Source organism: Lactuca virosa, chromosome 6, assembly GCF_052849685.1.
Source record: "Lactuca virosa cultivar CGN04683 chromosome 6, Lactuca_virosa_CGN04683_v6, whole genome shotgun sequence".
Taxonomy (NCBI): domain Eukaryota; kingdom Viridiplantae; phylum Streptophyta; class Magnoliopsida; order Asterales; family Asteraceae; genus Lactuca; species Lactuca virosa.
In genome coordinates, this window is record NC_136431.1 from 80,333,331 (window position 1) to 80,405,419 (window position 72,089).

Consider the following 72,089-nt stretch of genomic DNA (forward strand, 5'->3'; position numbering starts at 1 on the left):
GCGAGCTTCACTCTTGCAGAGATTTCAGCGGTGACCTGGGAGAGGTTCACCACCATGTTCAGAGATGAGTATGTTCCCCCGGTGGAGAGGGAACGGTTGGTTAAGGAGTTCTTGACCCTCAAGCAGGGTACTGATTCGGTTACTGTGGTTACCAGGAAGTTTCATGAGAGGGTGATGTTCTGCCCTGAGCAGGTGTCTACTGAGCAGGCACGCATGAGCCGGTATTTGGGCGTTTTGAGGAGGGATATACGGGAGTTCGTGTCGAACTCGACTTACCGGACATTTGCTGAGCTTCAGGAAAATGCCCGGAAGAGGGAGATTGAGTTGGAGACTCAGGCCAGGAAGGAGGCCGAGTCTCAGAAGATGGATCGGCGGCCGGCACAGTCTCAGCCGGTAGCCAAGCGGGCCAAGTCCGCTGATACGAGATCTGGAGGCGAGAAGGGCCGCACTTGCGGAAAGTGTGGCAAGGGACATGATGGGGTCTGTCGATCGGGTGCTTGCTACAAATGTGGCAAGGAGGGGCATATCGCCAAGGATTGCCCCAAGGGATTTATGTTTTGCTTTCATTGCAACCAGACTGGCCATCGGAAGGCCGAGTGCCTGCAGCTACATCAGGGATCAGTACAGGGATCTGCACCTGCTGCTAGGGCTACCGAGGTTCGCCAGCGAAGGCCGAAGCACCGAAGGCTCGTGGGAGAGCTTTCCAGTTGACAGCGGAGGAGGTCCGCGCAGCGCCCGATGTTGTGTCCGGTATGTATTCTTTATTTGTTTATGTTGAGTTGAGATATTATGCTTATATGATGATATGCGTAGGTACTTTTCTTGTGAGTTCTGTACCTGCCTTAGTGTTATTTGACTCAGGTGCGAGTAGATCATTTGTGTCGATAGCGTTTAGTCGGCACATCAGTAGCAGATGAGAGGCGTTGAGTCGACCTCTACGAGTTTCCATAGCCGACGAGCGAGCGGTGTATGCTACGAATGTGATACGAGGATGTGTACTCGAGATCTTCGGTGTTGAGTTCCCGATAGATCTGGTCCCGATAGCGATGGGGGACGTGTGTGTCATAGTGGGCATGGATTGGTTGAGCCGATTTGGGGCTGTTATAGACTGCGAGCGACAGTTGGTGACGATACGAGACCCTAGTGGGGGAGTACTTACGGTGTACGGCGAGGGTACTCGTTCTGGGTCAGCATTTTGTTCGGCTGCCAGAACGAGACAGAGTTTACAGCAAGGCTGCAGCGGGTTTGTAGCCTATGTGATGGACACACGAGGGGCCGCTGAGGGGCCAAGTTCGATGGATGACGTTCCGATAGTGCGTGAGTTCCCGGATGTTTTTCCCGAGGAGTTGTCGGGTGTGCCTCCCGAGAGGAAGGTAGAGTTCCGCATTGATTTGGTTCCGGGGGCAGCGCCTATCGCCAAGGCACCTTATCGCCTTACACCGCCAGAGATGCAGGAGTTATCCTCGCAGCTTCAGGAGCTGCTGGGGAAGGGGTTTATTCGACCGAGTAGCTCGTCATGGGGAGCGTCGATCCTTTTTGTCAAGAAAAAGGATGGTTCACACCGGATGTGTATTGATTACCGGGAGTTGAACAAGTTGACGGTCAAGAACCGTTACCCATTACCGAGGATCGACGATTTGTTCGATCAGTTACAGGGAGCGTCTTGGTTCTCCAAGATTGATCTGAGGTCTGGATATCATCAGATGAGAGTGCTGATGGGATTTGAGCATTCTAACACTCCTATGGTGTACATGCAACCCTAGAAACCTTGGATCTATGTTTGACTATGATACATGCAAATAATTATTTTTCCAAGGTTCTTATCCTATCTAGCATGGCATGGGGAACTTGAATCAAATAAAGCTAGTAGAATTACTTACCTTGTAGTTGTAGTTGATTGCTTGGAGTTTTAGAGCCTAACACCAATAGTGTGGATGCCTCAAATGATAATCACAAATCACCACAAACTTGGAACTTTGAGAGAATAGTAATCACCTTCTTGAAATCGGCCCTCTTACTTTACTCACCACAACTCATGTGTTTTCAAGAACCAAATCCTCCTTTATATAGTGTGGTGGATTAGGGTTACATTCATGTAAACCCTAATACCCATGTCTTTTCATTTCCATGAGATCCATGGGTTAAAGCTCCATGGAGTATCCATGGACTTTCCATGCAAGCCTAGCCCATTCCAAATAAGCATTAGCCCACACTATATTGTCCAGCATTTGTTTCCCGATTTCTGATTTGTTTGACATAGAACTTAACTGAACACATCAATTTAGTTCTGACCGGGCCCGGTACATAGGTCAAAACAAAATCATCGAGGGGCCCAGATATCGCTTCTAATCCTAGAAGGAACAGATAAACTTCGACTCATATGTTTGCTCTACTACTTGTTGAACTACACACAAAGGCACGGTTTATAACATCGAGTTACCAATGCGTTTTCGTGCAATCAATGCATAACCAACTCATAGGCAACAAATCATATCTCTAGGTTTGAAGACTTATATGATATTACCGTCTCACGATCACTCGAGATAAATTCCATGAAGTGATACAAGTGAGCGTGGGTTGAATCCAATACTCAGAACTTATGAGCACTCATGAGTGCTGTAGCCCCGCTTTGTCTAACATCTTAGACCTCTACAAGCCAACCCATGACAGTCTTGATTCATATCTACTTCCAACATATGACCGACTGTGGAGAGTTTGAATAATATGATATAAACCATAACATAATTATTCTGGAAGTCAAAACATGCAAAAAGAAATAATAGTAAATGATTGACAAGAGATAGCAACACTTTACTCATAAATAACAGCTTTTATTTATCATCAAATGTCAATTACATTTTACAAATTTCAAGATTATCTAACTACTAAAACTAATATCATCCTTCAGCCCTATGCTCCGAGCATGCTGGAGATGCTTAGCCCGAGTCAGTCCCTTCGTGAGGGGATCTGCTGGGTTCTCATCCGATGATACCCTCTTTGCCACGAGGATTCCTTCTTCTATTCGATGTCTGATGAAGTGATATTTTCTGTCAATGTGTCTGGATCTCCCATGATCTCTTGGTTCCTTGGCTAAGGCAACCGCACTATTGTTGTCACAGAAAATCTCCATTGGCTCCTTTATAGCTGGTACAACTCCAAGGTCTCCGATGAAGTTCTTTAGCCATATAGCCTCCTTTGCTGCCTCGCTTGCTGCTATATACTCTGATTCACAAGTGGAATCAGCCACTGTCTCCTGCTTGGAACTTTTCCAAGTAATTTCCCCTCCGTTTAGAGTAAAGACCCAGCCCGACTGAGAGCGGAAATTATCCTTGTCAGTCTGAAAGCTAGCATCACTGTACCCTACAACTCTCAAGTCCTCACTGCCACCGAGGGTAAGGACCCAGTCCTTAGTCCTCCGTAGGTACTTGAGGATATTCTTTACCGCAGTCCAGTGTGCCTTGCCAGGGTTCCCCTGATACCTGCTAACCATGCTCAAAGCAAAGTCTATATCAGGTCGAGTACACGTCATAGCATACATGATCGATCCTACAGCTGAAGCATAAGGTATTCGACTCATTTCTGCTATCTCAGCCTCAGTACTAGGGCTTTGTGTCTTACTCAATCTGGCGTTACTCTGGATGGGTAACTCTCCTTTCTTGGAGTTATGCATGTTGAACCTTTTCAACACTTTGTCCACATAGGTGCTTTGACTAAGTCCAATTAGTCTTTTACTCCTGTTTCTCAAAATCCTTATCCCTAGGATATAGGCAGCTTCTCCAAGGTCCTTCATAGCGAAACACTTCCCAAGCCAGGACTTTACTTCCTGCAGGGTTGGGATGTCATTTCCTATGAGTAGTATGTCATCCACATACAGTACCAAAAAGCTGACTATACTCCCACTAGCCTTGATATAGACACAAGATTCATCTTCACTCCTTGAAAAGCCAAATTCTTTGATTTAACAAAACCCTAATAGACTTAATCTTGGCCCTTTGCAACCAGTCGTGCCTTATAAGTGTGTACATTACCATCCATGTCGGTCTTCTTCTTGAAGATCCATTTGCACCCAACTATCTTACGATCAGGTACATTGTCAACCAAGTTCCAAACTTGATTGTCATACATGGACTGTATCTCGCTATCCATAGCCTCTTTCCATTTAGCAGCCTTAGGGCCTGCCATGGCTTCCGTGTAGCTGTTAGGCTCATCCAGATTTACCAGTGTGTTATCACTGATAAGTGTCTCACCTTCTGCAGTAATATGAAAACCATAATAATGCTCAGGTGCATTCCTAACTCTGGTGGAACGCCTCAGAGGTATAGATTCTTCAGTCGGCTCAACAGGAGTTTCCTCCTCAGGTTGAGGGCTAGGGTTTGAGGTTCCTTCACCACTTGACTCTTGAATTTCCTCAAGGTCAATTTGCCTCCCACTGTCTCCTTGGCTCATGAATTCTCTCTCTCAAAAGAATCCTCTTCTTGCTACAAAGACCACATTATGACTGGGTCTGTAGAAGATGTAACCAAAGGATTTATGTGGGTAGCCGATGAAAATACACCTTTCGCTTCGGGGTTCGAGCTTATCGTGAGTCTCGCGTCTCACGAAAGCCTCGCAACCCCAAATCTTGATGTGGTCTAGATTGGGAACTTTTCCAGTCCACAACTCGTGAGGTGTTTTGGCAAACTTCTTTGTAGGGACTAGATTAAGGATATGGGCGGCAGTCTCTAAGGCATACCCCCAAAATGAGATTGGTAGCGAAGCTCGAATCATCATGGAACGAACCATGTCCAACAAGGTCCGATTGCGCCTCTCAGCTACACCATTCAACTGTGGTGTCCTAGGAGGTGTCAATTGTGAGACAATCCCACATTCCTTAAGATAGTCAAGGAACTCAGTACTAAGATACTCACCACCATGATCGGATCGAAGCATCTTAATGTTCCTGCCCAACTGATTCTCCACTTCTTGCTTAAACTCTTTGAATTTCTCAAAGGTTTCTGACTTATGCTTGATTAAGTAGACATATCCATATCTACTAAAATCATCAGTAAAAGTCACATAGAAACGATTAGCATATCTTGTGGCAGTTCTGAAGGGTCCACACGCATCCGTGTGTATGAGGTCCAACAAACCTTCACCCCTAGCACAAGTGCCAGTAAAAGGTGACTTTGTCATTTTACCAAGCAAACAAGATTCACAACTATCATCTGACTTTAGGTCAAATGACTCCAAGACTCCATCCTTTTGGAGTTGGCCTATGCGTTTCTTGCTTACATGTCCAAGACGACAATGCCATAAAGATGTTTTATCTAAGCTAGTGGAAGAGTCAATACAGAATACATTATTTCCTAGATTATCTACAACAGATACAGTTTCATACACACCATCACAAGGTAATGGTTTAAAATAAAGAACATTATTAAAGAAAGCATCAATACTACCATTATTATTATCAAAATAAAAGGTAAAACCTTGTTTATACAATGCATGAAAGGAAATAACATTTCTTGCCATTTCTGGTGAATAATAACATTTATTCAAATCTAATGTAAACCCACTATTTAGCACTAAGGAATAAACTCCTATCTTGGTGACAGGTGAAGCTTTCCTATTTCCCATGATCAAGTTTATCTTTCCTTGCTCCACATTCTCACTTCTTCTTAGTCCCTGCAAATCACAACATATGTGAATACCACAACCTGTATCAAGGACCCAAGACTTAGAATGAGGTGAGTTATTAGACAATATAGTGTATATACCTGCATGGTTGGGTTTTACTTTCCCATCCTTCAAATCTTGCTGGTACTTTGGGCAGTTTCGCTTCCAGTGCGATTTTTCATGACAATAGAAGCATTCAGCCTCATTAGGGTTAGCAGAAGGAGTGACAAAATCTTTCTTGGTTTTTCTTGAAGAGGAGCCTTCAAGGGTCTTACCCTTGGTACCCTTAGAAGGGTTCTTTCTCTTCTTCCCTTTGCCATGCCCGATTGCCAAGACATTGGCCGCAGTTGGAGTAGGAGTAGGAGTAGTAACGACCGACTTACCCTTTAGACCACTTTCGGCGGTCTTCAAGAGTCCTTGAAGTTTGCTGAGGGTGACCTCTTCCTTGTTCATGTGATATGTCATGCGGAACTGATCATAACACGATGGTAAGGAGTGCAAAATAATGTCTATTGCTAACTCCTTGGGGAAGTTCACATTCAGCTTCAGTAAACGGTCCACATACCTTTGCATTTTCTGCATGTGGCCCGTGATGGGTTCACCATCCTTCATTCGGGTTGTTATCATGGAGGAGATTATTTCATATCGCTCTTGACGAGCACTTTGATGGTAGCGGTCCATCAAGTCCTGGTGCATCTCAAAAGGATAATAGTCATCATAGGACTTTTGGAGCTCGGCTGTCATGGTGGCCATCATGATGCATGCCACTTTTGTAGCATCTCTTTCATGTACCTCATATTCAGCAAGCTCTTAAGGAGTAGCAGTTGGCTCGGGTACCTTCAGCTCCTTGTCGAGAACATATTCTTTGTTCTCATACCGAGTGACCATCCTGATGTTTCTGATCCAATCTGTAAAGTTGGACCCATCAAAGATGACTCTCCCACAAAGATTCATGAGAGAGAAGGAGCTAGTAGGGTTTGAGCCAGAAGCATTGTTATTGGAAGACATCTGAAAAGAAGAGGGAATAGATTAGATTAGATATAGAGATAGTCCTTAACAAAACACCCAAATGTAATATTAAGGTTAGGACCCAACACAATATTTTATAACTTAGAAGAGGGATGCCGTAATCTAAGCTATAAGATATTTGAAGGTAGGTGAATGACGATTCACCAATTTCCACCATGAAAAACGAAATATTTAATTAGGTTTTAATTGGTTTAGAAACTCCTAGATTCTTTGAGATTCATTGAACTTTCTTCAATGGCATGTTTCAATCTCGAGTGTGCCCTTCAAGTTTTGTGACTGGGATGCCGAGGATCACAAAACAAGGTGTGAAGTAACCATGCAAATTACTTGGTACCCTTAATGTATTACCCCTCAATCGATGTGCCGGTTAACCACACACGCTCCATCGATACTATGATAAACATTAAGTCACCCTTTACCTACCTTGTTAAGTTCAAGTTAGTGTGCCGGTTAACCACACACGCTCCACTAACGACTTAAACAAAGTGTAAAGTGTAATTTCATGGATTAGCACCTTATTCACATTTTCCTAAAATAACTAAGATTGGGAATTCAATAAAGTTTAGTTACTTTAGTATTATCATTATACTTTTAATGAGAATTTACAAGTCCTTGTCCTACCCGTTCGGCTAACGACCCTCCACCGATCAAGGAAGCGGTGGGTGAGAGTGGACACCCATTAAGTTGCCATTTTATAGGCAACAACCTTATACCCCCCTTATAGACCGGCTTCGTGAATGAGGCGTACTAGCGGTAAGACGACTTGATCTTATACATATATAAATATTATTAAACTTATAATAGTATAAGGGTTGAATTTTAACTTTTAAAATTCTAGGGGTTGGAACTAAAGTTTTTAATATGACTTTACATGTTCCAAAACTTGAGGGCAAGTTTTGTAAACTTTCAAAACTTTTCATTTCTCATAACTTATGAGTTAATGGTTATTAAAAATGAAGACTCTTCATTTTTTTTGTAACCTATGTGTTCTTTTAATGGTTATTTATAAATGTGACTTTTGGTTATCCATAACTTAAGAACTAGTTATGGACTCCATTAAAACACATAAAGATCAAGAATTAATCTAATCAATTATTAGCACATAATTTCTATGATCTTCTAAACTCATATGTTTATGAATGTTCATATCAAAAATTTCAAGAATCGTAAGTACATATACAAAACTTGAAATTTTGATACGAGCTTTTGAACAAAACTTCGATTTTCAAGTTTTTTTTTTTTTTGCATCAAGTATCAAATAAACAAACCAGACTCTGATACCACTGATGGGATTTGAGCGTTCTAACACTCCTATGGTGTACAGGCAACCCTAGAAACCTTGGATCTATGTTTGACTATGATACATGCAAATAATTATTTTTCCAAGGTTCTTATCCTATCTAGCATGGCATGGGGAACTTGAATCAAATAAAGCTAGTAGAATTACTTACCTTGTAGTTGTAGTTGATTGCTTGGAGTTTTAGAGCCTAGCACCAATAGTGTGGATGCCCCAAAATGGAAATCACAAATCACCACAAACTTGGAACTTTGAGAGAATAGTAATCACCTTCTTGAAATCGGCCCTCTTACTTTACTCACCACAACTCATGTGTTTTCAAGAACCAAAGCCTCCTTTATATAGTGTGGTGGATTAGGGTTACATTCATGTAAACCCTAATACCCATGTCTTTTCATTTCCATGAGATCCATGGGTTAAAGCTCCATGGAGTATCCATGGACTTTCCATGCAAGCCTAGCCCATTCCAAATAAGCATTAGCCCACACTATATAAATACAAGAGCCCATATTTAATTAGTCATACTTTTGATCTCTAAATTAATTCTAGATTAATTATAGATCAATACTAATTAAATAATATGATTTTATATTAATATATTAGGACTTATAATATATTAATAAATCATAACTTATACTATTCTCAAACGATTATCCATAAATTGTTCGGGTGAAGTACAACCCAAATGGACCATGCCGGGTCGGGTCAAGTACATACCAAATATAGTTATGGACTTAGACACTATCTCCAACAAGTGCGTGATGAGGATATCCAGAAGACGGCGTTCAGGACTCGTTATGGGCATTACGAGTTCGTGGTGATGCCTTTCGGGCTCACCAATGCACCAGCAGCGTTCATGGATCTCATGAACAGGGTGTGTAGACCGATGTTGGATCGTTCGATGATCGTGTTCATCGACGATATACTGGTGTATTCGAGATCTAGAGAGCAGCACGAGGAGCATCTGAGAGAGATTCTCGGGGTATTGAGGACGGAGAGGCTTTATGCCAAATTCTCCAAGTGCGAGTTCTGGTTACGGGAGGTCCAGTTCTTGGGGCATCTCGTCAACCAGGATGGGATTTTGGTCGATCCGGCCAAGATTGAGGCGGTTATCAGAGATTTCTCCAAGATTGTCGTGCCTCTCACCAGGTTGACCCGGAAGGGTGTTGCTTTTTCATGGGGTCCGGCGCAGCAGACCTCGTTTGAGACACTTCGCCAGAAGTTATGCGAAGCACCTGTGTTAGCCCTCCCGGAAGGGATGGAGGATTTTGTGGTGTATTGTGACGCATCGATATCGGGGTTGGGTGCAGTGCTTATGCAGAGGGGGCATGTGATAGCGTATGCATCGAGGCAGCTGAAGCCTCATGAGACGAGGTATCCCACCCACGATCTGGAGTTGGGGGCAGTGGTGTTCGCCCTCAAGATCTGGCGTCACTATTTGTATGGGGTTCGGTGTACCATATACACGGACCACAAGAGCTTGAAGTATTTGATGGATCAGCCCAATCTGAATATGTGTCAGAGGAGATGGTTGGACGTGGTAAAGGATTACGATTGTGAGATCCTGTACCACCCGGGCAAAGCTAATGTTGTAGCTGATGCGCTGAGCCGTAGGGCGGAGAGTGCCCCGATTCGAGGCACTTGTATGAGATTGACAGTGATGACCCCGGTGTTGGACACCATTCGGGAGGCCCAGGCAGAGGCCGTGATACCGGAGAACCGCAAGAGGGAGCGGGTGATCGGGCAGGTGTCCGAGTTCGTTACCGATAGTCGAGGGCTGATGACCTTTCAAGGTCGGATTTGGGTGTCGTATGCAGGCGGGGCACGTACCATTCTGATGGAGGAGGCGCATAGATCGAGGTTCTCGATCAATCCCGGGGCCACTAAGATGTATTTGGACCTGAAAAGAGACTATTGGTGGCCCTGTATGAAGAGGGATGTCGCGTGGTTTGTCGAGAGGTGCTTGACTTGTCGCAAGGTTAAGGCCGAGCACCAGCGTCCGCATGGCAAGTTGCAGCCGCTTGAGGTTCCCCAGTGGAAGTGGGAACAGATTTCCATGGATTTCATTACCAAATTGCCGAGGGCCGCGAGGGGTGTCGATGCAATTTGGGTGATCGTCGACCGGCTGACGAAGAGCGCGCATTTTCTTGCTATCAGTGAGAGCTCTTCTGCGGAGAGGCTGGCAGAGTTGTATGTGAGGGAGGTGGTATCACGACATGGGGTGCCGATCTCGATTGTGTCAGATCGAGATGTACGTTTCACTTCCAGGTTCTGGAAGAAGTTTCACGAGGAGTTGGGCACGAGGTTGCATTTCAGTACCGCTTACCACCCCCAGACGGACGGACAGAGTGAGCGGACGATTCAAACGCTCGAGGACATGCTTCGAGCATGTGTGTTGGACTTCGGAGGAAGTTGGGACACGTACTTGCCGTTGGCTGAGTTTTCCTACAAAAACAGCCACCATTCTAGTATTGGTATGCCTCCCTTCGAGTTGTTGTATGGGAGGAGGTGTCGGACTCCCATTTGTTGGGGAGAGGTAGGGCAGCGCGTGATAGGTAGCACTGAGATAGTGCTTCAGACGACTGAGCAGATACAGCATGTTAGGCAGAGGTTGTTGACGGCCCAGAGTCGCCAGAAGAGTTATGCGGATAGGCGACGATCTAAGCTTGAGTTTCAGGTGGGAGACTTCGTACTCCTGAAGGTGTCTCCTTGGAAAGGAGTGATCCGATTCAGGAAGAGGGGCAAGCTGGGGCCCCGGTACATTGGTTCGTTCAGGGTGACCGCGAAGGTGGGCAGGGTAGCGTATCGTTTGGAGCTACCTGCGGAGTTGAGCCACATGCATGATACCTTCCACGTGTCTCAGTTGAGGAAGTGTATTGCCGACGAGACGGCAGTGGTACCGCTAGAGGACTTTCAGGTGGATGCGAGCCTGAATTATGTTGAGTGGCCGATCGCGATTGTGGATCGAAAGATCACGGTTCCGAGGAACAAGGAGGTGCCCCTGGTTCAGGTCCAGTGGCAACATCGGAGAGGGTCCGATCTGACTTGGGAGCCAGAGTCGGAGATGCGGGAGCAGCATCCGGAATTGTTTTCGACATGAGACTTCGAGGGCGAAGTCTGGTTCTAGTGGGGGAGAATTGTAACATCCTGAAATTCAGGTAAAGCTATTTAACCCTTCTCCTTTTCCCAAGTTGTCAAGTTAAGTCCCTTAAGTAAAATGTTAGGCTTGTGAGTACGCTGGGCGTACTGAGGAGTACGCTGCGCGTACTCGCGAGCTTAATTTGGACGCGGACTCGCCTGGGTACGCTGGGCGTACCCAGGGTTACGCTGGGCGTAGCGAGCCCAGGTGTAAACCCTAATTTGGGGCTTGTGCACTATAAAAGGAATGTTATGGCCTTGACCTCAGCCTCCATTCCAGAGAGTGAAACCCTAAAAGAGAGTCCTCCTTCGTTTCTAGCTAGTGTGTTGGTGTTCTAAGCTTCTAAGTGTCATTTCAAGGTGGTGGAAGAGAAGAAGAGGCCATTTTGGAAGCTAGAAGTTTGTGGGAAAGAGTAGATCCGAGCTTTTCAGAGGTTGGAGCTTCTTCCTGAGGTAAAAAGCTCAAAACTTGCCTTGTTATTTGTGTTGTGTGCTTCTTGGACCAATTTCTAGGGTTTTTGGTCCCAAGATGGAGACTTTATGAGCAAATGATCTCCATTGGCCTATATCTATCATATTTCAGGACTATATGAATTGTATGTTCATAAAAATGCAATCTTGGACGTAAATATTGAGCCATGCATGAGATCTAGACCTTTGGAGGAGAAAGGAAAGGTGTTAGAGGGTGTAGGGACCTTTACAGCCATGCAAAGGCTTAAAGGTTCCGACTTTATGGGATAAGAGGCTTAAGGAGAGTCAGATCTGGAAGTTGAAGGAGTGTCTTAACCGTTTAAGACCAAAATCCATGGAATGGTTGAAACTGAGACTTACGCTGGGCGTAACTCTCAGTACGCGCAGCGTAAGGGTCCAAGACCCCGATTCTAGATCGCCGGAGTACGCCCAGCGTACAAGAGCTGGTACGCGCCGCATACTGCCCCTGTTGACTTTTGTTGACTTTTAGGGTCTTGGTCAACATTTGGACTTTTGGGTCAGGAAGGGGTAAAATGCTATTTTACCCTTCTGTGGGATTGTAGAAAGGGATGTAGTCTAGCCTTGAGAGCCGTTAATGATTTGAAATAATTACTTTATGTGATTAGGCGGGGCTAGGTCGTTGTTTCGAGATTCAGGGATATCGAGCACGTGAGTTACTAGACATCATACGAGGTGAGTCTTCTCATTATACTGTACCTGGAAGGGTACCTATGTGTGACCGGAAGGTCTTGTATGCTAAGAGATGTATGAGCTATATGCGGTTATGTGATATGTATGTGTTATGTATGTTATGTATGATAAGGATCGGAAGGTCATGATATATGTATGTGCTGTGTATGTTATGTATGGTATGGACCGGAAGGTCAAGATGATATGGACCGGAAGGTCAAGAGGTTACGGACCGGAAGGTCGATACGGGTAGGACAGGAAGGTCTACCGGGATTTGGGACGGAAGTCCCTGAGACACATGGATTGGAAGATCCTATAGAGTTATGGCCTGGAAAGGTGTATGTGTGGTATGTGGTATTTTGGGGAACTCACTAAGCATTTATGCTTACAGTTGTTATGATATGTGTTTCAGGTACTAGCAAGGATCGCGGGAAGGCGCCGGCATGATCCGTACACACTTATGGAGTTTATGTTATTGAGATTCTGGGACATGTTTTGTTATGACACAGTGAATATATTATGTTTTATGATTATCGTGTGATTGAAAGTATGATTTAAAAATGAAAAATTGTTTTGAAAATTCACGTTGTTACATTTTGGCTTTGGTTAGACCTAAGCAAAAGTTCAAACGTTCTAAATTAGACGATTTATAGATGACCATGATCAAACCTAAGCACAAAGCAAGGACACAACTAAACATGTCATTCTTGACACTATCTTTGTTTAAAGAGTCTCATACACATATAAAAATTATATAGGTATACAATTGGTACTTACTACCTATTGGTTCAACAAATCATGGGAATAATATGAATAAAATATTCAGTGCATATCTTAGCCTTTATAAAGTTTAGACAAAACATCAAAAATGGTCACTGTGGTTTCACGAAATCTGAAGTTTGGTCCCTAATTTTAAAAAACCTCACGGATGGTCCGTGTGGTTTCAAAACTTTTAATATTTAATCCTTTCGGCTCACTCCGTTATCATTTAGCCGTTACGTAAAGGGTATTTTCATCATTTCACTACATAGGGACCATTTTTGAAGTTTTGTCTTATTTTTTTGTTTAAAAAAAAGAAAAAAATAAAATTTAATATTCTCTCTCTCTCTCTCTCTCTCTCTCTCTCTATGTGTGTGACATGAGTTGTGCGCATATCACATTTGGATCTTTAGAACCAAAGTAATTATCGCATTGTTCATATACCTAAATTCAACATACCCACCCACCCACATCTCTCACACACATACACATATACACTCATTGGACCATCTCTTCTTCCTCTAATTACGATACCTTTGATCTACCATATTTACTGGTCCTATTAGCCCTTTCTTCTCCTCTCAATCAAGCATCAAACCTAATTGCCTGCTCGAATTTAAAGGTCACCGAGGAGAACAAGGCCCATATCTTGTCGGAGTTTCCAAATTTGGAGATTATTGTTATGAAATCATTGAGTCAAGAACAACATAAATCGAAGCAGATCTTTACAAGAATCAAACCCAATTGGAGAAGTCGGTGATTGCTATAGGTTTCAGACATTAGGGGCATAAACCCACTTGATTGGGCGCCTGGGCAGTCATCATTTCATTAATAGAGGTGAGCGGTTTGTCGATTTTGTATCACAAGTGTGGGTGGTCACTCAGAGATGATATGGTGGCCCTAGGAGTTACTGCCAACAGGTGAGCAGTACACATCAATGTCGACTACTGCCATGGTATCCTTCATTTTCAAGAATTTGGTTGTAAACTGTGAATCTGAAATTAATCTTTCTTATGTTATCGATTGGAATTACTATCTCGTTATCATCAATCAATTTCAGATCTTGGTTGAACTTATTCATTATCTGCGATTTTAGGATTTTTGTTTTTCCTCCCCTCATATCCTTCATTTTCCAGGATTTGTCAGCTCACGTTTGTTTAAATCATTTGGATCTTGATTAAGGGCTTTCAATTTGTTGTCAGTCTCTATGGTAGTATCGATTTGGATGTTGGACTTGATTGTAGTTCATTTTGAGAAAAAAAATTTGGAACAACATGATACTTTATGTCACACCCCCAAACCGGAACGGCGGAAACGTTCGGGGGCGGAGGACGTCATGCATAGTATCACAACAATTAAATAATAGTAATCAAATCAACAACAATCATTGTATTAATAATATAGTGTTTACATTGTCTTCGAATCACATAGGATTGAATCCAAATGTAATTAGCAATAATAAAGACTTGAAGCTACTATGCTCCGTCTTCTAGAACCTGTGCGACTACCTGTCTACTAGTGCCCTGAGAATAAAAGTGGTTTTGAAAATGTCAACATTAAAGTTGGTGAGTTCATAAGCATTTTGTTTTTGAAAGCATGTTCTTTGTTCCTTGAAAACCTTAGTGTGTTCCTCCAGAAAATCCTATATTTTCTAATGTAATGAATGTAAGAAATGTGACCCATGCTAGTGAAAGGTTTTATACAAACAATCCTATGTGTGCATGCAACCCTAATTGGATCTATGTTTTCACTATAAGACATACAACTTTATGAACACATAAGGAACCCTAGCATGCTTCTACTATTTTCGAAAATCATATAGAAGGGTAGAACACATACCTTTGTTGTTATATTGCAATAAGAACTAATTTCCTTGATCTCTTAGACTCTTGAAAGCAAGCACCACAAATGTAGTACCTCTAATGGCTCACAAACACCAAGAAGCAAGAAGGCAATTATGAGAGAGGAGGGAGGATGCTAATTTCCGGCCCTAGGGTTTCTCTTGGAAGCAAGTGGCCGAAAATTGCAAGCAAGGGTCTCTATTTATACTGTAGGCTGCTAGGGTTTCAGTCTAAACCCTAATGGACAGCTTAGTCACCAAGCAGCCCAAGGAACCTTCTAGAATAAGGCCTTGGACGAAAATATGATGATCCTTCATCATAATTTCGTTCCCCCTTAGCCCATTAGGTTTCTCAGCCCAAAACTCAACTATCACACATTTGACAGTTTAAGCCCCTTTATTTAATTAATCTCTTTTAGTCACCAAATTAATTCTTAATTAATTTATGACTAATACAAATTAAACAAATATGATTTCTCCTTTAATATATTATTCTTATAATATATAAATAAACCATAATATCCTCTCTCTTTCCTTAAATTACCTTGTCAAGTTGCTTTGGTGAAGGCAACCCAAAAGGACTATGCACAATCGGGTCAAGTACATACCAGATATAGTTACGGACTTAGACAGTAATCCAACAGTCTCCCACTTGGATAAGTCTAGTAACTATATCTCACATATGGCTTCAGCATCCGATTAGCAATCGTAGCTTTCAATAGCCGCTGTCAACTCTGATCAGTAATATGTCCTTCAGATAAGGGATCGTACAATCCTCTGTTCTAGATATCATGTTGACAATACTAGTTGTTCAGCATTTGTTCCTCGATCTCTGATTTGTTCGACATAGAACTCAGTTGAACACATCAACTTCATCCTGACCGGGCCCGGCACATAAGTCAAACCAAATCATCGAGTGGCCAAGATATCGCTTTTATCCTCTTAGAATAAAAGGAACAGATAAACTTCGACTTATATGCTCTTATTATCCACTAGCTAAGTTACACACAATAATACGTTTTATAACATCAAGTTACTGATACGTTTTCGTATTATCAATGCATAATCAACTAGCAAACAATAACCATATCTCTAGGTTTAAAGATTATATGATATTATCATCTTGCGATCACTTGTGATAACTTTCATGTAGTGATACTTGCAAGTGCGGGTTTATTCCAATGCTCAAATCATATTTCATAAGCACTCATAAACTTTGTAGAAAACCTTTGCTATGTCTAAAACCTTTTAGACAATCTACAAACAAATTTATGACAATCTTCTTTCATATCTACTTCCAACATATGAGCGATTGTGGACCGTTCGAATAATCTTATTATTCAGGAAGTCAAAACATGCAAAATAGAAACAATAGATAAATAATCAACACAAGATAGTAACCTTTCTTATAAATAACACACCTTTATTTAATCATCAAATGTTGAATACAAAATTATCCATTACAAGTTTCCTACCTATCTAATCTAAACTAATATCGTCCTTTAGCCCAACGCTCCTAGCGTGCTGCAAATGCTTGACCCTACTCAATCCCTTCGTAAGGGGATCTGCTGGGTTATCTTCTGATGATACCCTCTTCACAACGAGGAGTCCCTCTTCTACCCGATGTCTAATAAAATGGTATTTCCTGTCGATATGTCGAGATCTGCCATGATCCCTTGATTCCTTGGTCAAGGCAACCGATCCTTCATTATCACAGAAAATTTCCATGGGCTCCTTTATGGATGACACAATTCCAAGGTCTCCTATGAAGTTCTTCAACCATATGGCCTCCTTTGACGTCTCGCTTGCCGCAATGTACTCTGATTCGCACGTTGAATCAGCTACGGTCTCTTGCTTGGAACTTTTCCAAGTCACTGCTCCTCCGTTCAGGGTAAAGACCCAGCCCGACTGTGATCGGTAATTATCCCGATCCGTCTGGAAGCTAGCGTCACTATACCCTCGCACCCTTAAGTCATCACTCCCACCGAGGACTAGAAACCATTCCTTGGTCCTTCGTAGGTACTTAAGAATATTCTTGACAACAATCCAATGTGCTCTACCAGGGTTCCCTTGATATCCGCTGACCATGCTCAAAGCGAAGGCCACATCAGGGCGAGTACAGGTCATAGCGTACATAATTGAGCCAACTACGGAAGCGTAAGGTACTCGGCTCATATCAGCTATCTCTGCCTCTGTACTCGGGCTCTGAGTCTTACTCAGTTTGGTATTGCATTGAATTGGCAACTCCCCTTTCTTGGAATTTTCCATACTAAAACGCTTTAGTACCTTTTCCAAGTATGTATCCTGACTGAGTCCTATCAGTCTCTTACTTCTGTTTCTCACTATCCTTATTCCCAGAATATATGCAGCCTCTCTGAGGTCCTTCATAGCGAAACATTTCCCAAGCCAGGACTTGACCTCCTGCAAGGTTGGGATGTCGTTTCCTATGAGTAGTATGTCATCGACATACAATACGAGGAAGCTCACTATACTCCCACTGGCCTTGACATACACACATGACTCATCTTTGCTTCGTAGAAAACCAAACTCTTTGACCTTCTCGTCAAAACAAAGATTCCATCTGTGAGACGCTTGCTTTAATCCATAAATGGATTTCTCAAGCTTGCACACTCTATTGGGATGCTTCGCATTGACAAAACCCTCTGGCTGATTCATGTAAACATCCTCAGCCAACTTCCCATTAAGGAAAGCAGTTTTAACCTCCATCTGCCATATTTCATAGTCATGAAACGCAGCTATTGCGAGCATTACCCTAATAGACTTTATCTTAGCAACTGGCGAGAAGGTCTCATCATAGTCAACTCCAGGAGTTTGAGTAAAGCCCTTCGCGACCAATCGCGCTTTATAAGTGTGCACTGTCCCATCAATGTCCGTCTTCTTCTTGAAGATCCACTTGCACCCAACTGTCTTACGACCTGGTACATTATCAACCAAATTCCAAACTTGATTGTCATACATGGACTGAATCTCGCTGTCCATTGCCTCTTTCCATTAAGCAGACTCCGGGCCTGCCATGGCTTCCTTGTAGCTATTAGGTTCGTCCAGATTTATTAGTGTACTATCACTAATAAACGTATCCCCTTCAGTAGTAATATGGAAGCCATACAACTGGGGTGAAACACTAACTCTACTCGAACGTCTAAGAGATAAGGACTGGTCAATTGGTTCAACAGGAGTTTCCTCCTCAGGTTGAACGCCAGTGTCAGAGGTTCCTTCATATCCTGACTCTTGAAGCTCTTCAAGGTCAATCTGACTCCCACTGTCTCCTTGACTTATGAGTTCTCTTTCTATGAAAACCCCTCTCCTAGCAACAAAGACAACATTGTCACTTGGTCTATAGAAGAGATAGCCAAAAGACTTCTGTGGATAGCCGATGAAATAACACTTCTCACTACGAGGTTCTAGCTTGTCGTGAGTCTCTCGTCTTACGAAAGCTTCACAACCCCAAACCTTGATATGTGCTAACGAGGGAGCTTTCCCTATCCACGTCTCGTGAGGTGTTTTGGCAACCTTCTTGGTGGGAACTAAGTTAAGGATATGGGCGGCTGTCTCTAAGGCATACCCCCATAATGAGATTGATAACAAAGCATGACTCATCATAGAACGAACCATGTCCAACAAGGTTCGATTACGTCTCTCAGCCACACCATTCAATTGTGGCGTTCTAGGAGGCGTCAATTGCGAAACTATTCCACATTCTTTTAGATAGTCGTGAAACTCAAGACTTAGATACTCTCCCCCTCGATCAGATCGAATCATCTTGATTTTCCTACCCAGCTGATTCTCTACTTCATTCTTAAACTCTTCGAACTTTTCAAAGGTTTCCGACTTTTGCTTGATTAAGTAGATATATCCATATATGCTATAATCATCTGTAAAAGTTACGTAGAAGCGACAAGTGTCCCTTGTGGTGGATCTAAAGGGTCCACATACATCAGTATGTATGAGATCCAATACACCCTCACCCCTTTCATATGTGCCAGTAAAGGGTGACTTGGTCATCTTCCCAAGTAAAAAAGATTCACACACGTCATCGTCCCTAAGGTCGAATGACTCCAAGACTCCATCCTTTTGGAGTTGGGCTATGCGTTTCTTGTTAACATGGCCAAGGCGACAATGCCACAAGCATGCTTTGTCCAAACTATTGGACGAATCAATATTCAAGACATCATTTCCTAAATTATCTACAATCAACACAGATTCATAAATCCCATTACAAGGTAATACATTGAAATAAAAAAAACCATTCAAATAAACATTAATAGAACCATTGCTATTATCAAATGAATATCTGAAACCTTGTCTATATAATCCATGAAAAGAAATGATGTTCCTTGCCATATCTGGCGAATAGCAACAATTATTTAAATCTAGCCCTAACCCATTACTCAACACTAAGGAATAAACTCCGATCTTGGTGACTGGTGATGATCTCTTGTTTCCCATGATCAAGTTTATTCTCCCATGCTCCACTTCCCTACTTTCTCTTAGCCCCTATAAATCAGAACAAATGTGGAAACCACATCCAGTATCAAGGACCCATGAAGTAGCAAGTGATGAGTTATTAGATTTAATTGAATACATACCTGCAAAGGTGGGCTTTATCTTCCCATCCTTAATATCTTGCAGATATTTAGGGCAGCTTAGTTTCCAGTGGCCCTTCTGGTGGCAATAGAAGCACTCTGCTTCCTTGGGGTCAGAAGAGGGCTTAACAGAACCTGCTTTGGTCCCACTAGAAGAGGAACCATCTTGGGTCTTACCCTTTTGGTGGCTCTTAGAAGGAGCCTTCCTCTTTTTACCCTTTCCTTGGCCAATTGCCAACACAGGAGCAGCTACAGTAGAGGATGATGCAATAGATTTGTCCTTGAGGTTGCTCTCAGCAGTCCTCAGGAGCCCTTGAAGTTTACTCAGGGTGACCTCTTCCTTGTTCATATGGTAGGTCATTCTGAACTGGTTGTAGCAGGAAGGCAAGGAGTGGAGGATGATGTCGATAGCCAAATCCTCATCAAACTTAACATTAAGTTTGAGAAGACGATCAACATACCTTTGCATCCTCTGCAAATGAGCGGTTAGGGATTCTCCACTCCCCATCCTAGCGGTGATCATGTTGGTAATGATCTCATAGCGCTCTTGCCTCGCGCTTTGGTGGTACCTGTCCAGCAAATCTTGATGCATCTCATATGGATACATGTCCTCATAGGACTGTTGGAGTTCGAGGTTCATGGTGGCCAGCATGATGCAATGAACTTTCGTAGCATCATGCTCGTGGGCCTCAAAGGCGGCCATTTCTTCAGGAGTAGCAACTTCTGGGTTGATCTTTTCTAGTTTCTCATCGAGGACATATTCTTTGTCCTCGTAGCGAGTTATCATGCGAATGTATCTCATCCACTCGTTGAAATTCGACCCATCAAATGTCACCTTTTGACACAGGTTCATCAGCGAGAATGACCCAGAAGCGTTGTTGTTTGCGTTTGCGTTAGACATCTGAAACAGAAAGGAACAAAGTTTGATTAGAAATGAATCCCCAATTAACACCCAAATGAGAAATTGGGGCTAGGATCCAACAACATTATTTACAACTTAGAAAAGGGATGCCGTAATCTAAAAGTAAATAATTTGAAGGTAAGTGAATGACGATTCACTAATTTTCACCATGAAAAACGAAAAGAGATTAAGTTTTAAATGTATTTGAAAATTCCTAGATTTCTTTTGAGATTCATTGAACATTTCAATGGCATGTTTAAATCTCGATATGCACTTCAAATTTACGACTGGGATGCCGAGGATCGCAAACAAGTTGTGAATAACCATGCGAATCAACATGGTGCACTCAATGTCTCTATCACCTAATCAATGTGCCGGTTAGCCACGCACGCTCCATTGATCTATGATAAACATCGAGCCATCCTTTGCCACCAATGTCAATCCCAAATTAGTGTGTCGGTAAGCCACGCACGCTCCACTAACGTTTGACAAGGGTACAAAGTGTAATTCCATGGAATAGCATCATTTTCACATTTTACCCTAAAGTAACTAAGATTGGGAATTTATAAAACATTGTAGTTACTTTATTATTTCCATTATACTTATAATGAGGAATTAAGTGCCCTATCCTATCCATTCGGCTAACGCCCCTCCACCAGTCAAGCAAGCGGTGGGTGTGAGTGTACACCCATTAAGCGCCATTTTATAGGCAGCAACCTTATACCCACCTTATAGACCGGCTTCGTGAATAAGGCCTACTAGCGATAAGACTAGCTTATTCTTATACATATATAATAATTAATCTTATAATAATTATATAAGGGTGTATTTTAAACATTTCAAAATACTAGTGTTTTAATCATATTTAAAATTTTCGAAAATTAAAACTATTTAATTTTAAAATTTTAAACACCAAAACTTTGATTTAATAATTATCCAAAATTAAACAATTAATTTAGACTATTAAATCTTGAAGGATTATCTTTAAATTAAACAATTAATTTATCCTAATCCCTTTATCCCCTAGATTTCGAAAATTATGGAAAGGGATAATTCAAAATCTTTAATTATCTAGTTTAAACAATTAAATTGATAATTACAAAGATGGCATTATCCAAATCCCTAAAATTTTGGGATCTTATCTTGGGGACATGTGATTTTTGAAAAACCCTAGGGTTACTCAACCCTAATTTCGAAAATATGGAGGCAAAGGAAAAAGGTTTAAGAACCCTATCAAAAATCGCCAACTAGGGTTTTGCAACCCTAATTGCGAAAATTACCAAGCCTTAGGGTTTACTAGCTAAACCCTAATTTGTCAAGTTCATATTATGTATCAAATCCAATTAAAAACAAAACCAAAGGCTGTGATACCACTGTAAGGTTTTATACAAACAATCCTATGTGTGCATGCAACCCTAATTGGATCTATGTTTTCACTATAAGACATACAACTTTATGAATACATAAGGAACCCTAGCATGATTCTACTATTTTCGAAAATCATATAGAAGGGTAGAACACATACCTTTGTTGTTATATTGCAATAAGAACTAATTTCCTTGATCTCTTAGACTCTTGAAAGCAAGCACCACAAATATAGTACCTCTAATGGCTCACAAACACCAAGAAGCAAGAGGGCAATTATGAGAGAGGAGGGAGGATGCTAATTTTTGGCCCTAGGGTTTCTCTTGGAAGCAAGTGGCCGAAAATTGCAAGCAAGGGTCTCTATTTATACTGTAGGCTGCTAGGGTTTCAGTCTAAACCCTAATGGACAGCTTAGTCACCAAGCAGCCCAAGGAACCTTCTGGAATAAGGCCTTGGACGAAAATATGATGATCCTTCATCATAATTTCGTTCCCCCTTAGCCCATTAGGTTTCTCAGCCCAAAACTCAACTATCACACATTTGACAGTTTAAGCCCCTTTATTTAATTAATCTCTTTTAGTCACCAAATTAATTCTTAATTAATTTATGACTAATACTAATTAAACAAATATGATTTCTCCTTTAATATATTATTCTTATAATATATTAATAAACCATAATATCCTCTCTCTTTCCTTAAATTACCTTGTCAAGTTGCTTTGGTGAAGGCAACCCAAAAGGACTATGCACAATCGGGTCAAGTACATACCAAATATAGTTACGGACTTAGAAACTAATCCAATAGCTAGTTCCTTGAAGCTACTATGCTTCGTCTTCTAGAACCTACGCGACTACCTGTCTACTAGTGCCCTGAGAATACAAGTGGTTTTGAAAATGTCAACATTAAAGTTGGTGAGTTCATAAGCATTTTGTTTTTGAAAGCATGTTCTTTGTTCCTTGAAAACCTTAGTGTGTTCCTCTAGAAAGTCCTATATTTTCTAATGTAATGAATGTAAGAAATGTGACCCATGCTATTTCCTTCTACGAGTACTTAGTGGATACAAGCTATATACAATTTGGATCGAGCAGACAATCGATTGTGTGGTTCTGCCCTACCCACAACCAAACAAGGAACAAGAAATGAGGCGGAAATCACACATTCCACTGTCTGTCGAATCTTCATTGTATATAACCCTAACACATTCATTAGGTACCTATAGAGTTAACAGTAATGGTTCTTTATGAAATGTAAGCATATTCTTCCAGAAAATCCTATATTTTCTGATGTAATGAATGTAAGTTATGTTGACTCGTACTTGGAAAAATAATGTAATACGGTTGTGTTTGTAATGCAACCCTTTTTGTATGCCTGTACCTTGTTATACGTTCTTTCAGAAAAGTATGTTTTGTACTAGAAAATAGCGTACTGTACTTGTATATAGTGACCTGACCCATACCTGTTTCCCCCTATGATTACTTAATGTATACATGTCATGTATAACCAAGATCGAATACATAGTAAACTGTGTGAATCTGCTCTAAGCCCACAACCAAACAAGAAACATGAAATGAAGCGAAAATCACCCATTATACTACCTATCAGACCCTATAAATATAAATAACCTTTAACGCATAAACTAAGGAATCATAGTGTTAACATTATAGGTCCCTTCGGATTTGTATGTTCATATTACTTGTAAGACGGTGTGGCCTTATTATTAGAATAAAACCTATGAAGTAGTGTTAGTCCCGTAAACATCGTTTAGTTGATACTATTGTGAGTTTCATATAACCATACTAAATGACTAGTGACCTCTACGACGTTCTTCACGCGTCGGAATGTTATGACGTTTGTCACCCCAGGCCTGCCGGTCTAGCTGTTGCAAGCAGCTCAGGTGCTGGTTTGTCAGTCCCGTATAGATCTATACACAAACTCATGCTCTCCTTCCAGGAGACTCTGGTTATAATTTGTAAGACTTGAACCTATACCTTGGTGGGTACAATGAAGTAGTGCCTCACAACCCTGTATTAACTAGTTTACGTGTAGTTTTATAGTGTTCTCTTGTATTTGAAACTGTTTGTATACCTGGTAGTCGTGTACTTTGTATTGTAAAATAATTATACTTCAAAATTATTTAGTAGTGTATCCTTGAATTGGCAACATAGAGTAGTGTCCCATAAACTATACCTATTATAGTTTAAATGTATGCTCAGAAATAATCTGTATGCATTTGCAATTTAAGGAAGTTAAATAAGCAGTAGTAAAAGATTTGTGAAAAATACCCTTTTGCTCGACATGTTACAAAAGGGTTGTAAAATTTAACGAATAATATTTTATATTCATATATATATTCACAACATATATAATTAAGAATGAAAAGACAGTGAAATAAATAAATCTACCCTAAACCCATAACCAGACAAGGAACAGGATTTAGGACGGAATTGTTAATTCTAAATCTTTTGAATCTTATATATATATATATATATATATATATATATATATATATATATATATATATATATATATATATATAATGTAGGAAATAAATCAGTTTGAAATAATTGCAGATGGTTTGAAACCGATTTAAAATCATTAAATGTTAACACAAAAGTACTTGTACTTTACTTGTATCCCTCCCCCCCCCCCCCCTAAAAACATTGAAAAATAGTGAAAACGTAGGAGTATGAACTCACCTCGAACGTGTGTATTCGGTTGAGTCGCGAAGTGCTAACGATGATCCTTGGATTAGAATACGTGACAGTAGTCGTATCCTAAAAATAATTATACCCGACGTCGTATTTAAATTAATACAATATTAATTTAAATAATTAAGTAATGGCTAAAAGTAATAAATTAAGTGTTAGACAACACTTAATTAAATAAGAAAATTACTTACAAAAGTCTTAGGAATTATTTGGAATAATTCTAGACGTTTTCGGTGCACAAGTGGCGTTTTCGGTGGAGGCTAGTGTTTTCGGTTGGAGGCTTGAAGATTTGAAGATTTGGATGAATGTTTTTGGTGTTCTTGGTGGATTTATGAAGATCTGGGCAAAGTTTTATGGAGATATGAAGGTTCTCAAATGAGTTTTGAGAGCAAAATTGGCAAGGAATTCGGTGTGAAAAGTGGGAAATGAATTGTGTGTTCGGTTGGATATAAATATATAGGGAGTAGAATTTGGTCTTAATAGGCTAGGCTATTAGTGTGTTCGGTCCTAATGGGCCTTTTTCTTTGTGTGTTCGGTCATAGCAAGACCGAAAACATCCCTGGTTGATTGTTATGGCCGAACACATCATTTAAGTTAGATTCCGAAAACCGAATTCCTAACTTGGTTTGATTCCTTGACCGAAAACACCAATATATGGTGTTTATTACTGCTTTAAACCTTAACCTTTTGTCATAAGTTGAATTATACGAACCTAAATTAGCTTAGGTTTCAAACTATACTTAGTTATTAGCTTATAAACAAGCCGGCTATAGAGGCTACAATGCAACAAGAATTGCAATGTGGATTCACTTGTGCTAGATCAAGGTTTAAACTTTGCTAGGTTTAAAATTTCGAGTTGTGACACTTTGATACCCTGTGCTTGATCTGAAATTATTGTTTGTGTTTAATGGGTTGAATCGAAGAGGCCATGTTGCCGGAACACATTTCACTACGTTGATTCGATGATTTTTTGGAATATGCGAATGAATTTGCAGGTCAAGGAAGAATAAGTTTTCTGTACCGGACAGAGGAGTACCAAGAGATGAAGATGAATTAAGAAACATGAGAAATGCGTTTGAATTGAATACCAAACCATATGATCTGAATTGTGATGTATGTGAATAAAGATGATGAAGAAACGAGTTTTCTTTATATATATATATATATATATATATATATATATATATATATATATATATATATAGAGAGAGAGAGAGAGAGAGACCCTTTAATATTAAATAATTATATGTTTTTTTCTTTTTTTTTTAAATAAGGAAAAACTTCATAAGTGGTCTCCCGTGGTAGTGAAATGACTGAAATGCCCTTCACTTAACGACCAAAAGCTAACGGAGTTAGCGAAAAAGACCATTTGTTAAAAGTTTTGAAACCATAGGGACCATCTGTGAGGTTCTTTAAAATTAGGGATTAAACTTCAGGTTTCCGGAAACCATAGGGACCATTTTTGAAGTTTTGTCTAAAGTTTATTGTTTAGTACCTCTCAAAGGAGGGAGACTGTCTCGAAGGTCTTCAAGCATAATGTTCTTGAACTCGAATATGACTTGTATAATTTTGGTGGCATAACACCACTAGGTATGTCGTCCCACTTGACCCTTTGGTTACTATGACAACCATCATTATGACTTCTTGTAAATTGAGAAACAAATCTCTTAGATATTTTATTTGTAAATAATGAACGTGAATGACATTGTTAACTATGTTTTTGAGTATTTAAAACAATAATAATTTTTTGTTTTGTTGGAAACAATGTATTATATATGGAAGTTTTGAAGTAAATGGTCATCAATGTTTCAAAATTATCATAATTTAACCACCTAAGTTCAAATCATGCTAATTAAGCCATTAAAGACTCAAAATTGTCACAATTTAACCACTAAGACATGTTATAGTAGGTTCAACATGTTATCGACCCACATGACATGCCATGTAGACAATTTCTAACAATCTTCGTCCTCGTGGAGCTAACATGGCATCCCCATGGAATTGAAGAGGTTATCGTGAGCTTGATAAATATATGGAGTTACCGAATAAACCTTGTTTCCAGGTATCTTCCTTCTTCGTTCGATTATTTCATCATGAATACAAAAATATATGATGCAAAATTTCCTATATCCTTTCTGAGGTATCATGAGCTTTAAGTACCATCATCCACTATAGCCACCACCATCATAAGCTTCAAACCTCTTTCTTCTTGAACTCAATGGAATCATTAATGCTATCAAGAAGAGGAGTGAATTGGGGATATTCCAGCAATACTCTTAGAAATCGGTTTGAATCAAATCGAACACGTTTCAACAAGAACCCTCAATGAATCTGGAACCCGAGTTCAGCAAGAACCCTTATAAGACTGGTGGGTGTCATATCACGCTCACCACACTACTTCAGTATCACGTCATCGCCACATCACTTTTCCACTCACCTCACAAAACTGGTGGGTGTCATACCACAACTTGCCACATTTTTTATTTTTTTTTAAATTGAATGTAATTTAATAAAAATAAATTTTTTATAAAATTAAGAAAAATAAAATATTTCATTAATTTAATTAAAACAATTACAATGATAAAACGATAATTTAAATAAAACGACTACATAGATAATGCGAGGATTGCAATAAAACGACTACAAAATACGATTAGTTGTATTATTTTTTCATGATATCCGCTCTAGCCCTCAAAACCATATTGAGCTCGCTGTCGGTGAGATGATCGATTGGTTTTGTTAAAAATTCTAAATCACGTGTTTTTTGTTTCTCCTCACGAGTTTTTTGTTTCACGTCTCTCACTTTCTTTTTCTCTTCCATCTTTTCTTTCTCAAAATTCAAGCGACGCTCGAAATTCAAATTATAAATTTCAAAACTAGATGCGGCCTTCTGAATGTCAGAGCCACTTCCAACACCCGGTGTATTTGATGAAGACCCTTTCTTTTTCGCTCTATCTCGTCCCATAGGTCGAACTGCTTCTTCAAGTTTGAGCTCATCCACACTATTCAAATCAACCCCAAAATGTGCATCCGATGAAGTGGTGTAACTTGTCTCCGAAAATTTGTTCTTTTCTCACCACCTTCTTCTTCCCCATAGTCTTTTATCCATTTTTGGGGATGCGGATAAAAATATCCAAACAAAAATAAATTTGGAAGACTTTTTAATATCGAAAAAATATATTTTAAGCGCCGTCTCGAAAATTTGATGACCGCTTTCCCCGCTTTTCTGTTGAGTAAGCAAGTTCTTGTAAATGTCGTTGAATTTAGTAACCGGCTTGTTCATCTCTTGAAACTTGCTACAACATTGGTGTTTTGTACAGTATTCCCCACGACCCATGACACTAAGAAACCGCTCCATAATGTGTCGCCAAAAGTTCTCATCATTTTGCGCATTTCCAGTTTGTGAATCCTCATAAATGTCGACTCATGATTCGGCTAATGTCATCTCTTCATCCGGTTGCCGTTGTCGAGTCGGGGCCTTCTTTTTTACCAAAACCGACGCTTTTCCTTTCCCACATCTTTTGCGATTGGATGGCTCGGCTTTTGTTTCGTGAACAACATCGGGTTGGTTTTCGATTACTGGTTCGGGTTCGGTTACCAGTTCCGGATCGGTTTGTGTTTCCCGGGCAAATTCAAAATCCAGGATATATTCGGGAAATGGGGAAAAATTTTGAAACATGTTTGGGCTTAGAGATTGCATGGGGTAATAGTAAACTTGTTGGGGACGGGGTTAGGGTCGGGGCAAAATCATGGATGGATCAAGTTGGGGTCAGTATATTGACGTATCCAACGGTCGAACATTTGGACGCGATTTACCCCGAGCCGTAAATTGAGGATTGTTTTGATTAATTTTTTGGAAGAAAAAGGTTTCAAAACTTGTGGAATAGAAAGTGTTATGTGTGATATATGTGTGAGGTATGGTTTTAATTTATAGTTAAATTATTAGGAAAAAAAATCTGAAAAATTGACCGTTGTCAACGGTTAAATGGATCAAACGGTCCAAATCAACAGCAATAAGATCACCACCCGTAGTAAGGATCTCAAGTGCGATAAGGGGGGGGGGGGGGGGGGTCAGATTTGTGTTCGCCGCATACTGCGGTGCCAAATCAGCTACTGCAGTGTGCGGTAGAGGGTGCGCCGACCGGCCTAAGTCGACAATGAATTTGGAACTCAAAAAACGGAAATGCCATACAAATCGGTTTAAATCTGGAATCCTAAATGAAACATGTTTCTTGCTGTTCTCAACGAATCCAGGGACTCAATTTCAACAAAACCCTAAATCGAAATCTTCTCTTACTATTTCTCAACAACCCTAAATCGAACATGTTTTTTGTTGCACCTTGAACTCGATTACTGTTCTTGTTGTGCTTGAGCTTTTGCTGAATCTAGAACTTGATTTTTGTTCTTGAAGCAAGAAAAGGTTGATTGAATTAAAGCTTTGGCGTTTGCTAGAAATTTGTTTTCTTTAAGAAGATTAAATGACAAATTATCCATTGTACAAACCGATATATCAAAGGAAAAGTTAGGTGTTGTTTGTTTTTTTGAAGCAAAAATTTATGAAGTCTGCGGATCACCTCTGCAACCCTCTGCAGTAGAAGCAGTGGACCAAACATATGCAGACTGTAATAAAAAGTGGGTTTGTTTTTTTAACATCTGCATGTTGCTGCAAATATTAAAAAAATTAAAATAAACTGATTTTATAAACCGGAAATAGTTTTTTTAATACCGAAAATTTAATAATGTATTACATTTCAGCAAAAAATAATGATATGTCAACAAAAAAAAAATGATATTTTAGCAAAACATAATGATATTTCATCAAGAAATTATAATTATTCAATATAAAAAACGAAAAAAAATCAACAAGAATAAACAAAAAAAAAATGTGAAATAAGATTTCAGCAACATATAATCAAGATTCATCAAGATTTCAACAAGAAAAAAAAAGGTTGGAAGAGGCAATACAAGTGTTGCGTCAAACAGAACACACACAAATGTCTTTTACTCCGAAGACTTCTAAAAAACAAACAACTACGAGATGAAAAGTGTTGCGCGTGTGTTGCGTCGCAACAATAAGAGGTTTGAAAAGATTTTTTACAAAAAAAACAAACAGCACTTTAGACTTCATTGTGAAAAACGTTGGATGAAAACAAGAACGCAAGAAAAAAATATATGTTTTTAAATTTTGTGGATGTCATGTCAACACCACCTGAATGAAAATGGTCAGAAATTACATACTTGTTATTCCACGTAGGTCGTTAACCTATTGAACCAGCTATAGTATGTCCCAACAGCTTAATAGTGACGATTTTAAGATTTCATGGACTTAGTTAACACAATTTGAATTTAAACTAGGTGGGGAACCCCCGCGTTGCGGGGGTCGGATGCGACAAATTTTTCAGTTGTTTGTTCTTTGTAAATTTTATTTGATCAACTATTTGTTTATAGTTTGAGTATTGTTATGGGACAGTAATATTGTTTCGTCATGGATAATTTTTTTGTCGTCGGATAAGCTATTTATCGAAATATATACTTAATGGGTTTATCCTTTGGTTGATGGGATGAAACTGGAGAGTCGGATTCCACGGACCAAATAAAATGCCTCCAATATCAAACATTAAGAGGAAAGGTATAGAACTATTCATAATAAAGTGTATCCAATATGAAACATTAAATGAACAGAAAAAATGCAACTAAGACTGAATGTAATTTTTTTATCTATAAATATGTTTGAAGTAACATACAAATCACACGGAACAGGTTTCTGCGTATGTCATCAGAATGCACATGAAAAATATGAAAAGCTTAAGTGTTGATCTCTATTAAGCGTGAACGTTACAGTCTATGACCTGTTTCGTTTCTTTTACGTGTATGTTTTAGAAATGGAGTTGTGTTTTTTATTTAATGTGTTACTGGCGTATATATACAAATGGATTATAGTGTTAATGGTTACGATTGTATGGAATGGGAATCAGAGAATAAAGAAAAAACATAGGTTATATTTCTTAGGCAGCACCAGTCCAACTGCTTCCGCTCGTGGGTAGTGCTCCAATTGCTCCTCCTTCACCTTTATCAGGTCTCCCTTGTAGCTTCAAACCCAATGGAACCTATAAATGAAGGAGAATGAGAAAACATATAAAAAAACGACCAATATACCCTTAAAAAAGTTGGAATGCATAAAAATGCATTTTGTGAACCTCATTCTTTGTTATTACCTTCTATGCAATCGGCCAACCACCAAAGTTACATCAAACCTGCATTTATATTGCACCTAATAGTTAATACACAATATCAATCGATCATAAGTCTAATTTACTAAATGTTGGTTGGATTGAAGTATGAATCCATGGCAACCACCAAATTTTCATAGTTTTCAAGATTCCAAATACGGGAGAGCCTTTTTTTGATGTAATACAAAGTAAATTGGGTACATCCGGAGCTTCCTCTCGTTTTCTTTAGTGAAGCTCCCCGGAGATATACGATATATGACGGGTCTCTGAAGCTAATTTTATCTAAATTTGATTTCAATTAAATTTTTTTATCCATTTTCCAAGAATTATTATTTTATCAATTTTTTTTAAACATAATTATCCATATAGCAGTTTATGTGAACAAACACTTAATGAGATTATGAGAATAAAAAATAAACATTTTCTTACACTAAAAAAAATCCTTATCTTGAGTTTCTCCATAGTTAAAGGCTCAATCTAGAATGCTCTTAGATGTGAAACTGCAAATAAATATGTAAAAAATAAAGAATGATACAAATTGGGTAGGTAACCTGAATTCCTATGGGACATTGATAGGTTCGATGGATGTGATTGAACCCGTTTTGGTTATCGAACAGCGGATGGGATACAACCTAGTAAAGCAGACACCTTTGAATTTGCCTGAAATAGCAATGTACTTTCACTTATTAGTATCTTACTTATATTTCTTCCTAAAATTGATACATTTTTTGAAGTACAATGTCCTAATATGAAAAAAATAATAGTACAACCTTACAATTGGGTGGACTTTTCAAAGTATACCACCTTAATAAGAGAAAAATTAAAAGTGCAATGTTGTAATAGAGAGAAGTGAAAGTAAGATGCTATAATAAACAAAGAAATAAAAGTATCTTGCTATTTCCTGCATTTATCCCAGTTTTGGAAAATTTCATAGAAAGTTTGCAATTCATTACCGCGAAAATAACACACTGGTTCCTTTGTAGGAAAAGAATAATAAAGATTCAAACTTTAATTTAAGATTTACATATCAATGATTAGTGGAAGATGTGTCACTCGCCTACAAATTTCAATTGTCATATCTGACCGCTAAACGCCTCCCCAACTTGGAACACAGTACGTTTGCAACAACACAAATACCGAGTACAGGGCAAAAAAATTAGAAAAGTGGTTTTTAAAATGGGCTAAAAGAACATAATGGTGTAATCATATAACATAAAGTAGTTAAGTGGCTATATCGATTAAATAGTGAAAGTGCAAATATTTTTTGTATTTTCCTTTTAGAATTAAAAAAAAAATTTAATAGATTTTTCACCTTCCGAGTCGAGTGTAAATCGACCAAGCTGTTGCAAGTCTGAATTTCTCGATGTATATCTTATTACTCACCTGGGGAAAATATTAGAGAAACAACCATAAAAATTAATGTCATTCAGCAAATTTAAATTTATAAACAACCAAATGACAGTATTTATAAAATGGTAATTTAAATAATATAAAGATTTTACAGTATATACAATGGTTCTAAAAGTAAATAGACATCTAGGGGAAAAAGGAAAAGGTAAGAGAAGAATGTAACAATATATAAAATTGATATGTTAAAAGGGCAAAATGGTCCTTTTAACAAATATGAAAACTAAGCTGAACACGACAAATGATAAAACCACCATTCTTGACAAAAAGCACCTTCTTTATTTGTTTCCTGGTTTTAGGATCAACTTGATGTATGAACACAATAATCTCACATTCCTCAACAACAGAGTGAATATGCAATATAGCTTTGTATCCTGCAGTGAAAATAGCATAGAAAAATCCATAAAAAAATAACTGATGAAGCATAATAATAGATCCAAGATGAAAGATTTATCTAAGTTCAATACATTTTCTAGCAATTCAATAATTTGGAACTCAGCGATGAACTCCTATTTATTTTTCTTCAAAAAAAAAAAGGGAAAACATCAAACTCTAGAAAGATATCCAATATTAAAAACATTATTACATTTTTTTTTCATAAATATTTGTATACATTAAAGATAAACTTAATTAAAAGAAAGCATAATACCAATACTGGAAAGAACAAAGTCGGTTAGTATGTCTTCTTCTTCAATACAAGTTTGAAAGAGAGTTCTTATTACTTTTCATAACTATTCATCAAGAACAGAAAGTGTAGAAACGTGAACAAATAAGAGTTCCGCATCCAGTTCTAGTATCTCTACCACTCCAGTTGTTTTTTTTTGGATGTTGTTGGACTATTTTACCCCTGCCAGTTGTAACATCTCCACACAATGATCCACCAAGTTCATGGATTCAGAAATAAGAGCCTTTAAGATATAATCAAACATAAGCATTCAATTTGTGAAATGAATTAAAAGAAAGGTATAGATGATGGATTTGTGTTACCTTTCCGGATCTTTCCATTATGCAATAGGAATCGGTGGCAGTCCTGTCAAAATCTATCATTGCAGATCCATGCCAACCATAACTTCAGATATCTTGGCATTGATATTCCACATGTAAACGTTAAATTAGAATTAATACAATTCAGAAAAACTAAAAACTTATGAAATGCAGAAACAAATGGTGGAATAAGGCTGATCCAACGATATTTCTATTGAAATTGAGAAGAAATCAGAAAGCAAAGAGAAAGCTACGTCATTTGATTGCAGAGATTTAATAACATCTAATCTCATCTAGATTTAGTATCCAATTCACAAAGCTTAAAAGTGGTAAATATATGAAACCTGAAAACCCCGTGTAATATAGGACAGCCTCCATGGGATTACCTGAGGATTGCTCCTGAACAAAGAAAATACACAACATATATATATATATATATATATATATATATATATATATATATATAATGAATGTAATAAGTACAACAACATGTATGTACACGAAAAAAATGGACTTAGATCAATAAACTCACCTGGGAAGTTCGAGTCACTTTTGGCGAGTGCGCGATGAAGGCAACCGCGATTTCCCTTCTCTCTCTTCTTGGGCGATTTTTTTTTCTTTCCATTCAGAGTTTAGCCCTAGCAAATACACACAAATGACATGAGAAGACAACTCGTGGCTGATTTTTTTGTAATCGAGTTTGGAAGATAGATAGCATTAGAAACAATCAAATCATACCTATAGGGTGCAATTACGATTTCTTGGTAACAGAGTCTTTAAATTCCCTTGCTCAGCCATTTCACTGTTCATCAGCTATACCAGTCACATATGCCAAACGACAAAATCATTGGCTTCAAACCTGTACTCTACATAAGCAATAGATGGTGATTAAAAGAAATTAGGGTTTGTGAGAGTTTGTTGTGATCAGGCACGCATCTTCAATGGACAGAAATTAGATACGTCATCGGAAACAATAGTGGGTTGGGGAAAGAGAATAGAAAGGGCTGTAACAGAAATAGATGCATATGAATAATTCTCGTACAAAGTTAGGATTTTGAATTGTTTGCTTCTGAATCTATATTAAGTAAAAATTTAAGTACATACGCAGTTTATTGTTACTGATCTGCTCGGATTAGCTCTCAAATATGAAAGAAGATGAAGATGATGTGTTACCTACCGTGAAGGAATCTACTGCGACTCACCGGAGACCTGTAATTCTACTTCCAATGGAGACGACGACCACTCGAGAAGCGGCGGAGGAGGCATGTGGTATTAAAGAAAACACCACCTACAAATCGTGCGATTCTTATGTGTAAAAAATCAAAATGGACAGTCAACCATTGGAGGTGGATATTAGCGAAAGCAGGTGATGGTGGATATAAGAGAAAATGGGTCACCGTCCGGACTTAGGGTGAGAGAGAGAGAGAGACAGGAGAAGAGGAGGGGAACATAATCGGTGAGAGGCGGTGGAACTGGAGATTGATCGTCTCCAAAAGACCGAAACAAATAGAAAGCGGTAGAAGCAAGCGTATGTGATTGGGCGAGGGAACGGTGATAGGGCGGTTACCATGGAGGTAAGGAGTCTGATGCTCATCTGAACTTTTGAAGAAATCAATTGGGACAGGGGATGGAGCTGGAATGGGAAGATATTGGATAAGGACGCTGGGAAGGATCCAGAAGCGGATAAACCCAAACGATGATAACACCTGTATAAAAGAATGTAAATATTTTCATAAAATGCCCACAAACACAATTGACAATATACAAATAAATAGGGACTACTTTTGCCAACCATGTTAAAATTTTTCACAATCTTAAAATATATATATATATATATATATATATATATATATATATATATATATATATATATAAAATATAATAATGGCTAAATAACAACAATCTTGATATTTTCATAGTCAACTAAGTCAAAATTCTATATAATGATAAAAACTTTGGTGTGTGGGAGTGAACTCTTTTTAAAAAGATAGCGGTAAAGTGTCACGAGGCTGCTGTGGTGGATAAAATCCACGTGGACACAAGATAACCACCAAAAACCTCCACTGTCATCCTCCTCTCCACCAACCACCAACCACCACTACCACCACCACCACCACCATCACCGGATTTCACACAAACAAATTCACGTAGAATCAGTTTCCCAAACATGATATCGATCAGCTCGACTGATTGACTTTAGGTTACAAAAATGGCATTAAAATCTACGCCTCCAATTTCTTCCTCCTTACACTTCCCGCATTTATCAGTGGTTCGTTCGCCGCCGTACATTCTGTTTACAAGATGCAAATCGATCAGGTCAACATATCCGGCGATCTCTCTGCGGAAGAGCTGCTATTTTCTGTTCCCAATTCCACTGGAAGTCTTATCGACCGGTAGGTCTAAGCGTTATACAAAATCAACGGAAGATAGTAGACAGGAAACTCCTGCTGGTGATAATGACGACGATGATTCCATTGAAGAGACTTATCCCAGCTCAGATGATTTTGATAAAGTTACTTCCAGTGATTCGAGGAAAAGTATCTCGTCCTTGTCTGATGCTCTTAACCTTGGGAGTCGTGATCCTGTTTATGAGGTTTGATTCGATTTCAAAAAAATACATCGTTTCAATCTTATGCAGCTTAGGTTTAATTTTCTCAATATGCTAGCCTGTAACACTGAAAACTTATCTCTAATACAATGAGATGCACATTTGATAATCTTCATCTGACATACTGCTTAAGGTATAGAAACAAAATTGAGAAAGGGTGAAACTATTTTCTGTAAAATGTAAGTAATGTATGCATAAATGTTCCAGTAATTGTATCCACAAAGTAGAAATATTCTCACAGAGTCAACATATCTGGCTGAAAACTGAATATTGTATGCATGTTTCAGCATCATTGGTTTATTTAAATAAAAAAAAAAGTATTTTCAGTCATCTATCTCATCATAAGTTCATCAAATGTTCTTCTTTTTCTATCTTAAAGGTTGTGGAAGTTAGTTCAAAAGGAATGGTCTCAACCCGAAAAGTTAACAGGAGGCATCTACTAAAATCAAGTGGTGAATAATATAATGATTTGTTTCCTACTAAAATAATTGATCATTCTATTATTTCAATCAATCTCAAGATTCACATAAGAATGCATCTTCTTAATTTAAGTTTCTGATTACAGGTCTTCGTCCACGTGACATACGAAGTGTTGATCCCTCATTATGGTTGACAAACACAATGCCCTCTTTACTGGTATATTCTGTTTTCCAATAAAACATTAACATCATAATTTCTCATCATCAAAAATATATACATGTGTTTTTATATATTTTATAGGTTCGTGAAAATGCGATACTATTGAATTTAGGCTCATTGCGTGCAATTGCAATGCAAGAATGTGTCTTTATATTCAACTACAATCGGTAACTATCAACTACTAATAATTTCATACTGAATCAAAGTTACTAAATTGACATTATTCTTTTCTGGTTTATCTTTTGAGAATTACAGTAGAGGAGGAAAAGCTTTTATAGATGATTTGTTACCTCGATTAAACCCTAAAAGTATGATTGGAGGAGGCGTAATAATGCCCTTTGAGCTTGAGGTTTAATTATTTTTTACTTTACTAAAGATTCAGATTCTAGATCTACAAAGACTTCACAAAAACTTTAAATTTTTTAACTTTCAGGTAGTTGAAGCTGCACTTAATTCACGAATACAGCACTTTGAACACAGACTAATGGATTTAGACCCACACGTGAGTATAAAAAAACATAAGGATTTAAATTTCTAGCATATTTTAATCTGTAGATTTAAAAAAAAAACTTTATATTGTGTTTCAGGTTCAAGATTTACTCAAGGTTTTACCAAACCGATTAACAGCTAACATACTGGAACAGCTTCGTATATGCAAGCAAACTTTGGTAACCATAAATTTTAACCACTTTTCATTTTTTTTTTTTATAAAGTTAATTAGTTGCTATTATGAACCAAAAATAAAAAGGATTTTTATGGAAGGTGGAACTTGGATCAAAAGCAGGAGCACTAAGACAAATGCTGCTTGATATGTTGGAAGATTCTCAAGAAATTCGTCGACTTTGTATTGTGGGTAGAAACTGTATATTGAGTAGAAATAGCAATGTTGAATGCTCAGTTCCACTTGAGAAGCAGATTGATGAGGGTAAGTGTGTCTTTTGCATAAATTGAGATAGAGTAAAAAAAATAAAATCATCCTTGATTTTATTATATGCAGAAGAGGAAGAAGAAATTGAAATGTTGTTGGAAAATTATCTTCACAGGTAGAAGTTATTAAAATTGTGCTTGTTAATAGGTTTTTGAGTAAATTACATTTTTGGTCCCTCGGTATAGCTAATTTTTGCAATTTTAGTCCAAAAAGTATAGTCATTTTACATGGAAATAAGTTAAGGATCAAAATTGCAAGAGAAAACTTTTAGGGAGCAAAATGGAAAATATCGTCTATACTCAGGGACCAAAAGTGTAATTTTCTCTAGGTTTTATTAGTTGAATGTTATGTGTACGATTGCAGATGTGAGTCATGTCATAATCAAGCAGAAAGGCTTCTTGATTCCGCAAGAGAAATGGAAGATTCCATTGCTGTTAACTTGAGGTTTACCTTGTTAACAATATTACAATTTCCATTACACAGAAGGATATACTATATAGTTATATAATGATGAAATAATTGGTTTTTTACCGTGTTTAGTCCAAAATTAAAACATTTTTTTTCAATTTTGGTCCTTATTTCCAGGTCTCGTATTGATTTTGGTTCTGGGACTTTCTGATAATAACGCTCCAAGGACCAAAATCGATATTAAACATGAAATAAGGACCAAAACTGTAAAACATTTCAACTATGGACTAAAATGTTAAAAAGAAAAAAGCAAAAGGACCAGTTGTGTAATTTACTCTATTTCTTTTATCAGTTCACGGAGGCTTCAGGTGAGCAGATTTGAATTGCTTCTTCAGGTTGGGAGCTTTTGTCTAGGAGCTGGTGCTCTTGTTTCAGGTCAATAACTCTTTTTACTTAAATCATACATGAAAAAGGTGCAAATTTCAAATTTATGCATGTGTCAAAAGTCTAAAATACCCTTCAACAATTGTCTGTGTAGGTATATTTGGGATGAATTTAAGATCCTATATTGAAGAACATGTGGTACTTTCTTCTCAAGTCCTTAAACTTTTAATATCCTTCCAAATTCCAATATTGTCCACATTTTCTAAGACTTGACGATTTTAACCCTTGCAGTTTGCGTTTTGGCTTACAACAGCCGGAATTATCTTCGGTGCTTTAGTGGCATTTTTTCTCACATATTCTTACTTGAGGGCAAAGAAAATATTATAGGCGGATCTTGCAAGGTACATTTACATCTCATCATTTATTACATAGCTATAGATCAAGAAATACAAAAGTAACATACAGATTTGACATGATAATATCATTTGAACAAAAAAGATCAAGGGATGATAATACCATTTGAGGTGAATATGCAAGGTTTTAGCAAGATGGAAGAATAGATATATTTTGTGTATAATTGTATGTAAATTCTAAATGTTCATTGTGTACACACCATGATAGATAAATACGATACAAGATTTTTTGTCGATTATTGTTTGGATAAAGTGTTGTCTGGATAAATAATATTTTAGAAAATAAAAATGTACTTTTAAGAAATGTAAGGAAACAAATGCAAAAATAGCAATTTAGTTTGTAAGTTTTTGTAGAGTAAAATGAAAATATGGTCCACGTGTTCTTAATTTTTTCGGTTTGAATCAAAAGGATTTATTTATTTATTTATTTATTTTTTACTTTTGGTTCTCGTTTTGAGACTTCTTTTTGGTTTTGGCCTTTCGTACTCACATTGTGAATTTAAAACTTTGTTTGGCAAAGTAGCTGAAAAGTTAGTTTTTAGCTAAAAAACTAACTTTTGTATGGTAGCCAATAAAATAATAGATTTTGTTATATAAAATGACATAAAAAAATATTTAGGGTATATTTGAAAAACCTGTAGAAAAGAGCTTCATGAACTTATTTTTAAGGTATCTCAAATACCTTTTAAAAAACTGGTTTTAGTTTATAAGTTACTTTTGATGTTTTACCAAACACAACATTGTCATAACCTCAAATGCTCTTTAAACCATATCATTGTCCTTGTAAAAAACCCTCTCTATTAAGTTGTCTATTCTGCATTAAGTCAAAAAGAAGTGTACTCATATGTATAACTTACTGGATTAAATCATGTCAAACACTTTTTCATGTCATCCCAATCATAAAATGAGCCACAAAACCGAATAAAATGTACAATTTGTGCGACCACATTACAAGTTCAAATCCAATACACAAACATCCCAAAACAGAAATCCCCAAATTGTACAAAGAATAATTAATCACCTGTAAAACTCATCAACTTTACCTTAATTCCGAATTGTCAACTCCCCCCAATTGCTATTTTCCCAATTCCAACCACCATAGCTTCCCTCTCATCTCTCTCTCTACTATTCATCTGAATCTGACCAGTGATCCAAGGATGATTAAGACACTCTGCAGCAGTGGGCCTTTTCTCAGGTACAAAATCAAGTATAGGAACAAGAAAATCAGCCAATTCATTTGCATCTTCTTCACTAAACTCATATTTCTCCATTAACACCTTGTTTAATGGCCAAAATTTCAACCTCCTGATATGCCTCAAATCACCATGTCTGTTGAAAAAGTCTCGTGAATACCTTCCACCTAAAGCTACCTTTCTAGGCATCGTTCCCAAAAGCTCCATCATTAAAGCCAAATGATCCTGTAAACCATAAACAAAATTCAACAATGGAGTATAGATGACAGATGAACACTAAGAATGAATGAATGTACATTACATACCTCATCTCTGTCATAATTTTCACCACTATGAGGATCAAAGAGAACATCACCAGTTGCAAGCTCAAAACAAATGCAAGCAAAAGACCATAGATCTGCAGAAGTTGAGTATTTGGATCCTAGCAATACTTCTGGACATCTGTATTGTCTAGTTTGTATATCACTTGTGAATTGTTTATAAGTCCAACATGCGTTACCAAAATCAACCAGTTTACACTTGACATCAACCTCTGTTAACAGCTTCTTCCTTGTTGAACGGCTTCTTCTCCTACTTCCATGGCTGGAATCCATTGATTTCTCTTTACAAGCTTCAACATCATCAGATTCTTCCTTTCCGGAAGAATTTTGGGCGGCTTTCTTAGCTTTTTTCCTGATTTTCTTCTTCTGATTCTTTGTAAGATCACCATTCGAAATCTTACTATCTTTTGAAGCTCCGGTGTCCGGTGGAACTTTTTCAGATGGGAGAATGAGAGGTTTGCCTGTTTTTCGTGGATCCTTTTCTGGATCGATCGTGGATAAAAGCAAAATGTTCTCCGGTTTAAGGTCGGTGTGGATGATGGAAAGCTCCCGATGCAAGTAATCCAAACCTCCTAAGATGTGGTAGCAGATTTGTTTAACTTTGTGAAGAGGAATTCCTCGATAATCTGAATACTTGATTAGAGTTAAGAGATTATCCCCCAAATACTCGAACACCATACACACATGTTGTCCGTTTGGGCCGGAGTGCTTGAAATGATCTAAAAGCTTCACGACGGATTTCTTATCGTCAGGATCTCCCTCCGCTATCTGCTTTAAGATTGTGATTTCATCCATTGCTGCTTCAGTGTAATGTTGAGCGCTTTTTTGAACTTTCAAAGCTACATATCTCTACAAAACAAAATCAAATAGATCATGTTTGAAATCCTTCACTTCAATCCTCAAATTAGAGAAGGAAGAACACAAAGACAGAAATCGTACAGATTTATGAGTGTCCCAAGCGAGCCAGACAGTCGAAAAATGGCCCCAACCGAGTTTGCTCTGAACAACATATCTAGAGTGCTTAAACGTATCGCCAATTCGAACAGCGTGATAACCTCCACGCCTGTAATCCTCTGTTCCTTCGTCTTCTGAAGTGTAATCGCTTGCTTCGCTCCGATCATCGACATCGCCGGCGCCGGAATGTCTTGTATCATTACTATTATTTTCCTCCGCCATTAAAAGTGTAAGACTGTGCGATTAGGAGCCCGGCAGAAAAGATGGAGGGAGTTGAGCTTTCAAATCAACCGATTACGATCGATCTGGAATGAAAAGTGCAAAGTAAAGATTGTATCGCCTTTTTGAAAATTGAAAGAGTGTATCTTGGAAGTTGGATTCTAGGGTTTATATTTTATTTTCCGGGGAGAAAACGTATGACACATGAACTAAATATATGAACAGACGACATATTTTTTCAGTGTACAGAGGGGACAGGTTCTGAAACATAAATTATGTGGTCTGATTTATATTTCCTTAAAAAATTAAGGTTATATATTTAAAAAACGTTCCATCCATTTATTTTTATTTTATTTCGAGTGATTTTCCAAAATGTGAAACTCGAGTTCCATTTTATAAATGTTGGGGTCACAACCAGCTACGAACATTATTTCTTGTAAATATATAAAGATGCAAAATCAATGGAGAATATGTTTATAGGAGATAACTAGGAGAAGCTTTTATATAAACTGAAATTTGATATCAAATTTCAGTGAGTATGACTTATATAAAAGTAATTGTGTCATACCCAATACAAGAATGAAATTTGGTGTTAAAATTACATGTGGATAAAAAGTTCGGAAAAATTTGCAAAAAAATCCATAAAGTTTGGCTTATCATTTTATTTTATTTATTTATTTTTTTTCAGGTAAGCCTAAAAACTAGTAAACATTTGAAAAAAAAAATCATGTTCCCCATTAATGACCGATTTTAGAGTTTTTCAGAAAATTTTAAGGACTTTTTGAAAATAAACATTTATAGATGATTTTTCGTTAATATGGTTAAAATTTAAAAACATTTTTGAAAAAAAATTCTTTTTATATATATTAAATTAATCTGAAGAAAAATCATATTTATTTATTAGAAATTTTCAGAATAAAGATACCATCTACATCATTTTCACTAAAAAAACTCATTTTTATTTATTAAAATCACAATAATGATAAATTATATATCATTTTTTGGTTTTTTGTGATAATGATAATTTATATATCATTTTTGGGTATTTAGGTTATGTGTTATAGAACAACTTGAATTTAATTTGGTCACTTTTAAAAAATAAAAAAAAATCCTCCATTATCATTCTTTATATCTAAGTCACTTCGTTTTTATACAAAAGACTTGAAAATTCAACAATAAAAATTATATGTTATCTTTATTGTTGATTATTCAAGTCTAGCTGTAAAAATGAATTAACTTAAGTATAAAAAATGACAATGTTGAGAGTTTCTACTTTTTTAGAAGTGACCAAATTATATTCAATTTGTTCTACAACACATAACTTAAATGTCAACATGGTTAAATAATTGCAAAGAATGATATAAGAGCTACAATAGTTATATATGTTAAAAAAGATATATAGTTATGATATTTATTGAAAAAATCACAAAAAACCCAAAAATGATATATAAATTATCATTATTGTGTTTTTTAATAAACAAAAATGAGTTTTTTGAAAGATCTACTATGTCCAAGAGTCATTATAGAATGATATTGCTAATAATATATGATCCTATTGGGTCACACCATATAGCAAGTTACCGTCAATTGATTATTTATTAGTATAATTTGATTATTAATAAATATATCAACACTTGTATTTAATTGGAAAATTATTAGTTCATGGAAATAATATTTTACTAATTAAGAATTTATTATTTGTGTAAATAATATTTATTGGAGAAATAACAAGTTATGAAATATATCATAAAGTATGATTATTTATAAGTTATATTTATATCTTAATAAACTAGTTCAATTTATATAAAAGATAGTTTTATATAAAATAAGATATTTGTATATGACTATATATATATATATATATATATATATATATATATATATATATGTTGGGATTTTTTTTATAAAAATGATTGATTTTTATAAAGATAATATGTATGTGTATATAAACTAGCCATGAGACAATTTTTGTCTTCTTTTGTGCCTAGCTTTTTTGAAAATTGTAAGGAGACCAAGCATAATATTCTTTTGCCATGCTTGGGAAAAAGTTGTCTCTCATTTTACTTTATGATCTCCTTTTACTTTTTGACCATTATATAAGAGAGAGCATGAAATGTTTTTTTATACACTTCTTGCAAGCTTCTTCTTCTTCTTTGGAGTCCCAAAACCGTGAGCATGAGAGGCTCAAAGGGGCTGCCAAATTTCAAAAGTTCAATCCCTTATTCTTCTCCATTCTCTTGCATTTTGATGCTAGACAAAACCTCTTTGTTGCTTCACCTTTGAACATATATTTAGCATATATTTCAAAGGCTTGTGAACAACAAATTACAAGTGAATACTAGCATGTGTTGATGGTTCTACTCTTGTTTGGTGGATACTTGTAGAGAACTCTTACTTTAGAGTTTCATGTCACACTTCATCAACTTCCAACCTCTCACGAGGATCAAAGTCTTCAAAGGTTGTTATATTTTCCCTTCTATGGTTGTTTTAATCTTTCTAACTCTTACGAAATGATCATTGGTGGGTAAAATATTTTTAGTTTTATTCAACATTTTTAAAGCTTCCGTTGTCAATTTTACCGGTTGTGAAACTGGATTTTGAATAAAAACCCAACAATTGGTATCAGAGCCACTTTTGCAAGATTAGTTAGATTATTTCTTTAGTTGATGAAATCTTTGTTTTTGGAAAACATGGATGGTTTTCTCTTTGCAAGAAAAATTCATACATATATTTCTATGACAACTTTAAAATGTTTATAATTGTTATTTTTTGACCAAAAGTTTACATGCATGTTTTTGGTCATAAAAGTTGTCTTAGAAAACTATTACTTGATAATTTTGTGATGGCTCACAAAACTATTACTAGTTAATGTCTTGGTTTTTTTTGTGGAAATGGAACTTCCCTAATGAGGGTTTCCAGCTTTCGCGCACCGACTAATCATCCGCTTATAATTGTTATGCATGCTTGTGTTGTTTTATGTTATTATTATTATTATTATTATTATTATTATTATGTTATGGTTGATAAATTAGTTTTTCAAATGCAAAATAATATTTGAACATAAATAAACATCACACGGAGTTTGGTTTTAATGAAATTTACCTTTTAACATAAGATGCAAAAAAAAATTGTTTTACAATAAAACAAGTTTTATCGTTAAAACTAATAACCGGTAAAATTTCGGGATTAAAATTGTATAAGTTTAAAATTGAGATTTGTAAACTTATCAAACTCCAAACCTTATTTTATAAAAGAAAGTTTTATTAAAAGGTTTCCAAATATTCTAAAGCGCTCAAACGATATAACTTAATACTAGTTATTAATTTAAAACCTAATCGCGCCAATTATATAAAACCGGGTTTTATACATAGAACACTGTTAAAATGTGATTTTTTCATAAAATAAGATTTTCAAAAGGGTATACCATGGTTTATTGAATGCATGCAATAACCATGATATAACATGTTTTTTAAACTACAATTATAAAAACATCAAAGACCCCTTACATACCTCAAATCTATGCAATCATTTTTTTAAGAACACTCGCACGTCTCTTGTATGCACTAGTGGGATAAAAGATACATAACCGCTTAGTATTATCTTTTGATGGCCGAGGTGTTTTCGCGATTTCTGTGACACCAGTCAAATTTTGGTCAAAAATAAATTGATCAATAATCGTAATTGGGATGAACCAAGTGGTAGAGTTTCTAACAAGGTTTCCAAAAACATAAAGAACACTGAAATCCGAGTTATAACGAAGAAGTTATGGCCAATCGAAAATCCGCGATAAAACCGGCAAAACACTGTTCAGTGTAAAAAGTGAATTTTCGATAAAAGGCTTTTTAGCCTTAACAATATAAATGAAACTTGTAGAATATGTTAAACCGAGAACGTTCATAAAAAGAACGTAAAAATCTGACTTCGTATGAGGAAGTTATGATTTTCCGAAGTTTCGGTTTAGCAGTAGACAGCTAAGAATTCGAAATATAAATCAATCGATATTTAGCCGACGCAACTTAAACAAGAATCGAAGGTCTCGTCAAAAGTAGCACAACGGTAAAAAGACAGACGAAAACGGACGTCGGATGAAGAAGTTGTAACGACCTGAAAATCCTTCTGGTATCGATGTTAGCTTTCTGTTACTCGAAAATTAATTTTTGTAAAGATAATTCGATTCTAAGGGTATAGAATGAAATAAACTAAACAAAAAGGGTGTCAATAAATACCTAAATTAATTAATCGACATATTTAACGAGTATATAATTTAATTAGTTGTGTTTTTTTAAGAAATAAGGTATATATATAATTCATTAAAACGTATGAATGACATAGAGGGGTTAAAATGTCATTGAATGAAACTTGATTTATTAAAGAAATTGTTAAAAGGTTAAAAGAATTATTTTGAAATAAATCGAAGGACTTAAAGTGTAACATTTCTATTTTGAATTCAATTTAACCGATAGTTACGTATGTGTTTATTTTCTTCCGTTTCCTTCGAGTATAGTAATTACTTATAACCTTCAAGGAAATTGGATCGATTATTCTCCAATCCGTTTCCTCAGCATGTGGAATAAGATGCAACCCAAAAATGAAGCTTGCTTACTGTTCTTGCTTGGCGTCAACTGGGAAGGAACGAAAGAAAAAAACAAAAGAAACGCGAATACAGGAAGGAGAAAGGAGACGGTTGTGGTGGCTTAAAGTGGTTTCAACAATGGAAACCGACAGAGAAAAACAACGGGAAACCCAACTCCGATGAGATCTTGATGCGGTATTGCAGTGAACCACGAATGGGAAGAAATATTTACACAAGCATGGTGCGAGGTGGGTAGGAGTTCTGTGGAAGGCGTAGATAGGTTGCATATTACATGTATTGGCCACTGTGAAGGACAGTGAGAGACACGTTGCTTCCTGTGAATATAAGGTAAAATCTTTCTACATGTATTAGTTACAATTCATGGGATTAATCACATGCATGGATATATACATATATATGATGAATGGATGGTGTGTGATTGGTGGAGTAAACAAGTAGTTTAACAAGATTTGTTAATTGTTTTTATGGACGGTGGATTATCTCATTTAAAATACAAATCGTACAAAAATTGTTATATAGATTCAAGAGTTTGATCAAGTGGACAGTGAGGTTTGGTGTTTAACAAAAGATAACCAATATTCAAAGTTTCTAGCAAACTACGAATTACTATTCAGGGAGCAAACCATGAGATCTTAATGCACTCATTCAAGGCCAAATTGGTGAAAATTTATGTATTCTTAATTCATTGGCTAAAGCCTTTACGTGTTTGTGTATTTTGGCAAATACTATAATTCTGCACAGCAACTTTGTCCCATATTGCGAGGGCTGTATCTGCTAATATCAGCAGGATTGGCCAATACCCCTCTCTGGATAAAATGTAGGAAATCGAGTCTAGTTTTCCGAAAGTCCAGATTCAGCTCAACCGGAGTTACGGATTCTGTTTTATACCCAAAACACTGAACGGGGGTCGGGCAGGGAAAATATAAAAATTCATATAAAAGTTGGAATAATTTTGAAACATATACTTTATTTGTTAATTGAATGTTATGTGTGGTGTTTAGGTGGAGCCTTGAGAACTTCAAGTAAGTTCAAGACTTGGAATTGATGGAAGATTTCATCAAGGCTAAAGATGAGTTCATAGTTTTAAGTCACTAAGGTTGCATTATTGAAACGTGCAATTCGTAGATGGTGATTTGATTCACTTTAGGATGACCATGTCATTACTTGTGCTTGATGATGATATGATATTTGTGATGCTAATATATGCTTTGTGCTAATGCCATGATATGACGTAATTGCTATGTTGCTTACACTTTGATGTACTTGATGTATATGACATGCTAGCTTAAGTTGCTTGAAATATGATGTATGGTTATGTTTTGATGTGCTGGTTATGAATGCATTGCTTGTTTAATACACATTCATATGGTATGCATTATATGACTTGCTTAATTTATAAATGACATTGCGAGGTTATGCGTAGAGGGTTTGGATAGTTCATGATCTTTGCCTAAAACCTTATCCGGATCATTGAGGGTGCCTACTAGGTTGAAAGAGTACCTATAGGAAGAGCTATAGCCACAACGGTGATTAGTTGCCGGTCTTTCTAGATGACCGTGTGACACATGGTTTGCGGGCACTTCGGTGTTCGTGGGCTGGAGTGATGTTGGTCCCTCGTTCGCGGCCAGCGCAAACATCACGTGGGAATCGGGAGGTGTATCGGTGGAATTGGCACCGTTTGTACCGATCCTGAACGACACCGCGGGATACTTGTACTTTGCAACGTCGGAGTAGCGAAAGTGGAGTCACGGGGTTGGTGTTTCGGGTGGAAGTCATGAGCCACTTAGAGCATTCGGCTGGCCGTGCACACAAGTAGTGAACGGGGTGTTTCTCTTGGGTTAGGTAGCACTAAGAGACACTTTTCTATCAATCGGTTGGATAGATATAATGAAAGGTTGAACATGTAACAAACGATTGGTTGCATATTAAAAGGTTGAATATATAACAAAGGTTGGTTATTAATAAAAGGTTGAACATGTAGCAAAAGGTTGGTTGTATATTAAAAGGTTGAATATATAACAAAGGTTGGTTATTAATAAAAGGTTGAACAATTAAAGGTTGCTCAAATATGAAATGTGATTACTTATATGCTATGCGGTTGCTTATGTGGTATTTGGTTGATCATGTATGTTATGTGGTAGAATTGTGATTAAACATATATGCATGTATGCGGTTGAATAATTATGATATGCGGTTGTTTTCTAAGTGGTATTTGTCTATCATTTTTATGCTTCATCATAAAATAAATGATTGACCCATTTGAGGTTTGTATGTTTTATGTGCAACTTTATGAACGCACTCAGCAGGGGCTGACACTTGTATCTTTTCTCTTTTGTGTCTTATGATTGGTACAGGAAGTTTAGAAGATTGGCCTTGGTGAGAGGGGTTCTTATGGGTAGTAGATTTGTATTAACGATACCACTCTTGGACACGTTTTTGATTATTTACTTTAAAAATACTTTTGTTTACAGTTTAATGGTTTGGAATTATGTTTGAATTTTTGAAGTAACGTTGTGGTTTTGAAAATGTTCTGATTTAAAAAAAAAACTAAGTCTTCCGCTAACGTATTCTGTTAAATAAATGTTTTAAAAAGAAAAAAAATTATGGTAAAAATCACGACGTTACAGAAGTTATGAATTTTTAACGGATTTCCTGTCCCGGTCTGTTAAAAATAATAATATTAAATATAAAGTCAAAACCAGCCGACGAAGTATAAATGAAAGTCGTAGAGTATGATTTTACCTACGCGTGCATATAAAGAACGCCAAAAACGGAGCTCGTATAAGAAAGTTGTGATATTCGCAAGTTTTTGGCACAAAAATCAAGAAAATGTTGAAAACCGGGAAATTTTGCATGAGTCATCCTTGGACACGTCATCCTCGCATGCGAGGCCTCCACGTGTCACCTCCTGATAGGACCGAGCTTTGCGTTTCGCCTTCTGATTGGACCAAGTCCGCGGTCCACTAAGCTTCAAACACCATCGCATGAGACACGCCGCGGATGACCCTCGGACCCTCGTGCCCTCCTCCCATTGGACCGAAGTTGGGTCCAATCCGAAGCTGCCATCTGCGAGCCAACTGTCCGAACCGAAGCCCCGCCTCGCCATCTGTCCGAGTCGAAGCTCCCTTCGCCACCTGTCCAAGACACATGTCTCGTTCTCCTTGCTCCGGATCCGAGGCTGCGGCCTATATAAGGCATGCGAGCCTTCTCGGATTTGAAGGATTTTTCACCCCAAAATTCACCCAATTTCACATTTTCACCCCCTCGACTTTCTCACGACCCCCCAAGGCACCGGTATCATGTCTAAAGCCCGAAGCAAGCCCCGGAGCCCCGGAATTCTCGAGAAGTTATCCTCTCTCCAGTCGAAACTCTGCCCGATTTGAGCTGGTTTCTCGTCAAATAAACTCTTTCCGGGAAACGAAACGCTGCCTGAATCACCGCTTATCAAAGTGAGTTCATACCCCTATAATATACCTTTTTAAATGGTTTTATATGCTTTTTAGGGGGGAATACAAGTTTAACACAATATTAAATTGTGTTAATATCTGTATGTGATATTAATCACACAAAGAGTTTCCGTATGCTTTTAAGAATTATCAAATACTTCCAAAATAACTTAAAGTCATGTTAAATCTTTAAAGTCATGTAAACTCCGTAAAATTATTTGAAAAATGTTTTATAAACTATTTCAAATTGTATATGCCAAAATCATGTTTATATATGTATAAATATATAAATAAGATTTGAAGGGCTTAGGACTAATGAATTACCTTGTTTCCTTTTCCTTGTTTGGATGTGGAGTTAAGGTGGTTTTATTTGTCCGAAGGTCGTTTTCTTCTTAATTATATATATATTATACATATATGAGTATAAAAGGTTACTCCTTTTGGTATCATTACCTTTGTATCAGGCTGAGCAAAGGTGTTCATCCATGAGATATCATGCTAATCAGATAGAACATATAAATTATAATAGGTATAATTTATGATCCAAAACTAAATATACAAGTATGATTCACGACTGTACACTTTCCAAGGAAAACCAAAAATTCATTCAACTATACCAAGATATGTATAATACCTTTAATATACGAACACCATATTAAAGAAGTAAAGATACATCATACCGGGTTTGCATTAGCAAAGGTACTATACAGAGTACCAGAGTTAGCAAACACGAGGTAATAATACATCCTACCGGGTTTGCATTAGCGAAGGTACTATACAAAGTACAAAACACGAGGTAATAATACATCCTACCGGGTTTGCATTAGCGAAGGTACTATACAGAGTACCAGAGTTAGCAAACACGAGGTAATAATACATCCTACCGGTTTTGCATTAGCGAAGGTACTATACAGAGTACCAAAGTTAGCAAACACGAGATAATAATACATCCTACCGGGTTTGCATTAGCAAAGGTACTATACAGAGTACCAGAGTTAGCAAACACGAGGTAATAATACATCATACTGGGTTTGCATTAACCAAGGGTACGATACAAAGTACCAGAGTTAGCAATCACAGGGTAATAATAATACATCGTAAATCTCGTTGAAACAATAAATTTGTGAGACCCTTCACGGTGTACTTATCTAAGTACGACTTTTAAGTCCTGAACTATTGACCAGAATCTCTTGTAGGGAGAGCGTGAATTTGTGTATAGATCTATATGGGACTGACAATCTCGCACCTCTACTGTTCGCTACAGTTTGGCCGGCAGGCCTAGGGTGTCAAATATCATACCATTCCAACGCCTGAAGAACGTCGCCGCAGGCATATCAGTCATATTAGTATGGTTAATAGAACTCACATGAATAAAACAACGAGTGAATTACAAAGTAATATACTTTTCTTATAACAGTAAGAAAAGATAATTACCTCCCGAACAAATATACCTTCTGTAGTTTTTACTTACAGTATAAGCTACGTATCATGAAATCAAGTATTGTACTTCTGGTTTTGAACATTTAAGATCACAAGGCAGTATTATGGATAATACAATATTTTCCAGGATTAATACTAAGGTTTTTACTATAGAACAGATATAACTAAGAATACTTTTACAAAGGAAACGGTTTATGGGATTAAACCACTTCTACAAATGAGACGGTTTATGGAATTAAACCACTTATACAAAGGAAACGGTTTATGGGATTAAACCACTTATCAAATGGAACTTAGTCATTTACTTTCGGTAAACTAGTATAACATAAAGGACCTTTAGTTGTTAATTCTATAATTCCTTAGTTGCCACATCAGAGTTATACATGACAGTGAAATGTGTGACTTCCGCCTTACTTCCTGTTCCTTGTTTGGTTGTGGGCTTAGGGCAGATACACCCAATTGATTGTCCATTCGATATTGTGTTATATATAATCAGTATAAACTAAGTAATTACAGAGGGAAACTATTGAGGTTATCAATCTAGCACCTCAGGAAAAATAGGATTTCCTGGAGAAACCAGTAAACTTATCCAAAGAACTTAGGGTATACTTAACAGAACTAAAATACTTATGAACTCACTAGCTTAAATGCTGATCTACTCTTTACAAATAACTTGTATTCTCAGGAATCCAGTAGACAGGTACACTCCCGAAGCTTTTGAGAAGACTACCTAGTACCGTTCTGCGACTCTTGTCTTCTACTGTACCTACTTTGGTGTTTGAATATGTAATGTTTAAACACTTATGTAAAACTTATACTTATTAATGCAAAGGTTGTTTGTACTTTGATTACTATATTGCATGTGTTGTGATACTTACCTAAAGTCCTCCGCCCCCGAATGTTTCCGCCGTTCCGGTTTGGGGGTGTGACAATTTCTATAACCAAGTTATAGGCCGATTACACAACTTTTTCATTGGACGATTTGATCGGAAATTTTTGTGATAAATGATACCTAAGTAAGAGAGTTCCGAGACATAGATGGGATCAAACATGTCTAATTAAATTTGTTAGTAGCGATCCCATCAATCTAGGAATTTTATGGCAAGATATAATAGATAATCGATATCTACCGGGTTGAATTCTGATGAATGAGATAAAGGATACCTAACCATTTATTTGTTTTGCAACTTGGATCCTAGACTTTGATAATTAATGTTTTTAGAAACTAAAAAGGGTATTAATTATTAAAGATTAAATATTGAAAATACTAAATGAATTTTGTTAAAATTTTGTATATATATAATCCACTCTCATAACCATGAAATGTCATTTCTCTTTAAATGACTTAATGAAACAATAACATTCAATAGATACAACTTCAATGAATGAGTTCATGCCTTAAGAGACAATGTCGTAAGAGATGTGAAATTGTATACACTTAAAGGTCCTAATCCTAAACAAATTACTTTGAGTAATAAACCTAAATATGTTACCTAGTAAAGGCATCACTGTGACGCTAAAGATGCTTCTAACATCAAGCTACGAATAGTTATTCATGACTTCTAGGAAGTTTTGGATAATTTAAACATATATCTGATGATATAACAGGTCAAGCAATATTCCAATAAATACAGTGATATTTTATTTAAAGCAAGTTTAAACATTGGAATAATGCAAGGCTAAAAGAATCACCTTATGTAATCTAAAAGACCCATGTTTTATGGAATAAACACCTTTAAGCCCAAGAAATCCAATAAGGACCACATAGATGGATCTTGTTTCTTTTGTGAAGAAACTAGACACTGGTAGAGGAATTGCTCCTCTTATCTAGAAAGAAAGTCTGAAAGAGACTAGGACTTCAGGTATCTACTGGATAGAACTCATACTTTTCGAGTAACACTTAAATACTTGGTACTTAAATGTTAATCTAATATTTGTAACTTGATTGCAAATATTTACAGAAGAGTAACTAGTTGAGCACAAGCAAGCTGGAACTACACTCTCGAAGTTTAGTTTATTATTTATGCTTAGAACATAAATTGCTTGTAATATAAAACAATATTTGTTTTGGAACAATGTATGTTTTAAATTTAGCATGTCTAAATATTTATGTCTTAGTTATTTGTTTAAATGTTTGATTATTTACTAGATCGTTTTTCATAACGATAATACTCATATTCTGAAATGGTTGACTTCAATTTCTGAGACTAATCTCTTAATAGAATTACAAGGTAAATATCAACATTTTATAAAATTAAGTTTTATATGCAAGTACTTTTGACTTAAACTTGTTTTAAATCAAACTTATCCATGACATTGTTATCTTTATTGTATAAATGAAATCCACATATTCCAACTTCAAGAAAGGGATTTTTGAAGGGAAATAATGTAGTTTATTTGACATATGTGAATCTTATTTATATATAAAAGATTCCTAATAATATTTTCACTAAAGTGTAGAGAAAATAATTATTAAGGAACTATACACCTTGGTGTATGACTTCCTTTCTAATGAATGTCTATGATTAAGCACAATATACAACTCAGTAGTGCCCTCTAAAGCCTTAATGATAATAAAGGATGAATTAAATCTTACTTGGTATGTTTACTTTCTAATCGGTAGAAATGTCCTCCTTTTTCAACCTTTTGGGATTATACTTCAATCACTATTAATTGTATCTAGAATACAAACAACAACAAATTACATAATTGTAGAATATTCTAAAAGGGCATTTAGATTATTATATACAAACCCACCAAGAATAAGTTCCTTTATTCCTCTGAAAGCTGAGTTAACAGAAAGCAAGCTTCTAATGACAAAGCAAGTGGGAGGCACGTGGAACTTGAAGCAGCTCAAGAACCATAGTCGGATGTAACAATTGTTGGCACTAGTTTCAACAAGGAATTGTTGAACATGAATAATAGCTATTCATAAACACAAATTGTTCACAATAATGGTAAAATCATCTATGACTTGAGAAATGTGGAATCTCTCATTGACGAGTTCTTGATGGTTTCTAGTTAAACCATCAACTACCAAAATGTTATATCAGATTATGAATCTGAAAAATGACTTAGAGTCATGAACATTGAGATGTAATCCATGTTTAATAATCAAGTATGGGCTTGATTAATCTTCCTCTCTGTAACAAGGATAGAAGGAGTAAGAGATTCTTCTAGAAAGAATATATATAGATTTATATACACATTTAGTAATACTTGTTATATAAGGATTTTCTCATACTCATGTCGTTGACTATGGTCCTTATCATACCCATGACATCGACTATGATCAAACCGTTTCACAAGTAGCTATGATTAGATCAATAAGGATATTATTTACTATAACTTCATATTCTTAATATGAGATATATAAAATAGATTTCAAGAAAGACTGCTTTTCTTAATAGACATCTACTAGAAGATATATATATATATATATATATATATATATATATATATATATAGCTTAGCCTGGAGGTTTTCTTAAGCCATGTTATCCTAACCAAATGTATAAGGCTTAAGATCCACGTGTGGATATAAAGCAAACATCTCAAGGTTGGAATAATCATTTTAATATAAAGATACAAGGTATGCTTTTATATCAAAATGAAAAAGAGCGTATGTGTGTGTGTTTACTAAGAACTAGTGGGAGGATAGTGATATTCATAATCTTGTATGAAAGAGACATACTTAATCATTTGAAATGACATTCCGACTATGCAAGGTGGTTTTCACCTTGATTCAGAAAGTATTTCTAAAATGAAAGACTTAGGAATGACAAGATACATTCTTGGAATGTAAAATCTATAAGAGATAGATAAAGATTAATGTTACAGGTTTTAAAATTCTTTTTGCATGAAATGACGATATCTTGAAAGAGGTCAAGATACAAGATTCCTTTGGAAGATTCTTGACATTGTCACATGACACTATTTTTGAGTCTGTCTCAAATGGATCTAGCACATAGGTTTGAGCTAGATAAAATGATTTATATTCTATTTGCTTGACAAATGAATCCATCATTTATGTCATATAATGAGATACAAAATTGAATACATGGTTAAGTCACTAGATAACTCTGAGAACATTCTAAGAGTACTTAAGAAGAGCTAAGAGAATGTATATGAGATAATCAGTTTAGATTAAAATCTTAATGTAAAGAGCTACATATGATTTTGATTTCTAAATAAATATAGATAATTATTAATTATAATTGGATTATGACTTCATTATGGAATAAAGAGTAAGTTTATTTGGAATGAGGTCGAAGCAAAACAAAATAGCACAATCTACTAAATAAGAATACACTACTTTTCAGAAGTAGAAATCAAATATAATTGGATGAACTAGATCATTGAAAACCTAGGTTGAATCCTTCCATTCAGGGATAACCTAGAAATCTTTTGTGAGTAATAGAGTGTACTTAATCAAGCTAAGAAACTCTATGTCACATAAGAGCAACAATTATATTCTCCAAAATATTTAACTATACTTAGAGTAATGTCAAATATGGAGATAATTGTATTTGTAGAATTCACACAAATTAAATTTAGTCGAATCCATTAATAAAGTCTTTCCTTTTTAAGCTAAGTATGAGTGGTCACACTTCATCCATAAGACTTTTATTATTCTAGTAATGGGATTTTGATTTGAATTTAGTATTTGGATATTGGAACATTGTAACAACAACTATTAAATAATGTTTTGATATAATGGGATATGATCATTACATTAATACATGTTGTGTTCTATATTAACATGTTTAATCCATGAATAATCTTATTATTCTAAAGGTTCATAGTCGGTCATGATTGTGGGAGCAATTATGAAGTAAGACTAATATGAAATGAATTGGTTGACTCTCACTTGATGAAAGTAGGCAAGTGGATGTACCCAAGTTTCATAGTTACTTGTCAGAGAACTAGTGCTGAACAGACCCGCATCAAGATCATCTCATAGATCGCAGTTATGAGTGATACTTGATTAAAAGGTATTATCTTTGTGTCCTTAACACCTAAGACACATAATGGGACTTAAGAATAGGGAGTACTGTGCTTTGATATGGCCAAATGTTGTTCCTTGACTGGGCAGTTATAAAAGTCATTTTCAGGTATGGTGTGAACTATGCAAGAGGCTTATGTAGTCAAGATGAGATTTGTTCCTCTTAAGTGTTGAGAGTTAGACATATAACGTACGTTACCCAAAGTTGAATTACAAATGAGATTGATTGCGATCGAAGGCTCATGTTCAACAGGATGTCTGTAACAAAGGGATAATTGATAAACTTACCTTAATACATCAATTGAAGCTTAAAGCTTTTAGGAATTAGATGTTGATGAATGATATTCTACGTCATATGTTATTGGCGGCAGTGAAATGTTGCTTGTCGTTCACCACTGTCTATATCAATCTATGATGAGTCTTGTGCAAGTGGGAGATTGAAAGATCTAGTATGCCCAAGAGTCATTATAGAATGATATTGCTAATAATATATGATCCTATTCGGTCACACCATATAGCAAGTTACCGTCAATTGATTATTTATTAGTATAATTCGATTATTAATAAATATATCAACACTTGTATTTAATTGGAAAATTATTATTTCATGGAAATAATATTTTACTAATTGAGAATTTATTATTTGTGGAAATAATATTTATTAGAGAAATAACAACTTATGAAATATATCATAAAGTATAATTATTTATAAGTTATATTTATATCTTAATAAACTAGTTCAATTTATATAAAAGATAGTTTTATATAAAATAAGCTAGTTACAATTTATATAAAAGATAGTTTTATATAAAATAAGATATTTATATATGACTAGTTATATAAATATATATAAATATATATATATATATATATATATATATATATATATGTTGGGAATTCTTTATAAAATGATTGATTTTTATAAAGATAACATGTATGTGTATATAAACTAGCAATGAGACAATTTTTGTCTTCTTTTGTGCCTAGCTTTTTTGAAAATTGTAAGGAGACCAAGCATGGTCTTCTTTTGCCATGCTTGGGACAAAGTTGTCTCTCTTTTTACTTTATGGTATCCTTTCACTTTTTAGCCATTACATAAGAGAGAGCATGGAAGGTTTTTTTGATACACTTCTTGCAAGTTTCTTCTTCTTCTTCTTTGGAGTCCCCAAACCGTGAGCATGAGAGGCTCAAAGGTGCTGCCAAATTTCGAAAGTTCAAGCCCTTCTTCTCCTCCATTCTCTTGCATTTTGATGCTAGACAAAACCCCTTTGTTGCTTCACCTTTGAACATATATTTGGTATATATTTCAAAGGCTTATGAACAACAAATTACAAGTGAATGCTAACATGTTTTGATGGTTCTATTCTTGCTTGGTGGATACTTGTAAAGAACTCTTGCTTTAGAGTTTTATGCCACACTTCATCAATTTCCAACCTCCCATGAGGATCAAAGTCTTCAAAGGTTGTTATACTTTCCCTTCTATGGTTGTTTTAATCTTTCTAACTCTTGCAAAATGATCCTTGGTGGGTAAAATAGTTTTAGTTTTATTCAACTTTTTTATAGCTTCCGTTGTCACAGAAAATTTCCATAGGATCATTTACAGCTGGTACAACTCCAAGGTCTCCAATGAAGTTCTTCAGCCATATTGCCTCCTTTTCCGCTTCACTTGCTGCTATGTACTTTGATTCACACGTTGAATCAGCTACAGTTTCCTGGTTGGAACTTTTCCATGTTACTGCTCCTCCATTTAAGGTAAATACACAGCCCGAATGAGAGCGGAAATTAACTCTGTCAGTCTGAAAGCTGACATCACTATACCCTGTCACTCTCAAGTCATCACTCCCACCGAGAGTAAGGACCCAGTCCTTAGTCCTCCACAGGTACTTAAGAATGTTCTTTACCGCAGTCCAATGAGCTCTACCAGGGTTCCCTTGATATATGCTGACCATGCTCAAAGAAAAGGCCACATCAGGGTGAGTACATGTCATAGCATACATGATCGACCCAACTGCCAAAGCATATGGTACATGACTCATATCTGATATATTTTTGTCTGTACTCGGACTCTGAGCCTTGCTCAGTTTGGTATTGATCTGGATAGGTAATTCGCCTTTCTTGGAATTCTCCATGCTAAAACGTTTCAACACCTTGTCTAAGTAGGTACTTTGACTAAGTCCTATTAGTCTTTTACTCCTGTTTCTTAATATCCTTATCCCTAGAATATAAGCAGCTTCTCTGAGGTCCTTCATAGCGAAACACTTCCCAAGCCAGGATTTAACCTCCTACAAGGTTGGAATGTCATTTCCTATGAGCAGTATGTCATCTACATACAATACGAGAAAGCTAACTATGCTCCCACTAGCTTTGACATATACACAAGACTCATCCTCACTTCTTGAAAAACCAAACTCTTTGACTTTCTCATCGAAATAAAGATTCCATCTGCGAGATGCTTGCTTTAATCCATAAATGGGTTTCTCAATCTTACACACTCTATTAGGGTATTTTGCATCTACAAAACCCTCTGGCTGATTCATGGAAACATATTCAGCCAACTTCCCATTAAGGAAAGCGGTTTTGACATCCATTTGCCATATTTCATAATCCTGAAATGCAGCTATGGCTAGCATAACCCTTATAGATTTAATCTTCGCTACTGGTGAGAAGGTCTCATCATAGTCAACTGCAGGAGTTTGAGTAAAGCCCTTCACAACCAATCGCCTTATAAGTGTGTACTTTCCCATCCATGTTGGTCTTCTTCTTGAAGATCCATTTGCACCCGACTGTCTTACGACCCGGTACATTGTCAACCAAGTTCCACACTTGATTGTCATACATAGACTAAATCTCGTTGTCCATAGCCTCTTTCCATTTTGCAGACTCGAGGCCTTCCATGGCTTCCTTATAGTTGTTAGGTTCATCCAAATTTACTAGTGTACTATCACTGATAAATGTATCACCTTCAGTAGTAATATGGAAACCATAAAACTCAGGTGCCATTCTAACTCTAATGGAACGTCTCAGAGGTAAGGACTCGTCAACTGGTTCAACCGGAGTTTCCTCCTCGGGTTGAGCGCTAGTGTTTGATGTTCCTTCATCACTGAACTCTTGAAGCTCTTCAAGGTCAATTTGCCTCCCACTGTCCTCTTGGCATATGAGTTCTCTCTCGTGAAAGATTCCTCTCCTCACAACGAAGACAACATTGTCACTTGGTCTATAGAAGAGATATCCAAAGGATTTCTGTGGGTAGCCGATGAAAATACATCGCTCACTACGAGTTTCGAGCTTGTAGTGAGTCTCTCGTCTTACGAAAGCCACGCAACCCCAAACCTTGATATGTTCTAACGAGAGAACCTTCCCTGTCCACATTTCACGAGGTGTTTTGGTAACCTTTTTAGTTGGGACTATATTAAGGATATGGGCGGCAGTCTCTAAGGCATACCCCCAGATTGAGATAGGTAACAAAGCTCGACTCATCATGGAACGAACCATGTCCAACAAGGTTCGATTGCGCCTCTTAGCCACACCATTAAGTTGTGGTGTCCTAGGTGGCGTTAATTGTGAAACAATTCCACATTCCTTAAGATAGTCGTGGAACTCGATACTAAGATACTCACCACCTCGATCAGATCGGAGCATCTTTATCTTCCTGCCGAATTGATTCTCCTTTTTCTTGTTTAAACTCTTTAAACTTTTCAAAGGTTTCTGACTTATGCTTGATTAAGTAGATATAGCCATATCTTCTGTAATCATCAGTAAAACTCAAATAGAATCGGTTAGCATCCCTTGTGGTGGATCTGAAGGGTCCACACACATCGATGTGTATGAGATCCAACAAACCTTCACCCTTTGCACACGAACCAGTGAAGGGTGACTTGGTCATCTTTCCAAGTAAACAAGATTCACATGTGTCATCCGACTTTAAGTCAAATGACTCCAATACTTGATCCTTTTGGATTTGGGCTATGTGCTTCTTGTTGACATGACCAAGATGATAATGCCATAAGCATGCTTTATCCAAACCATTGGAGAATCGATATGCAACACATTATTTCCTAAGTTATCTACAACCATCACAGTTTCATATATACCATTACAAGACAATGCTTCAAAATAAAAAATTCCATTATAATAAGCATTTATTGAACCAATTTCATTATTAAATGAAAAGCTAAAACCTTGTTTATACAAACTATGAAAAGAAATAATATTTCTCGCCATATAAAACGAGTAGCAACAGTTATTCAATTCTAATTAAATTTAACCCACTACTAAGCAATAAATAATAAACTCCAATCTTGGTGACATACGGCTTTTTCCTATTCCCCATGATCAAGTTCATCTTCTCGTGCTCCACATCCCTACTTCTTTTTAGACCCTGCAAATCAGAACAAATGTGAAAACCACATCCTGTATCAAGGACCCAAGAATTATCATGTGATGAGTTATTAGACAGAATAATATAAATACCTGCAAAGGTGAACTTGATCTTCCCATCCTTTATATCCTGCAAGTAGTTGGGGCTGCTTCGTTTCCAGTGCTCTTTTTCATGACGAAGGAAGTACTCTACTTCCTTTGGGTTGGGAGAGGGTTTAGCAGAACCAACTTTGGTCCCAATAGAAGAGGATCCATCATGGGATTTTCCCTTGTGGCTATTAGAAGGAGCCTTCCTCTTCTTTCCCTTCCCATGTTCAATTGCCAAGACAAGGGTAGCAGCAGTAGGAGTATGTACAACAGATTTGCCTTTCAAACTACTTTCAGTAGTTCTTAAAAGACCTTGAAGCTTGCTTAGAGTGACCTCCTCCTTGTTCATATGATAAGTCATACGAAACTGATCATAACAAGAAGGCAAAGAGTTTAGGATAATGTCAATGGCCAACTCTTCATCGAAGTTGACATTCAGCTTCAGCAAGCGGTCCACAAAGCTTTGCATCTTTTTCAAGTGGGCCGTGATAGACTCTTCATCCTTCATTTTGGTAGTAATCATGGAGGCAATGATTTTATACCTTTCCTGCTGAGCACTTTGTTGGTACCTTTCCATTGAATCTTGGTGCATTTCATAAGGCCAAAAGTCCTTAAGACTTTTGAAGCTCAGCAGTCTTGGTAGCAATCATAATACCTGACAACTTTGTCGCGTCTCTCTCATGAGTCTTATACTCAGCAATCTGTTCGGGAGTAGTAGTGCTTTCATCAATCTCCTTTAGCTCTTTGTCTAGAACATATTCTTTGTCCTCGTACCGAATGGCCATTAGAATGTTTCGAATCCAGTCATTGAAGTTCGATCCATCAAAGATGACCCTTCCACATAGGTTCATGAGGGAGAAAGAGTCGGAAGAGTTTGAAGCAGTGTTTGAAGTAGACATCTGAAAAAGAAAGATAAAGTTTAGGTTCAATTAGATAATGATCCTTAATATAACACCTCCTTAATATTAAGGCTAGGACCCAACACAATATTTCACAATTCGGAAGAGGGATGCTGTAATCCAATTGCAAAATATTTGAAGGTAGGTAAATGACGATTTACCAATTTCCACCATGAAAAACGAAAATATAGATTTGGTTTTAAATGAATTGAAATTCCTAGATTCTTTGAGATTCATTGAATCTTATCAATGGCATGTTTAAATCTCGATTATGCCCTTCAAGTTTGTGACTGGGATCACAAACAAGGTGTGAATAACCATGCAAATATGCTTGGTACTATCGATGTTACAAATCACCAAATCAATGTGACGGTTAACCACACACGCTCCATTGATCCATGATTACATCAAGCTACCCTTTGCCACCCTTGTTAGTCCCAAATTAGTGTGTCGGTTTACCACACACGCTCCACTAACGACTTAGCAAGGTGCAAAGTGCAATTTCATGGAATAGCACCATTTTCACATTTTCCTAAAGTAACTAATATTGGAAATTTATAAAAGTTTAGTTACTTTATAATATCATTATACTTATTAATGAGGATTAATGTCCTATCCTACCCGTTCGGCTAACGACCCTCCACCAATCAAGGAAGCGGTGGGTGAGAGTGGACACCCATTAAACCACCATTTTATAGGTAGTAACCTTATACCCCCCTTATAGACCGGCTTCGTTAATGAGGCCTACTAACGGTAAGACTGACTTGTCTTATACATATATATATATATATATATATATATATATATATATATATATATATATAAGTATTAAACTTTAATATTATAATAGTATAGGGTTGAATTTTAAACTTATAAAATTCTAGGGCTTGGAATTAAAGTTTCATAAGTGAGACTTTTCAAATTCCAAAACTTGAGGCCAAGTTTTGAAACTCTTCAAAAACTTTTGAGTTTTAGAATTCATGTTACATGAATGAGACTTTCCAAGTTCCATAACTTGAGGACAAGTTATGAGACTCTTCAAGACTTTTGGAATTCTATAACTTAAAGATTTAATGCTTCATGAATGACACTTTTCATATTTCATAACTTGAGGACAAGTTAAGAAATTCTTCAAGAAACATTTAGATCAAATTTAAACTAATACAATTATTAAATAATATGTCATTTACCAATTTGACCTAATTTAGTTCATGTAGCATGATAATTTCTAATTCTACAAATAATTAGTTTTTTTCACAAAATCAAGTAATTATCTTAAAATTGTCAATCATCATGTTATTGGATGGGGATAATCATTACCATATTAGCAAAATCAAATTTTATGAACCAAAACAATTTGTGGTAATGATCCTAATCCAAAACAGGCCAAAATCTCGAAGTTTCTGTCAATAGATGAGCCAACTCATTGAGCTAGGCAATGGACTCGTCGAGTTCATGGCCAAATTTTTACCAACTCGTCGAGTCCCTTTTAGGACTCGTCGAGTCCATCAGGCAGTGGCTAGAAATGTCATTTTTTCAACTTTGAAAATCAAATAATTGCATCAATATAATAAAAAACACCCTAGGCTCTGATACCACTGTTGGGTTTTATGTACTCTAACAATCCTATGGTGCACATACAACCCTAATGCTTTGGATCTAAGTCTTCTCTAATTATACATGCAATATTGGTTTCCAAAGCATGAAGCCTAAACTAGCATACAAAATTTGATATATGAATCATAAAACTAGTTAGAAGATTACCTTTTGATGTAGCTAGTAGAACTTTGGCCTTTAGTAGCTTAGCACCTCAAGTGTGATGCCTCAAATCTCTTACAAAAAACCAAGAACAAAAAGAAGAACTTGATATAGAGGTTAGGGAGCACAAAACCGGCTAGCTTCTACTTTAGTGTGCATTGGGGGGGGGGAGTTTAGGGAGTTAGGGGTTACTTTTATAGCCTAGGGTTTCATCCATGCAAACCCTAATTCACCATGACTCTTCATATTACATAGGCCTTTTGGGCTAAACCTTTATGGACTCTCATATAGGTTTAGTCCAACCCTAGTCAACATGGATCATGGGTCCAACTATAACTATTACTGATTTACCTAATCGGTCCCCGTAACTTTAATCAGTCTCTTTTGACCACTAAATTAATTCCAAATTAATTCTTGACCAATACTAATTAAATAATGTGATTTCTCAATTAATATATTATACTTATAATATATTAATAAAACACAATAACCTCTTTTCAAATATTCATCCTATCAAATTGTTCCAAAGAGTTGCAACCCAAATTGACCATGCTACTTTCGGGTCAAGTACATACCAATTATAGTTATGGGCTTAAACACCTAATCTAACAGAGCATCCCTCTGTTTTAGGTTGAGGACCATTGGGGTAGGAGGTGGAGTCGGGCCTATGTAGCTCTAGATGGGTGGGACCTGTGGGCGACATCGCTCCGTGGTATAGTTTGGGTGGGACCCGTGGGCGAGGCCCGTGTGTGTATGTCAATGCAGGTGGGACCTGGTAGAGAAAGTTGGGTCAAGGTATTGTATCTTGGGTCACAGGACTGAGTGTGTGGATAATAAGTGGCGTAGAGGGATGTTTGGGTTGGGTAGCCTTGTTATTTGGACTCTTAGGAACTTGGTGGCTGGACCAGGTGCGAGACTGGTAGTCTTATTGATGGTTTGGGAATCTCTATATCCCAAATTAGTGAGGGGTTGCCGTGAATCAGAAGGTTTCGGGTGAAATGCAAATGTAGATCTTTGGATCTCGGATTATGAGTTGGGTATCGAGTTGGTTCTTGGTGGGAGCTCGTGCGGGGAATCGCGGGTGTTTTTGTGAAAGGTCTTCATTTCAGTAGGATATGAATTAAGGAATGTGTATACCAAGGGTATCAGTTGAAGGGTTCAGGGTTAAAGGGGGTTTTCAGTTTTGATGATAGATCGGGCTCTTGTGATTGTATTTTGGTTTGGTTCTATCTATGTGGGGGTCGGGAAAGTATGGGGTTTTGGAATTTCAGCAACAGTGTATTGGTTTGGTAGTTAAAGGAAGCAGTGTCTTGTTTAGCACTAGAAGGTGTATCTCCCAATTGTCTCGAGTTGTTCCTTATATTCATGGAATTGTTATCATCGGGATGAGCCTTCTCTCGAGGGAATATCTAATCCCTTTGGTCAAGGGAGAGATTTTCGGCAGTAGCGTTTGGTCTATAATTCTGTTTTCTAGTGAGAACCTCCGGTTATCAGAAGTTGAGTAGTCGGTTGGGGGATAAGTAGAATGGAATTAGCAATGGTTTAATATGGGCGGTCTGTCAGGGAGTCATGCCAATTCGAGATTTCAAATTTCAGGATGTGTAGATGTGATTATTTTGTGTGGTTATTTTACAGGGGATTGTTTTACGCTGAGAAAGGATTCATTCATCTTCGGGTTGGAGAACCCTACTAGGATAGGTTTCGATTGCCTTGGGAAGGTTGTGGTATGCTCGGGGTTGTGGCCGTGTTGCTCAGGTTGGCGTGCCGGGGATGGTAAAGAATGATTTCGAGGACGAAATCTAATTTAAGTGGGGGAGAGTTGTAACGCCCTGTCCCGAGTCATTACTCATTTAGGTGTGGGTGATGTAATTTAGTTGATCCGGGTGTTCGGATTGGGTTTTGGAGCCAATGGGTATTTTGGTAAAGCGACAACACATGTTTTTATGGAAATTGGATTTTGTTCGGGAAATTTTATTGCAGGCACGAGTTGATAAAAGCGTAGAGCTTCTCGTTACCTTTTCGTGGATATAAGGATCGTCGGAATTGGATTTATAACGAATAAGTTATGGCCTTCGGAGTATTTTAGGGTTTAAGGGGAAACCCTAGTACGCGGGGCGTACATAGGGAGTACGCGAGGCGTACTGTTGCGAAGTGTAGTACGCAGAGCGTACACTGGTGTACGCATAGCGTACCAAGTGGGAAGGATTTAGAAGCATTGGCCTCGTACGCTGGGCGTACGAGGGGTGCAAGAAACCCTAATTTTAAGTGTGTATACCCTATTTAAGCATCTTAAGTCTTTAGGGTTGACCTCTTTACCAGCCCCCAAACCTCCAAAAACCCTGAAACGATCCTTAGCCTTCATATTGGTGTTCATGAGCTTTTGAGAAGGATTTGGTGGTTATTTTGGCATTTGTGAAGGAAGTGAAGAAGATTGAGGGTGCTTTGCTGTGACATCCCAATTTCACGGTCAGAAAAGACCGATCTAAAATTCGATTTTCGGGCTGTGCACTCCTATGCTAAATCTTAAAAAAACAATAACTTCCTCATACGAAGTCAGATTTGGACATTCTTTTTATGCACGATCTCGGTTTAACGTATACTACGACTTTCATTTAGATTACTAAGGCTAAAAAGTATTTTATCGTAAATTCACTTTTTACGATTCCCGGTGTCGTGCCGGTTTTGCCGCAAAACTTCGACATGACATAACTTCTTCGTTATAAGCCGGATTTCAGCGTTCCTTATATCCCCGAAATCCTTGTTATGACTACTTCAACTTTCTTCATAGATATTAGGTCTATCTATTAGTTTATTTTTGACGCTTATTTTTATTACTATTTTATTACGTCGTTATAAATAAGTATAATGCACATAAAATCACATAAATCACATAATACTCAAATAATTCTTCTTTATTACTTCGAAATAGGTTACAATTGTTGACCCGAACTATTATATCATCATACTAATGCTTAGCCAGAAACACGGGCGTTATAATTCTCTCCTCCTTAGGATGATTCCGTCCCGGAATCATGCATCAACAAACAGATGTGGATAGCGACTCATCATGTCACTCTCTATTTCCCAGGTGAGGTTCGGCCCATTCGTATGTTTCCATCGCACAAGCAATAATTCGACCATCTTGCGTCACAACTTCTTTGTCTTACGGTTAACAATTGCTTCAGGCTTTTCGATTAACCTCTTATTTTCATCCATCCTTAACTTCGAAAGTGGAATTATGTCGGGATTTGCTTTACCAGGGTGGTAAAGTATCTCACACTCGTAATCCTTGAGCAACTCTAGCCAGCGTTGTTGCCTCATATTCAATTCTTTTTTATCAAAGAGATACTGGAGACTTTTATGATCAGTGAAGAGTTTGCACTTTGTGCCATAAAGATAATGCCTCCATATGTTTAATGAAAATACTACCGCTGCCAACTCCAAATCATGAGTGGGGTAGTTCTTCTCGTGCTCTTTCAATTGTCGAGATGCATATGCTATCACGTTATCTCTCTAGGTCAGAACACAACCTAACCCAACTCCAGATGCATCGCTACAGACTGCAAAGTCTTCAACTTCTTCAGGTAAAGAAAGAATCGGTGCTTCACACAACTTCTTCTTTGGCTTCTCGAATGCTTCTTCATGTTTCTCACTCCAGGTATATGTAGCTCCTTTATGGGTCAAAGCTGTCAATAGAGCAGCTATCGAAGAAAAGCCTTGGATAAACCTTCGGTAATATCCAACTAATCCAGAAAGCTTCGAATCTCGGTGGGACTTTTTGGTCGTTCCCATTTCATCACAACTTCAATCTTTGCTGGATTAACCATTATTCCTTCCTGGTTAACCACATGACCCAAGAATTGGACTTCTCGAATCCAAAAATCACATATGGAGAACTTTGTGTACAACTTCTCCTTCTTCAAAACTTCTAATACTTCTCGCATGTGTTTTCCATGCTCCTGTTGGCTCTTTCAGTAAAGCAGAATGTCGTCTATGAACACTATCACGGATTTATTGAGGAATGGGTTACAAAACCTATTCATCAAATCCATAAATAGTGCTGGAGCATGGGTTAGTCAAATTGACATAACCAAGAACTCACAGTGTCCGTATCTTGTTCTGAACGTGGTCTTCTCAATATCTTGCTCTCTCACCTTCAGCTGATGATATCCTGACCTAAGATCGATCTTTGAGAAATACCTTGAACCTTGCAGTTGATCGAACAGGTCATCAATCCTTGGCAATGGGTACTTGTTCTTACTGTTGCCTTGTTCTGCTCTCTATGGTCTATGCACATCCTCATGCTTCCATCCTTCTTCTTCACGAATAACACCGGAGCTCCCCATGGTGATTAACTAGGTCTAATGAAATCGTTGTCCAACAACTCCTGAAATTGCATCATAAGCTCCTTCATCTATGTCGGTGCTAACCGATATGGTGTTTCGCTATTGGTGTTGATCTTGGCAACAAGTCTATTCGAAACTCTACTTGTCTATCAGGGGGTAATCCAGGAAGATCTTCGGGAAAGACCTCCAGATAGTCACACACCACTGGTATTCTTTGTATCTCCTTCTTCTCCTTCTTTTCTTCGATCAAAAATGCCAAGTATGATGTGCATCATTTAGACAAATACTTTATATGGCTTTCATCAGGGAAATGATTCCAGATGTCACTCTACGTTTGTTCCCGTATAGCATAAATGAATCTTTTCCAGGTGGGTTTAATCTTACTATCTTCTTCTTGCATATTATCTCGGCATCATTGGCACTAAGCCAATCCATTCTCAGTACGATGTCTAAACCATTCAACTCAATGGGTAACAACTCCTCGTGGAATTCATTCCCGTTCAAATCGATGACGATGTTTTTAATGCAATCACTAACAGGTATGAATTTGCCACTGAAAACTTCTACAACTAGAGCATTATCAAGTTTATCTACAGGAAATGCTAGTCTTCCACCAAATTTATGTGATATAAAGGAGTAATTTTCTCCCGAATCAAACAATATATTGGCAGGCAATCTATTTATGAGAAAGGTACCTGAAGCGACATCTGTTGCATCTTTTGCGGTTTCCAATGTCATCTGGAATGCTCTTGCTTTTGGCTTTGGTGGAACATTAGGCCTTGTCGCCTCCTTTTTCTTCGGGCGGTCCCTCGAAATCCGCCCTTCTTCATTACACCCATAACAGACCTTTTTGTTGCATTGGCATAATGCCTAGACTTTCCACACTTAAAACAAGCGACCTCCCCATCACATTTTCCATAGTGCTTATTTTTGCACTTATCGCACCACTTCGCTTCACCCCATCCTCCTCTAAATTTCTTCGAACCAGACTTCGAGAATTTGCTCTTCTTGTTGGACCTTGAACATCCATCAAACTTCTTTTTCTCGCCCACTTCAACCTTGATGACGGCTCTTCCCTTGATCATCTTCTCAACAGACTTGGCAGCCCAGATAGCTACCTCAAGAGTAGGTGTATGGCATATTGGCACGATATACTCCCATGGTAGTCCCTTCGTATAGTTATCGATTTTCGGTATCTCGTTAGGGACAATGCGTAAAGAAAACTACACTTTGTCTGTGAAGGCATTGATATACTCGTCAATGGACATGCTGCCCTTCTTCAGTTTTAGAAACTGATTCTCTAGTTCCAACATGTTTTGGGCTGAGCAGAACTTGCGTTTAAAGTGGACCAAGAACTCTGCCCATGTCAGTTGTAGTGGCTCATTAGGTCTTATGGTCTTCCACAAGGTGTTCCACCAGCGAACAACGCTAACCCTAAACTGACGCACTGCAAAAGTGGTTTATAGCTTGCCCTTGCAACCACACGTTATGAAAGCTAGCTCCATTTCAGATATCCAGTCCATAACTCCGATTGGATCTTCTTTCCCAGTAAAAATTGATGGCTTGCAAGTCGTAAAGTCTTTGTACTTGCATCCATTCCTTTCAACCCCTTCATCTTGGTTATTTCTTCTAACCACTGACGGTTCAGCTTGGCCAACAATACGAACGTAGTTTCCTTTTTCTGACTGACCCTCATTCAGTTCAGGTTGTTCAACAGGCACAGTAGGTTCATCCCTAATCTATTAAAGTAGACGCCTTATCTCTTCCATCTGCCAATCCAACATCATTTGAATCATGGCTTGTACTCCTGTCATTGTGATTGGCTCGGGTGCAGCTACTACTTCTGGTGCACGCTCAATCACAGGTGGCTTAGGCTGATGGTTCCCATTAGCGTTTCCTACTCCGCTTCAAGTTCTCACCATGTCGATCTATACACCAAAGTAGGTGAATTTGGATCTTTATTTACGATAGACGTTTAATTGCTCCTTGTCACTCCGAAAAGTTACATGCTAGTTCTAATACCATAATTTATACGTTTAGAATTCTGAACACATAAAGTTTCCAGATCCGGTCGGAAATAGACCATAGATCCGATCAATTAATAGCATATAAGGCATATTTATAGCTATAACATAAATCATTTTGCACATAATAGCAATTTAGGTATCTTTCCTAAAATAAGCCAGTGCTCGTGTCTAAAATATAGCAGACACTCATCTCACAATCATCGCTTAACATTCTAAGTTTAAGTCTAGAAATCCTACAAATTCCTAGTTTGCTTAAACTAATACTCTGATACCAACTGTGACATCCCCAATTTCACGGCCAGAAAAGACCGATCTAAAATTCGATTTCCGGGTTGTGCACTACTATGCTAAATCTTAGAAAAATCATAACTTCCTCATATGAAGTCAGATTTTGACGTTCTTTTTATGCATGCTCTCGGTTTAACGTATACAACGACTTTCATTTATATTATTAAGGCTAAAAAGCATTTTATCGTAAATTCACTTTTTACGATTCCCGGTGTCTTGCCGGTTTTGCCGCTAAACTTCGACAGGTCATAACTTCTTCGTTATATGTCGGATTTCAGCGTTCCTTATATCCTCGAAATCCTTGTTACGACTACTTCAACTTTCTTCATAGATATTGGATCTATCTATTAGTTTGTTTTTTACGCTTATTTTTATTACTATTTTATTACGTTATTATAAATAAATATAATGCACATAAAATCACATAATACTCAAATAATTCTTCTTTATTACTTCAAAATAGGTTACAATTGTTTACCCTAACTATTACATCATCATACTAATGCTTAGCTAGAAACACGGGCGTTACATTTGTTTGATGAGGAGTTCATAGATCCAGAATCATCGTCCTTTTTGCAAGACTTTGGAGGTATCAAGTTCATACCTTGGCTTGTAGATGTTTAGATCTCTTTATGGCTTGATTTGTTATGTTTTTGGTCCCTTTTAGGTTGGTTGTTGAGTTAAGACATTTTAAGGACAATTTCTTTTGGATATGAGCTTATTGAGACTTCCTTATGCATAAAGGTGCCAACTTTATGAGGTATTGGGTCTCATGCATGCATTAAGTCACATATTCAGTCCTTTTAAAGCTTAAGAGCTTCTTTTAGCCATGCATGAACGTAAAGTTAGTAACTTTACATGGTAAATCAGTCCAAGGAAGCCAGGTCTAGGTTGTGGTGTAAAGTCATTATGGAATAAAAGCTTAAAATGGAAGTTGGTTATATGCGAGGGTATGTTGGGCGTACAAGCAGGTACACTTAGCGTACAAGCCCTAAGGTAAGTACGCTACATGCACAAGATGAGTACGCCCCGCATACTCAACAGAGTGGACCTCAGATCGTTTGGGCTTTGGTTTGGGCCATTCTTGTGGACCTAGATGTTTAGGGCTTTGTTGGGCCGACTGATTTCAAGTGTTATTTTAGTCTGGGAACATTATTGGGCGTTGGGTTAAGGCCATGGAAGGGAATTGGGCCTAATTTGGAAAATTGGGCCATGATTGGGCCTTGTATGATAAATTGGTTTTTGGGCCTTTTGGATAGTAGGTTTGGGCCTTAGTTTTGGACCAAGCTAGATAAGGGGTAAAATGGTCTCTTTACCCTAATTGTGGGATGATAGTTATGGATTGGAATCCAAGTATTAATTGGATGTTATTTGATGTTGATAACTTGGGATTTGTCGGACCAGCAACCATGGATTTATCAGTATGGTTCAACAATTCGAGGTGAGTTTTCTCACTATGTTTAGCGGGTTGAAGGCACCAATGTCGTCCCATGGTTTGCTATGTAGGGTGCTAGATGTCTACATGATTCTTGCATATGTATGTGCTTGTATGCTTACTGGGCAGGGCCCAATGGTTATTATGTATGCTAGTATCTGGTTATGCATATATGATTTGTATGTGGGCGGGGCCCGATGATTTTAGGGTATGCTATTATCTTTGTGATTTTTGCATGTGTTTGAATGATTATATGATTATATTGTTATATGTTTAGTAGGCGGGGCCCGTTATATGAGTTTGGGTGGGGCCTGTTATACTCAGTGGGCGGGGCCCGTTATATGAGTTTGGGTGGGGCCTGTTATACTCAGTGGGCGGGGCCCATTGTATTCAGTGGGCGGTGCCCGTTATATGAGTTTGGGCAGGGCTCGTTATACTTAGTGGGAGGGGCCCGTTATATGTACGATATGTATGGTATGTGGTATCTTGGGGAACTCACTAAGCTTTGTACGTACGGTTTTCATTTGTTTCACGTACTTCTGGTTTCAGTGGGAAGAGTTCGGGATGATTGGTACACTTGTTTTATTGGGATTGCAATGATGATGTTTTTGGAATACTGATTTTATTAAATTAAAAATGGAACTTTTGGGTCTTATTTTTGGGACGTTACAATTTATATCATCATTGCTCTGTTGATAATGACTAACCTATAAGTTAAATTTAGGTTGACAAATAGTCCATAAAGGTTGATATGCCCATGTTGAAGAACCCATTATCATAGCATTGAACTCCTTGATGGAAGACACACATATCCTCATGATGCCTTTAGACCCAAATGAAAATCATGGGTCCTTCATGCCTACATCCCCATAGCATGGGTGATTCCCTTAACGATGTCATTATCGTCATATATATCGTTAGGAATAGACAAGTACTAGTTCGGCCACCATTTTTTCATGAGCAGGCGACAATGCCTTTTTAGGATTCCACTTTTGGGAACTACGAGCATGGATATTTTTGGTTAAAGATTTTCTAACTCTTTATATGTGTTAACACTTAACACATTATTATGTTACTGAATGTGTTAATGTTTATGTCCATTGTCTACATATTATGATATGGGTGCCATTGTTTATCAAGTGTAGTACATGTAATGTTTAATGGATGACTGTACCGACCAGTTTTTCAGTACCCTACGCTTTGGATCAGAGAAAAATTTATTGGTCGGACAACTTACCCACCT

General features: G+C 37.2%; 2 protein-coding genes and 1 long non-coding RNA gene across 13 annotated transcripts; 1 reads left to right on the forward strand and 2 right to left on the reverse strand.

Moving 5' to 3' along the window:
* Nucleotides 1-30,152: 30,152 nt before the first annotated feature.
* Nucleotides 30,153-34,779, reverse strand: LOC145120036 (uncharacterized). 10 transcript variants are annotated; one of them, XR_013714088.1, is made up of 11 exons: nucleotides 34,257-34,779; nucleotides 33,818-33,945; nucleotides 33,612-33,717; nucleotides 33,083-33,478; nucleotides 32,745-33,003; nucleotides 32,563-32,616; nucleotides 32,369-32,469; nucleotides 32,001-32,071; nucleotides 31,240-31,348; nucleotides 30,674-30,712; nucleotides 30,153-30,565 (listed from the first exon to the last, which is right to left on the reverse strand). It is a non-coding gene; the product is annotated as an uncharacterized LOC145120036 (long non-coding RNA). The 10 variants fall into 10 exon arrangements; XR_013714096.1 differs by lacking the exon at nucleotides 32,563-32,616 and having other exon boundaries at nucleotides 33,083-33,174; nucleotides 33,466-33,478; nucleotides 34,257-34,778; XR_013714089.1 differs by lacking the exon at nucleotides 32,563-32,616 and having other exon boundaries at nucleotides 33,083-33,174; nucleotides 33,424-33,478; nucleotides 34,257-34,777.
* Nucleotides 34,780-35,006: 227 nt separating this feature from the next.
* LOC145118847 (magnesium transporter MRS2-11, chloroplastic-like) lies at nucleotides 35,007-38,698 on the forward strand. 2 transcript variants are annotated; one of them, XM_079054509.1, is made up of 14 exons: nucleotides 35,007-35,672; nucleotides 36,067-36,139; nucleotides 36,253-36,323; nucleotides 36,408-36,493; nucleotides 36,582-36,675; nucleotides 36,760-36,828; nucleotides 36,914-36,994; nucleotides 37,089-37,251; nucleotides 37,324-37,369; nucleotides 37,618-37,698; nucleotides 38,015-38,097; nucleotides 38,201-38,244; nucleotides 38,338-38,447; nucleotides 38,545-38,698. In XM_079054509.1, exons 1-13 carry the CDS (start codon nucleotides 35,289-35,291, stop codon nucleotides 38,431-38,433), a joined length of 1,371 nt encoding a protein of 456 aa, XP_078910635.1. In that variant the 5' UTR covers nucleotides 35,007-35,288; the 3' UTR covers nucleotides 38,434-38,447; nucleotides 38,545-38,698. The 2 variants fall into 2 exon arrangements, with proteins under 2 accessions (XP_078910635.1, XP_078910634.1); XM_079054508.1 differs by having other exon boundaries at nucleotides 35,008-35,672; nucleotides 38,338-38,698.
* Nucleotides 38,699-39,304: 606 nt separating this feature from the next.
* LOC145118846 (uncharacterized) lies at nucleotides 39,305-41,402 on the reverse strand. The gene is made up of 3 exons (XM_079054507.1): nucleotides 40,912-41,402; nucleotides 39,958-40,821; nucleotides 39,305-39,877 (listed from the first exon to the last, which is right to left on the reverse strand). Exons 1-3 carry the CDS (start codon nucleotides 41,146-41,148, stop codon nucleotides 39,518-39,520), a joined length of 1,461 nt encoding a protein of 486 aa, XP_078910633.1. The 5' UTR covers nucleotides 41,149-41,402; the 3' UTR covers nucleotides 39,305-39,517.
* Between the last annotated feature and the right edge of the window lie 30,687 nt (nucleotides 41,403-72,089).

What these genes read in the sequence shown, in the direction of transcription:
- LOC145118847 (XM_079054509.1), top strand. Translation starts at nt 35,289, where the DNA reads ATGGCATTAAAATCTACGCCTCCAATTTCTTCCTCCTTACACTTCCCG. An exon ending in GTATATGCAAGCAAACTTTG is followed by an intron (nt 36,995 to 37,088) that starts GTAACCATAAAT and finishes TTTTTATGGAAG; the next exon opens with GTGGAACTTGGATCAAAAGC. An exon ending in TCCATTGCTGTTAACTTGAG is followed by an intron (nt 37,699 to 38,014) that starts GTTTACCTTGTT and finishes TTCTTTTATCAG; the next exon opens with TTCACGGAGGCTTCAGGTGA.
- LOC145118846 (XM_079054507.1), bottom strand. Translation starts at nt 41,148, where the DNA reads ATGGCGGAGGAAAATAATAGTAATGATACAAGACATTCCGGCGCCGGC. An exon ending in CTTGGGACACTCATAAATCT is followed by an intron (nt 40,822 to 40,911) that starts GTACGATTTCTG and finishes TTTGTTTTGTAG; the next exon opens with AGATATGTAGCTTTGAAAGT. An exon ending in AAAATTATGACAGAGATGAG is followed by an intron (nt 39,878 to 39,957) that starts GTATGTAATGTA and finishes TATGGTTTACAG; the next exon opens with GATCATTTGGCTTTAATGAT.